The following is a 72,089-nucleotide window of genomic DNA, read 5'->3' on the forward strand; positions in this document are numbered from 1 at the left end:
TTCATTCTGGATAAAGTCAAGGCAGAATATTCTGAAATTGCCACAAAAGCACTGAACAGCCTGCTCCCATTTCCAACATCCTGTCTCTGTGCAGCACGTTTTCTGTGATGACAGCAACCAAAAAAAAAGATTACAGAGTAGATTGAACATAAGGAACAAACTTCTGGTGTCATTGTCCCCATTACCCCTAAATGGGACTGAGAGTTGCAAGAAAACAAGTTTAGAACTCCCACTGATTTTGCATTATGGTGAGTTGTATAGTTCTTTCATGATATACCACAATGTAATAATAGAAATAAAGTACACAGTGAATGTAATGTTCTTGAATCATCCCAAAACTATTCCCCCCACCACAGTCCATGGAAAATTGGCTTCTATGAAACTGGTCCCTGGTGCTAAAATAGGCTGGGGATCTCTGAGACATATACCCAACATTTTGGGCCTTCTGCTTATGCACATCCTGTCATTCTAAAAAATTGAGGGGAAGGGACAAGTAGTATATTCCTATAGCTGTAACATATATAGTAAGAGATTCTGCTCCTGCTAGAATCCCCATTCCTATCTACCTGTATCCTCTGCAATTCTCACTGTCAGTTTATAGTACCTTTCAATTTTTTTATTTATGAAGAATCAATTAAATATGAATGTATTTTCTCCCCATTCTTTGCAACACTTATACTATATATTTTTACTGTAAACTTTGTGTTTTCTTTTTCATAAATATAACCTGGACACTTTTTATTGATATTCAGTGAGCATCATTTTTTTTTTAACAGCTGTATAGCAAGACATGTTCTAAAGCCACTATAGGTTACTTAATCAGCCTTGTATTGAAAGACATATGAGTTGTTTATAATTTTATATATTCCAGTGAGTGAAATTACGGGTTAAAGTTGTCAGAGGTTAAATTTTCATTTTGTTAAATATTGTATAATTGTCCTCCATAGTGTTTGTTATATTTGTATTACTGCATGCAAAGTGTTTATTCATAATTGAGATATTCATCACCTAATATGTTCCATGCACTGTTGTAGTTACTGGGTAAACACAAACAGTAGACAAAAATCTCTTCCCTCATGTTGCTTATATTCAGGTGATAGATAAACAATAAACTTAAAAGACTTAATGCTATTTGATCATTGATTTGGAAGAAATAAAACTAAAAAGGTGTTGGGAAAGACCAAATTTAATTTTAAAGAAGACCATCATATAGGCTTCCCTGAGAAAATACTTTGTAAAGTTGTCAAAAATACTTTGACAGTTGTGAGGGAAGACTTTTAGGCATCCAGAGAATACTTCAAGCTGAGGAAACTGCAGTTCAAGTACTGTGAGGCAGGCCGGTGCCAGAGGTGACCTACAAACAGCAGGAACAAAAAGCAGGCCAGCCTGGCTGGGGAATAGTTGAAAAGGTAAAGGAGTACAGTGCTGGGGTCCAGCCCCGGTGGATCCAGGGTAATTCAAAGTGGGGACAGAGTCAGCGTCCCAGGAATTAGTTGCTTAATTAAAGATATAGAGGGAGATTAGAAAGAAATAGTGTAGTAGGAAAATTAGTGGAGAAAAAGAGGCTGAATAACTTGGTTTACGTGGGATACCAATAAAGCTTTGAGACAAGAAGCTTGCACCACGTACGTAGGCCACTGGCACCCACTTAAATATCGGAGGGTGCCCCGTCTTGGGCTCCCTCTCACGTGGAACTTAAAAGCCAGGGCAAAAGTAGCAGGCTTGGTGAGCACCCATGCTCCAGATGGGAATTCAGCCAGAAAAACGGAGAACAAGAAAGAATGACATGGGGGCATCAGTCTTTCCAGAAACTGATCCAATTTCTTTATTTTCAGGTTTGCTTATATACCTTTTGTTACACATAGAGACAAATGGAAATTTTAAAGTCACGTGGGGGTCAGCAGTCCTGACCTTTATCAAAATCAGGTGCTTCATATAAATATACAAAAAGGTCTTAGGGGTTTTACATCATCTTCTGGCCAGGGGGCCTACTAACATTTTATGATCCTTTCTTTCTGATAACGGTCAGTCAACCAAAAACTTATTTTCCAGGGGTGATTTTTCTTAAACCAGGTACCACCCTCCGAAGGTACCAGATAAAGTTGCATTCCTATAGGGTGAGGGTGTAGTGGGTTACAATTAAGAAAGGAATTTACTTAGCCTAAGGTTAACATGATTAATCTTAAAGGTTAATACTTATTTCTTCTATATGCTAGTTATATTCATTATAAGGGCAGGGAATATGGAGACTTAGCAGCAAATATTGGCCCAACAAATGAAAAACCCTTCACCAATATAATTTCTAATCAACCCACTATACTAATAATTTCTAACTTCCTAAAAGAATCTGCCTTTAGTAAGTCTAAAACATCTCGTGCCTCTCACGGTTGGGAGGCTATAAACAATCACATGTGGCTGGACGAACCTGTATAGGCAGGCTAGATAACCTTCAGAGGAGTTCGTTAGTTGAAACACTCTTGTCACGCCCAGGAATTTTTATTAACTGGAGCTGTAGGTTAACTCCTTCTCCGAGAGAGATGATGGGGGAGAGCCCCCCGTAAAGTCAGAGGTGTAGATGAGAGCATAAAACAGTAAAGTGGGCAGACTTTGGTTTTGGGGGTAGATGCTCGGGAACAGGGGGTTTCCTGAGGCTCAATCCCACCTTTGCATATGCCGAAGCCTCCTTCCTCATGACCTTTGCCATGGGCGGAGTTCCTCACTGGCTCCCGGCAGTACAGATGGTGTGGGGCATTGAAGGCCATCACAGTTCTCACTTTGCATAATACTTTGGAGATTCACCCATGTTGTTGCATCATTTTTCCAATGAGTAGATTTATCTATTAACTAGTTAATGGACATTTGTGTTGTTCCCAGCTTATTGCTATAAACTTCCCTCTCAGAACTGCTACAGTAGCTCACATAAGGTTTGGTAAGTTCTGCTCTATTTTTTAATCTCAAATACTCTTGGTTTTTCTTTTGATATTTTAGTTGACACATTGGTTATTCAAAGTGTGGTGTTTAATACTTACAATTGTAGATTTTCCAGCTTTCAAGTTACTGATTTCTAATTTTATTCCACTGCAGTCAGAAAAAATTGTTACTGATACTGATCCAAACATGGATCCACTTGCATGATGCCAATCTGCAAGTGTGGCACATGGGAGTGTGGTAGAGGAATATACACTGTTCATTGCATGATACCCAGTGTGAAGCCAAACAAAAATGGGCAGCTCATCCTCAAAAGAGATTCAGCTCTACCAAGCCTGGAATGAGCCTGAGTTGTTTTGCTAATATATCTGCATGGCAGTGAAATCTGAACAAGTAGTGAGAACTACTAATTCATAGTTTTGCTTTGGATTCATGCAATGTTGTACCAAATCATAAACATAACATATTGAAAACAATAGATAATTGCACTTGGTTTTTGTGAGACCCCTGAAGGCCTCTCCTATTGAGGCTCTATTTGTAGCAGTAAAATGCCTCAATGATTAGCAAAATATTAAAATAATGCATCTCAGCCAAACTTCCACTTGCAGCTCCCTGATTTCAAAGGGCACATGTTGGTGGTTTATGATCTAAGACAAAGTATATTCTCTCACAGCATTTACAGAAGTACCATAATTACAGCCCAAATTTGGCCTCTACAGATGCCTTGCTATAACACAGCTTTCAATGGTATTCATATCATTATTTAGATGTGTTACTACATTACATACTTTTCTTTCAATAAACTGTAGATTTGTGAGTAGTCATTGTGGGCTCTGTGTAATTTCTTTAGAATTTGAGCCCATGTTACATGACACATTTAGTGTAGCTACCTGTCAAACACACACACACACACATACTGCATGGAAAATAAAAAGATCAGTCTCTCAAATATAATGATAAATTTAACCTCTCTGTGTGCATATGGTTGCTGTCATGTCCAACTCTTTGTGACCCTATGGGCTCTAGCCCACCAGGCTCCTGTCCATGGGATTCTCCAGGTGGCAAGAATACTGGAGTGGATTGACATGCCCTTCTCCAGGGGACCTTCCTGACACAGGGATTGAACCCACATCTCTTACATCTCCTGCATTGGCGGGTGGGTTATTTACCACTAGTGCCACCTGAGAAGCCCTTACCCTCTCTGCCGCTCTTCAATTTTATCTTGTAGATACAAGTATTCATCTCATCTGACCTTACTAAAGCCTGAAAAACTCTTTTTTCTTGCAGTTTTAAGTAGCAAGAGTTTCATTAAATAAAGCCAAAGTACAGACATGAGAAAGGATGAGTGGGTTGTATGGAAACCAGCAGCAGCCTGATTTTCATTTTCATATGGCATATCTGCTGTAACAGAATCTCTCAGTTGTCATTTTTCTAACCTCATTTTTGCAATACAGTCCCTTGATATATATTCTGGGTTAACTTTTTTGTGATGAAAAAGATGTCATCCACCAGGTTGTTTCCAATGTATAATAAGGTCTTTATATTCCCTCCAGAAGCTTTATTAAAAAATAATCTGTTGTAATTTGTCATGCCAACTCAGCCTATTGATACCTTCCTTTGTTTCCTGCCAAGAATGCCTGGGCAAGTACATTTAATGTGTTGACAAAGTGAACTCCACAGACCTCTCCCACCATCAGCACTGGGGATGATGTTATAACTGCGCCAGCCCTTTTGATTTTTATTATGATTATAGGACACAACACAGCAAGAAACCATCAGGCTACTTTGAAGAACAAGGTTTTTTACTTACAGGTCCTTGCAAGTAGGTGGCACATGGGGGCCACTCTGAGTTATGTGGAGAATGGGAGGAAGGGCACCCATGGGGATCTCTGTTAATTAAAATTAGGAGGGTATGGTGTCAATAGTTTCATGGGTTCTCAATTTTATGGTGAATATAAATGATAGGAGTTGGAATTAAGGCATGGGAAAGCGCTCCAGCAGGTCAGTTATAAGGTTACCCAGAAAAATCTTTTCCTTTATATATATATTACTTTGGATGTTAAAGGTCTTAGTTGCAGATCATAGGAGCTTCAATCTTCATTGTAGCATATGAACTCTTAGTTGCAGTATCTGAAATCTAATTTCCCAACCAGTAACAGAACCTGGGCCCCTGCTTTGGGGGAATAGGGTCCTGGCCACTGAACCACTAGTGAAGTACCCGTCCAGTACTTTCTAAAAGGGAAATTTTATGGGAAGGGCAATCTGTTTCCTCCATTAGTAGTTTTGCTAATAGCTCTGTCACACCACTGGCAATACCTTTGAGATGTATGTCTTTAAAATTGACGCTAGGGCAATCAGAAGCTTTGTGCAGGCACTTATACTACAATCCACCCTATGATGCCAAGGTATCAGATTTAATGGTGAGGACATTAACAGCCTTGGTAGCAAATAAGCTAAGTCAGGGGTAGATACCAAGAAAGTATGCATCTGATTTCAATTATGATAACAAATCTGATAATTATACAAACAGTTGTCGGAAATCCAAACTCAAAAGGTACAGCCATGAAAATGCATCATTCCTCTTGGAGGCCTAGGGAATCTTTTGAAAGCTGGGGATAAAATTATGGAATATTTTATTGTTTTGGACCATGTAGTGATGAACATGCAACAAGTGGTCCCAAGGAGGGCACAAACTGCTTTTCCTTGGCCAGAAGACAATCTAGGGCTGGGTGGTTGTCTGAAACCACTGGAGCAAGGAACACATAGGACTGTTGCACAAAGGAGAGGGTTTCTGGAAACTTTGTGTATGTTTGATTAAGCCTGACAAAGTGGTATGTTGGCCACAACTACCCAATTTTAGGTGAACAGGGCCAGTACTCTCATGCCCAGTTCAGTCATAATAGAATGCCAAAACCCAAGACTGAAATGAAAAATGGCTTTTTGTCAGTGGTAGACAAGCAGATTAGGAAACAGGTGCTTTGTGTCCCAAGGTTCCCATCTCCAGAGGCAGGAAGAGGGATACAAGGGTGCACTTGGTAGGTAGCCCAGGCCAAGTGAATCAGAAGCCTGAGGTAGAGTCATGGACTGTGTAGGATTCTCACACTGTGGGCTTACAGTGCAATCTAGAGGTGACCATTCTTTTCTTTTTCTTTTTTTTTTTTTTTTTACTTTATTTTACTTTACTGTATTGGTTTTGCCATACATCAACATGAATCCGCCATGGGTGTACATGTGTTCCCAATCCTGAACCTCCCCTGCCACCTCCCTCCCCATACCATCTCTCTGGGTCATCCCAGTGCGCCAGCCCCAAGCATCCTGTATCCTGCATCAAACCTAGACTGGCGATTTGTTTCTTATATGATATTATACATGTTTCAATGCCATTCTCCCAAATCATCCCACCCTCTCCCTCTCTCACAGAGTCCAAAAGACTGTTCTATACATCTGTGTCTCTTTTGCTGTCTCGCATACAGGGTCATCATTACCATCTTTCTAAATTCCATATATATATGTTAGTATACTGTATTGGTGTTTTTCTTTCTGGCTTACTTCACTCTGTATAATTGGCTCCAGTTCCATCCATCTCATTAGAACTGATTCAAATGTGTTCTTTTTAATGGCTGAGTAATACTCCATTGTGTATATGTACCACAGCTTTCTTATCCATTCGTCTGCTGATGGACATCTAGGTTGCTTCCATGTCCTGGCTATTATAAACAGTGCTGTAATGAACATTGGGGTACACGTGTCTCTCTCAATTCTGGTTTCCTCGGTGTGTATGCCCAGCAGAGGGATTTCTGTGTCATAAGGCAGTTCTATTTCCAATTTTTTAAGGAATCTCCACACTGTTCTCCATAGTGGCTGTACTAGTTTGCATTCCCACCAACAGTGTAAGAAGGTTCCCTTTTCTCCATATAAAGGTGACCATTCTTACTGTAAAGTATTCACTGGGCCTTCAGTGAAACCAGGATTTCATGTCTGTCTGTGCTGAGTTTCAGTGGCGTGGCTAAAGGGGTACATGACCAAGATTTGTGTCTGGGCAAAGACTTACCAAGGAGGTTTGAAAGTTAACCTCAAAAGGATCCTTTAAGAGCTACTGGAGTAGAAAATGGGTGCAGCATGTAACTGGAGGGTGGCAGGGTAAAAGACATCATTTGTTAAATGGAATTGACTGAAATTGAATATGTCAGCAGGGTAACCATTTAAGGTAGTGTATCAGTTCAATTCAGTTCAGTTCAGTCACTCAGTCATGTCCCAACTCTTTGCAATCCCAACTGCAGCACACCAGGCTTCCCTGTCAATCATCAACTCCCAAAGCTTACTCAAACTCACTTCCATCGAGTCAGGGATGCCATCCAACCATCTCATCCTCTGCTGTCCTCTTCTCCTTCTGCCTTCAATCTTTCCCAGCATCAGGGTCTTTTCCAATGAGTCAGTTCTTCGCATCAGGTGGCCAAAGTATTGGAGTTTCAACTTCAGCATCAGTCCTTCCAATGAATATTCAGGACTGATTTCCTTTAGGATAGGCTGGCTGGATCTCCTTGCAGTCCAAGGGACTCTCAATAGTCTTCTCCAACACCACAGTTCAAAAGCATCAATTCTTCAGTGCTCAGTTTTCTTTATAGTCCAACTCTCACATCCATACAGGTTAAGTATAAGAGACTGTATGAGATTAAAAAGTCAAACAACAAGCCTAGCAATTTCTGACTTCAAAGTATGGGCAGCCCGCTTAGCTACTGGGTATAAATGTTGGTAGTATTTGCAAACCATCTTGCCAGTGATGTGGATAGTGTAGGGGAAGTGTAGTGGATGAAGTTGTGAGTAAAAGCAGTAGTCCTGGTAGGGAATGGTGGTGGCCACAGGCATCACGGTTGGGAATTCTCATGTAACCACAGTAAACTGGAAAGTCATGGGGAACAGGTGAAAGCAGGGAGTCTGAACAAGTAGTACTTCTTGGGCAGGAAAGCTATCTGCTTCTGACAAGAGAGTGTAAGTGCAGTCTGACAGGCATATTCATATTAGGTAAGCTGTGCTATCAAGCCATGCCCAGAAAGTTTCTGCATGGGTTTTGAGTTTATGAAGGAGTTACTGAATCTCCTCAGGAGCTTCAGAAGGCAGTGGCACAAGATGTCCACAATACTTACAGTTGTTCGTTAATTTTTTTTTGCAACACTGTATTAGGGATTAAAGCCATTGCTTTGTCAAAGGGCCCAGCAGTAAGGCCAAGTAAGAACTACAGGGCTGGATATATATGAAAATAGCCAATATGCAACAAGTTTGTACTGTGCTGTGCTGAGTCAGTCATGTCTGACTTTTTGTGACCCCCATGGATTGTAGCCTCCCAGGCTCCTCTGTCCATGGAATTTTCCTGGCAAGAATACTGGAGTGTGTTGCCGTTTCCTACTCCTGGTGATCTTTCCACACAGTAAACTCACTAAGTTTATTGCATACAATACAGGTTAATCACAGCAGTGAACATTCAAAGGAGATAATGAACCACACCAAGGAGAAGTTGAAGATAGAAATGTTTCAGCACCAGCAGCAGTCTCTGGTCGAGTAATGAGTCTATAAAGACAAGCAGGAGTGGGAAGTCACCTCTTGCTCCCATACTTACTCTAGAAGCATCAGTCTGAACAGCTTTGAGTATGGTAGAGAGGGGTCATCTGGCAAAGTACCTTCAAGTTGCTGAGTTGAATGGTCTCATTTGAAGGAGTCTGCCAGCACGGCATAATGGTTACACACCAAGGGGTCACCACATCTCTTGTTAGCTGCTCATTCTGACCCCCTGAAGTCTCTTCTTGGATCTGGTCAAACATATTCCCTATCTAAAATTTAAAAAAAAAAAATTCTAGTATAGTTGATTTATAATGTTGTGTTATTTTCTGGTGCACAGCAGTAATTCAATTACATAAACACACACACACACATATATACACACATACACATAAATACAACAAGAGGAAGAAAAACGAAACCCAAGGTCAGCAGAAGGGGAAAAAATCATAAAGATCAGAGCAGAAATAAATGAAATAGAAACAAGAAACAGCAAAGATCAATAAAATTGAAAGCTGGTCTTTTGAGAAGATAAAATTGATAAACCTTTAGCTGAAGTCATTAAGCAAAATAAAGGGGGGATTCAAATCAATAAATAAAATTAGAAACCAAAAAGAAAAAATTACAACTGACATCCCAGACATACAGAAGATCCTAAGAGACTACTAATACAAGCAACTATATGTGAATAAAATGGACAGCCTGTTAGAAATGGAGAAATAATTGGAAAGATTCAACCTTCCAAGACTAAACCAGGAAGATATTAACAGACCAGGAACAAATAATGAAATAGAAACTGTAATCTTCCAAGAAACAGAAGTCCAGTGAAAATGGCATCACAGGTGATTTCTATCAAACATTTAGACAAGAGCTAACACCTATCCTGCTCAAATTTTTTCAAAAAGTTGCAGAGGGAGGAACACTACTAAACTTCTTCTATAAGGCCACCATCACCCTGATACAAAAATCAGACAAAAAAATTCAAGTTACAGACCAATATCACTGATGAACACAGACACAAAAACCTCAACAAAGTACTATCAAAGAGAATCCAACAACAGATTAAAAGAATCATACACCATGATAAAGTGGGATTTATTCCAGGAATGTAAGACTTTTTCAATACAGGCAAATCAATCAATGTGATATATCATTTTAACAAATTAACACCATATAATCATCTCAACAGATTCAGAAAAGGCTTTTGACAAAATTTAACACCAATTTATAGCAAAAACTTTCCAGAAGATGGGCAGAGAGGGAACTTACCTCAACATAATAAAGGCCATATATCACTAATCCATAGCAACCATAATTCTCAATAGTGAAAACCTGAAAGCATTCCCTCTAAGATCAGTAACAGGACAAGGATGTCCCCTCTCATCATTATTATTCAACATAGTTTTTGAAGTCCTAGACATGACAATCAGAGAAGAAAAAAAAGGAATGCAAAGTCGAAAAGAAGTAAAACCATTACTGTCTGCAGATGACACAACCCTATGCATAGAAATTCCTAAAGACACCACCAGACAACTCCTAAAGCTAATCAATGAATCTGGTAAAGCTATGGGATACAAACTAATGCACGGAAATCTCCTGCATTCCTATACACTAAAAACTAAAGTGCAGAAAGAGAAATTGACTACATGACTCAAAGAAATCTACAGATTCAAATGCAATCCCTATCAAACTACAAATGGCACTCTTCATAGCATTGAATTTTACAAAGAATTTTATAATTTGTGTAGAAAAACAAGACCCCAAATAGCCAAAGCAATTTTGTGAAAGAAAAACAGCTGAAGGAATCAAGCTCCCCAATTTCAGGTGATAATGCAAAGCTACAGTAATAATGCAGTGTGGTACTGGCACAGAAATAGTAATATAGATCATGGTACAGGACAGAAAGTCCAGAGAAAATCCCAGGCATCTATGGTCAACTATCTATAACAAAGGAGGAAATAACATGAAATGGAGAAAAGACATCCTCTTTCCATTAAGCGGCACTGGGGAAACTAGACAGCTGCAGGTTAAAGAATGAAATTAGAACACTATCTAACATGATACACAATAAACTCAAAATGAATTAAAGACGTAAATGTTAAAGACCAGATAGTATAAAATATTACAGAGGAAAAGATAAGAAAAACACTCTTTGACATAAATTGTAACAAGATCTCTTTTGACCACCTCCTCAAATCATGAAAATAAAAACAAAGAAATGAAACCAAATCATAAATAAAGGCACAGAAAAGGAAACCATAAACAAGATGAAAAGACAACCCTCAGAAGGGGAAAAATATTTCCAAATAAAGAAATGGACAAAAGGTTAATCTCCAAAATACAGAAGCAGTTCATGAAGCTCAATTTTAAAAAAAAATCCATTCTAAAAATGAGCAGAGGACAGGAAATAAATAGACATTACTAAATAGACATTACTCCAAAGAAGGGATACAGATGACGAAGAGGCACAAAAAAAGATGCTTATCATCACTAATTATTAGAGAAATGTCAAACCTACAATAAGGTATCATCTCTCACCTGTCAGAATATCCACCATTAAAAAATCCACAAATAGTAAATGCTGGAGATGGTATAGAGAAAAGGAAACACTCTTGCACTGTTGATGGGAACATCAACTGATACAGCCACTATGGAAAAGTGTATGAAGATTCTTTCGAAAACCAGGAATAAAACTACCATATGACCCCGCATTTCCACTAGTGGGCATATACCTGAGAGAACTATAACTCAAAAAGATGCAGGTACCCCAATGTTCAAGGAGGCAATATAAATATTGTAAACAATAGCCAGGATGGAAATAATTGAGTGTCCAACAGATTAGCAGATAAAGAAAATGTGGTACATATATACAAAGGAATATTTCCAGCCATAAAAGGGAACGAAATTGAGTCATCTGTACACATGTGGACAGATTTGGACTCCTTCTTGTAGAGTGAAGTAGGTCAGAAAAAGAAAAATAAAAATTAACCCAGGTACATGGAATCTTAAAAAATGGTACCAATGAACCTAGTTGCAGGGCAGGGAGAGAAGATACAGAACCAACATGTGGACACAGGAGGGGAAGAGGAAGGTGGGATGAATTGGAAGATTAGGTTTGACACAAATACACTTCCACCTGTAAAATAGATAGCTAATGGGAATCTGCTGTATAGCACAGGAAGCTCAGCTCAGTGCTCTGTGAGGACATGAATGGATTGGATGGGGAAGGGAGAGCCAAGAGGGAGAAGATATATGTATACATATAACTGGTTCACTTCTTGTATAACAGAAACTAACAAAAAATTGTAACAGAATTATACACCAATTTTTAAAAAAAAAAAAAAGGTAAGTTATCAAAATGGAGGATTTCATCTAGTCAATCTAATCATACTAGGACCACAGCCTTGTCTAACTCAATGAAACCAAGCCATGCTCGCGGGGCAACCCAAGACGGGCGGGTCATGGTGGAGAGGTCTGACAGAATGTGGTCCACTGGAGAAGGGAATGGCAAACCACTTCAGTATTCTTGCCTTGAGAACCCCATGAACAGTATGAAAAGGCAAAATAATAGCATACTGAATGAGGAACTCCCCAGGTCAGTAGGTGTCCAATATGCTACTGGAGATCAGTGGAGAAATTACTCCAGAAAGAAAGAAAGGATGGACCCAAAGCAAAAACAATACCCAGCTGTGGATGTGACTGGTGACAGAAACAAAGTCCGATGCTATAAAGAGCAATACTGCATAGGAACCTGGAATGTCAGGTCCATGAATCAAGGCAAATTGGAAGTGGTCAAACAAGAGATGGCAAGGGTGAACGTCGACATTCTAGGAATCAGCGAACTAAAATGCACTGGAATGGGTGAATTTAACTTAGATGACCATTATATCTACTATTGTGGACAGGAATCCCTCAGAAGAAATGCAGTAGCCATCATGGTCAACAAAAGAGTCCAAAATGCAGTACTTGGATGCAATCTCAGAAACGACAGAATGATCTCTGTTCGTTTCCAAGGCAAACCATTCAATATCACCGTAATCCAAGTCTATGCCCCAACCAGTAATGCTGAAGAAGCTGAAGTTGAACGGTTCTATAAAGACCTAGAAGACCTTGTAGAACTAACACCCAAAAAAGATGTCCTTTTCATTATAGGGGACTGGAATGCAAAAGTAGGAGGTCAAGAAACACCTGGAGTAACAGGCAAATTTGGCCTTGGAATGCGGAATGAAGCAAGGCAAAGACTAATAGAGTTTTGCCAAGAAAATGCACTGGTCATAGCAAACACCCTCTTCCAACAACGCAAGAGAAGAATCTACACATGGACATCAACAGATGGTCAACACCAAAATCAGATTGATTATATTCTTTGCAGCCAAAAATGGAGAAGCTCTATAGAGTCAGCAAAAACAAGACCAGGAGCTGACTGTGGCTCAGACCATGAACTCCTCATTGCCAAATTCAGTCTGAAATTGAAGAAAGCAGGGAAAACTGCTAGACCATTTAGGTATGACCTAAATCAAATCCCTTATTATACAGTGGAAGTGAGAAATAGATTTAAGGGACTAGATCTGATAGACAGAGTGCCTGATGAACTATGGATGGAGGTTTGTGACATTGTACAGGAGACAGGGATCAAGACCATCCCCATGGAAAAGAAATGCAAAAAAGCAAAATGGCTGTCTGGGGAGGCCTTACAAATAGCTGTGAAAAGAAGAGAAGCGAAAAGCAAAGGAGATAAGGAAAGATACAAGTATCTGAATGCAGAGTTCCAAAGAATAGCAAGAAGAGATAGGAAAGCCTTCTTCAACGATCAATGCAAAGAAATAGAGGAAATCAACAGAATGGGAAAGACTAGCGATCTCTTCAAAAAAATTAGAGATACCAAGGGAATATTTCATGCAAAAGTGGGCACGATAAAAAGGACAGAAATGGTATGGACCTAACAGAAGCAGAAGATATTAAGAAAAGATGGCAAGAATACACAGAAGAACTGTACAAAAAAGATCTTCACGAACCAGATAATCATGATGGTGTGATCATTCATCTAGAGCCAGACATCCTGGAATGTGAAGTCAAGTGGGCCTTAGAAAGCATCACTACGAACAAAGCTAGTGGAGGTGATGGAATTCCAGTGGATGCTGTGAAAGTTCTGCACTCAATATGCCAGCAAATTTGGAAAACTCAGCAGTAGCCACTGGACTGGAAAAGGTCAGTTTTCATTCTAATCCCAAAGAAAGGCAATGCCAAAGAATACTCAAACTACCACACAATTACACTCATCTCACATGCTAGTAAAGTAATGCTCAAAATCCTCCAAGCCAGGCTTCAACAATATGTGAACCATGAACTTCCTGATGTTCAAGCTAGTTTTAGAAAAGGCAGAGGAACCAGAGATCAAATTGCAAACATCTGCTGGATCATGGAAAAAGCAAGAGAGTTCCAGAAAAAATATCTATTTCTGCTTTATTGACTATGCCAAAGCCTTTGACTGTGTGGATCACAATAAACTGTGGAAAATTCTGTGAGAGATGGGAATACCAGACCACCTGACCTGCCTCTTGAGAAATCTGTATCCAGATCAGGAAGCAACAGTTAGAATTGGACATGGAAAAACAGACTGGTTCCAAATAGGAAAAGGAGTACGTCAAGGCTGTATATTATCACCCTGCTTATTTAACTTCTATGCAGAGTACATCATGAGAAACGCTGGACTGGAAGAAGCACAAGCTGGTATCAAGATTGCCAGGAGAAATATCAATAACCTCAGATATGCAGATGACACCACCCTTATGGCAGAAAGTGAAGAGGAGCTAAAAAGCCTCTTGATGAAAGTGAAAGAGGACAATGAAAAAGTTGGCTTAAAGCTCAGCATTCAGAAAACGAAGATTATGGCATCTGGTCCCATCACTTCGTGGGAAATAGATGGGGAGACAGTGTCAGACTTTATTTTGGGGGGCTCCAAAATCACTGCAGATGGTGAGTGCAGCCATGAAATTAAAAGACGCTTACTCCTTGGAAGAAAAGTTATGAGCAACCTAGATAGCGTATTCAAAAGCAGAGACATTACTTTGCCGACTAAGGTCCGTCTAGTCAAGGCTATGGTTTTTCCTGTGGTCATGTATGGATGTGACAGTTGGACTATGAAGAAGGCTGAGTGCCGAAGAATTGATGCTTTTGAACTGTGGTGTTGGAGAAGACTCTTGAGAGTTCCTTGGACTGCAAGGAGATCCAACCAGTCCATTCTGAAGGAGATCAGCCCTGGGATTTCTTTGGAAGGAATGATGCTAAAGCTGAAACTCCAGTACTTTGGCCACCTCATGCGAAGGGTTGACTCATTGGAAAAGACTCCGATGCTGGGAGGGATTGGGGGCAGGAGGAGAAGGGGACAACCGAGGATGAGATGGCTGGATGGCATCACTGACTCAATAGACATGAGTCTGAGTGAACTCCAGGAGTTGGTGATGGACAGGGAAGCCTGGCGTGCTGCGATTCATGGGGTCACAAAGAGTCGGACACGACTGAGCGACTGAACTGAACTGAACTGATCTGAAGGAGGTGGAGTCAAACAGAAGATATAACAATCCTTTAAAGTATGGTTCAGAAAACAGTTCATCAAAATAAGAGGAAAAAAACTGATAAAAATTAGCTTGAAAGTTCAACAGAATTCCATTTGCACTTAATGGATTAATCAGTCAAAATAAGCACACAGTTGAACTGAGCAGCACCATCAATCAATGAGATGCAATCAACATTTATACAATATTTTATTATATGACATTAAAACACATATTATTTAGCTCAGACAAAGTCTGAGATAGACAACATTGTGGGCAACAATGCACAATTTAAAGTTCACAGAAGAAATCCTTCAAAGTTGGATCCCACTGAGTAGCCTGGATGAATCAGTAGTCTGTCCATAATTGATTAATATCAAGGAATGTTGTCCTGTGTGAATCTTCTAATGTCCAAAGTGGGCTGAAATCTGATTCAAACATTACTCATTCACAGTAAACATAAAGGATGTCTCTGAGTTTTGTTGATGGATGGTTGATTTCTCATAGACAAAATTTCCTGTTTTATTATATTCACTGAACTTCCTGTGAGTTCTCTGATGCTGCATTACCGGTCAGTTTCCACCCACCCGACCCCACCCTCTTTCTAGTACATTCGTACAGTTACTCTGACAGTTCCTAAGATCTGACTTTTAAGTAAAAGCTTTCTCATGATAATGGGGTTTCTCTCCTATGTGACTTCTCTGATGTATTCCTAGGCCTGAAAGGCTGCATCAAGTTTTCTAAAGCTTATTACATTCATAGCAGGTCTCTTATGTGTGGAGTGATATACTCTAAAGATTAGTTTATAAGAGAAGACTTACCAACTTTCAATACCCATAAAATTTCACCAAGTGTGAGTTCTCTGAAAAGATTATAGACTGGCATCTGTCTACAATCTTTCTCACAATCAATACATTCATAGGATGTCTCCCCTGTGAATTCACTGATGAAGAGTTAGATGAAAATTTCCACAGGATTTATCACACTAATTAATTACACTCCTACGGTTTCTGTCTTGTGTGAATTGTCTGATGCCTAGTGAGGTGGCACTTCTTAGAGAGACATTTCCCACACTTACTTCATAGGTTTTCTCCCCATTATGAGTTCTCTGATGCATTTTCAGGAACGATTACAAAGCAAAGGCTTTTCCACATTTACTGCACTCAAGGTTCTTCCCTAGTATGAATTCTCTGATGAACAGTGGGGTAACTTTTTGTACGGAAGGATTTTCCACAATTATTACACTTATAGGGTTTCTCCCCTGTGTGACTTCTCTGATGAATAGTGAAGTAACTTTTTGTACTGAACGATTTCCCACATTTATCATACTCATAGGCTTTCTCCCATGTGTGAGTTCTCTGATGATCAGTGAGGTAACGTTTTCTACTGAAGGATTTCCCACATTTATCACACTCATAGGCTTTCTCCCCTGTGTGAGTTCTCTCATGAATAGTGAGGAACTGTTTTCTACTGAAGGATTTTCCACATTTATTACACTCATAGGGTTTCTCCCCTGTGTGACTTCTCTGATGAACAATAAGGTAACTTTTTCCATAAAGGATTTTCCATATGTATTACACTGATAGGCTTTCTCCCCTCTGTGAATTCTCTGATGCACAATGAGGTATGCTTTGCTAGAGATAGATTTCCCACACTCACTATATTCATAGCGTTTCTCCCATGTGTGAATTTTCTTATGTTGCTTGAGGTATGACTTGTGGGTAAAAGCTTTCTTATATTCATTACATGCAAAAGGTTTCTCCCCACTATGAGTTGTATAATGGTCAATGAGGTTTGACTTCCTAGAGAAGGATTTTCCACATTCTTCACATCCATAGGGTTTCACACTTATTTGAGCTCTCTGATGCACACTAAAGGTATTCTGAGAAGATAAGGTTTGCTGAAATACTGTACCATTGCAGAAGCTCCTCTTTGTGTCAAGTTTCTGGGATATGGTAAGGGCTGCATGAGAGTTTAAGCAACTTCTAATTTCAAAGGTCTTGATTCCTGAGTGACTGCTCTCATGTTCTCTGCAGTGTGACTTCTGGCTGAAAGTTTTCTCACCTATGTCTGTAATTTGAATTGAGTAAAGTCTTGCTGCAAAAGTTTTCCTTCATTTGCCAGGCTTTTCTTTAAGAGGTTATCAAGTCTGCATTCTTATGAAAGGGAAAAAAATGGTTAATGAACATTACAACACATTGCTGTTTCAGATGCAGCCTTTATATGAGTCTTATATTTTATTTGACCATTTGGTTTTTAGTCACCAAATCTTACCAAAATAAACAAATTCCAAATGTGTTCCTATACTCCTTGAGAAACAAAGACACCAAAATTATGGTTATCACTATAAACCTGAATTTTAAAAATAACAGAAAGTCAATAACTAGAAAACTCTCAAAAGTGGTTCACTAAGAAACATGAAAATTAGAGTTTGGGATGACTGATTCTCAGCAGTAGGTAGAATTGCAAGAGAAATCTGTCAGTAATGGTTTTCAACACTATATCAAAGAAGAATTGGACTGTAGAATAAAATCAATGTCTAGGTTCTTATACATTCAACTAGAGATCACAGTGGTAGGATACTGAGTAGTCAATAACCTTCAGCTGGAGTTTCCTCATTTCAACTCCACATATAAACACTAAAACAAATTCATACTTGCACCAATTTTTCTCCTGATTAAAGAAGCAATTCTATAGTTCAAATCCTCCTGAAGAAATTCACAGGTATATAAATGTACAGAAGTTAAAAATTGATGAGACATAAAACAACACACTGACCTGGAATGAACCCATTTTTATATGCTGGCTCTGATGCCTCAGTTTATTACATCAGGGTTGTTCAACAACAAAACACTGTTGAACATCAAATTATAAGTTTTCCCTTTCATTATGATTACTCACTCTCCTGAGCATAGTCTTTTTATTTTATTTTATTTTTTGCCATACAACATCGTGTGAGGTCTTAGTTCTCTGACCAACGATGGAATCCATGAACCCTGCAGTGGAACTAATGACTGGAACGTCCAGGGAAGTCACCCTGAAACTCGTCTCAACCAGGACTAAGCTCCATGTAAGTATTCCATGCACTGTTGAACATATAGTAACAATTTCTATTAACTGAGATCCTTTAATCTCATGCTTCATCCTATTTCCAAAAGCCTACTTTTATTAATTTCTCATAAGTTTCTTTTATGTTTGACTGCTCTTACCCAGGATATTTCACTTCCCATGTAAATGCCAGACCTACACCCAAATCTAAGATGGCAGTGAGCACACCACTCTAAATACAACAGATTAAAAGGGTCAAGTGGTATCATTCGGAAAAGCAAACTTTTTAAAAATCTGCTTTTAGGCACATTGGATATTCAGGTTCAGTTCAGTTCAGTCACTCAGTCATGTCCAGCTCTTTGCGACCCCATGAATCACAGCAGGCCAGGCCTCCCTGTCCATCACCAACTCCCAGAGTTCATTCAAACTCATGTCCATCGAGTCGGTGATGCCATCCAGCCATCTCATCCTCTGTCATCCCCTTCTCTTCCTGCTCCCAATCCCTACCAGCATCAGGGTCTTTTCCAATGAGTCAACTCTTCACATGAGGTGGCCAAAGAGTATTGGAGTTTCAGCTTCAGCATCAGTCCTTCCAATGAACACCCAGAACTGATCTTCTTTAGGATGGACTGGTTGGATCTCCTCGCAGTCCAAGGTACTTTCAAGAGTCTTCTCCAACACCACAGTTCAAAACCATCAATTCTTCAGTGCTCAGCTTTCTTCACAGTCCAGCTCTCACATTCATACATGACCACTGGAAAAGGATATTCAGGTTACTATTTCATAACTCTGTGATATTTTTCTATTCTAGTCTGGCCAGGCCATATGTCTTCCATTCTGTCTCTTAGTTGTTCAGTCCTGTCTGACTCTTTGTGACACATGGACTGTAGCCACCAGGTTCCTGTCTTCCTTAACTACAATAATACTTATCATTTTCAGTAAGTATCTTCTGCTGCTGCTGCTGCTAAGTCGCTTCAGTCATGTCTGACTCTGTGCAACCCCATAGACGGTAGCCATCAGGCTCCCCTGTCCCTGGGATTTACCCACATTCTTTCTCTAAGTAACTCTACATCACAATTTTGAAATTAAAGATTAATCTAGATATCTTTGAGGCCATGCTATTTTCAAAAGTTCACCAAGAATACACATTCTAGAGTTTCCCAACACTAATCTACACTTTCACAATACTGCCTATGTCATTTATCTTAACAATGAATACATGAAGAGCACACACATTTTAAAGTAAAATACTATCATTTAAATCAGGATGCACTTTAAATTGATGGCACATTCAGTTCTGAGCAATCTCTAAAACAATGATTTGTCTTTTAACTGATACCATTTCACATCCTAGAAAATATATTGCATACAGCTTTGAACTCCTAAATCTGGAACAGAACCCTCATTCTGTGATTATTTTTGCACCCCTCTGTGATATAAAATAAACTACAAGTCCTTAAAATACAGTCCTTAAAAAACAGAAACTAACCTCGGTTTCATTGGCTCAGATTCAATGCAAATATACATGATATTTCATAAGTGAAAGAAATTTGACTGATGCATCAATAAATATGAAATACCACCCTCAAATCCAACTCTATATTCAATCCAATGTAATGATACATTACCAGTTATACACAATATTCCAGAAGAGGCAGAAATCAAGTAGGAAATAATGTTTTGTGTTGCAGTGCGGGCAGCTGCAATGGCGCAGAAGCGTGAGTGGCTGCAATGGCGCACAAGCACGTCTGAGAGGAGCTATCACACGTCCGAGGTCAGGGGCAGAAGCTGGGAGGACCCCATGCCCAAGGGGTGATGACCAAGAGGAGCTACCCCACGTCCAAGGTCAGGGGCAGTGTCCAGGAGGAGCTACCCCATGTCTGAGGTCAGGGGGGGCAACCAGGAGGAGCTACCCCACGTCCGAGGTCAGGGGCAGCGGCTGAGAGTGCCAGGCTGCGACAGTGCAGGAGCAGCCGAGAGGAGCTACCCCATGTCCGAGGTCAGGAGCGGCAGCTGGGAGGAGCTACCCCATGCCCAAGGAGCGATGGCTGCATGGGTGCAGGAGGGCCTAGAGCAGCTACTACACGTTCAAGGTCAGGAAGGGCAGTGGTGAGACGATATCCCTCATCCAAGGTAAGGAACAGCAGCTGCGGGTTGCTGGAGCAGCCATGAAGAGATACTCCACGTCCAAGGTAAGAGAAACCCAAGTAAGACAGTAGGTGTTGCAAGAGGGCATCAGAGCACAGACACACTGAAACCATAATCACAAAATCTAGTCAATCTAATCACACTAGTACCACAGCCATGTCTAATTCAATGAAACTAAGCCATGCCCTGTGGGGCCACCCAAGATGGGTGGGTCAGGATGGAGAGGTCAGACAGAATGTGGTCCACTGGAGAAGGGAATGGCAAACCAGTTCAATATTCTTGCCTTGAGAACCCCATATGAAAAGGCAAAATGATAGGATACTGAAAGAGGAACTCCCCAGGTCAGTAGTTGCCCAATCAGTGGAGAAATAACTCCAGAAAGAATGAAGGGATGGAATCAAAGCAAAAACAATACCAAGTTGTGGATGTGACTGGTGATAGAAGCAAGCTCCAATGCTGTAAAGAGCAATATTGCATAGGAACCTGGAATGTTAGGTCCATGAATCAAGGCAAATTGGAAGTGGTCAAACAGGAGATGGCAGGAGTGAAAGTTGACATTCTAGGAATCAGCAAACTAAAATGGACTGGAATGGGTGAATTTAACTCAGATGACCATTATACCTACTATTATGACCAACCTAGATAGCATACTGAAAAGCAGAGACATTACTTTGCCAACAAAGATCCGTCTAGTCAAGGCTATGGATTTTCCAGTGGTCATGTATGGATGTGAGAGTTGGACTGTGAAGAAGACTGAGCACCGAAGAATTGATGCTTTTAAACTGTGGTGTTGGAGAAGACTCTTGAGAGTCCCTTGGACTGCAAGGAGATCCAACCAGTCCATTCTGAAGGAGATCAACCCTGGGATTTTTTTGGAGGGAATGATGTTGAAGCTGAAACCAGTACGTTAGCCACTTCATGCGAAGGGTTGACTCATTGGAAAAAACTCTGATGCTGGGAGGGATTGGGGGCAGGAGGAGAAGGGGACAACCAAGGATTAGATGGCTGGGTGGCATCACGGACCCGATGGACATGAGTTTGAGTGAACTCCGGGAGTTGGTGATGGACAGGGAGGCCTGGCATGCTGCAATTCATGCTTTTGCAGAGTCGGACACGACTGAGCGACTGAACTGAACTGAACTGAACTGCGGGCAGGAATCCCTTAGAAGAAATGCAGTAGCCATCATGGTTAACAAAAGAGTCTGAAATGCAGTACTTGGATTCAATCTCAAAAACGACAGAATGATCTCTGTTCATTTCCAAGACAAACCATTCAATATCATCATAATCCAAGTCTATGCCCCAACCAGTAATGCTGAAGAAGCTGAAGTTGAATGGTTCTATGAAGACCTACAGACCTTGTAGAACTAACACCCAAAAAAGACGTCCTTTTCATTATAGGGGACTGGAATGCAAAAGTAGGAAGTCAAGAAACACCTGGAGTAACAGGCAAATTTGGCCTTGGAATACAGAATAAAGCAGGGCAAAGGCTAATGGAGTTTTTCGAAGAGAACGCACTGGTCATAGCAAACACCCTCTTCCAACAATGCAAGAGAAGACTCTACACATGGACATCACCAGATGGTCAACACCAAAATCAGATTAACTATATTCTTTGCAGGCAAAGATGGAGCTCTATAGAGTCAGCAAAAACAAGACCGGGAGCTGACTGTGGCTCAGATCACGAGTTCCTTATTGCTAAATTCAGACTGAAATTGAAGAAAGTAGGGAAAACTGCTAGACCATTCAGGTATGACCTAAGTGAGAAATAGATTTAAGGGACTAGATCTGATAGAGTGCCTGATGAACTATGGAATGAGGTTTGTGACATTGTACAGGAGACAGGGATCAAGACCATCCCCATGGAAAAGAAATGCAGAAAAGCAAAATGGCTGTCTGGGGAGACCTTACAAATAGCTGTGAAAAGAGGAGAAGTGAAAAGCAAAGGAGATAAGGAAAGATACAAGTATCTGAATGCAGACTTCCAAAGAATAGCAAGGAGAGATAAGAAAGCCTTCTTCAGCGATCAATGCAAAGAAATAGAGGAAAACAACAGAATGGGAAAGACTAGAGATCTCTTCAAAAAAATGAGAGATACCAAGGGAACATTTCATGCAAACATGGGCTCGATAAAGGCAGAAATGGTATGGAACTAACAGAAGCAAAAGATATTAAGAAGAGGTGGCAAGAATACACAGAAGAACTGTACAATTAAGATCTTCAAGACCAAGATAATCACAATGGTGTGATCACTCATCTAGAGCGAGACATCCTGGAATGAGAAGTCAAGTGGGCCTTAGAAAGCGTCACTACAAACAAAGCTAGTGGAGGTGATGGAATTCCAGTAGAGCTATTTCAAATCCTGAAAGATGATGCTGTGAAAGTGCTGCACTCAATATGCCAGCAAATTTGGAAAACTCAGCAATGGCCATAGGACTGGAAAATGTCAGTTTTCATTTCAATCCCAAAGAAAGGCAATGCCAAAGAATGCTCAAACTACCATGCAATTGTACTCATCTCACATGCTAGTAAAGTAATGCTCAAAATTGTCCAAGCCAGGCTTCAGCAATACATGACTGTGAACTTCCTGATGTTCAAGCTTGTTTTAGAAATGGCAGAGGAACTGGAGACCAAATTGCCAACATCCACTGGATCGTAGAAAAAGCAAGAGAGTTCCAGAAAAACACCTGTTTCTGCTTTATTGACTATGCCAAAGCCTTGACTGTGTGGATCACAATAAACTGTGGAGAATTCTGAAAGAGATGGGAATATCAGACCACCTGACCTGCCTCTTGAGAAACCTACATGCAGGTCAGGAAGCAACAGTTAGAAATGGACATGGAACAACAGACTAGTTCCAAATAGGAAAAGGAGTACATCAAGGCTGTATATTGTCACCCTGCTTATTTAACTTATATGCAGAGTACATCATGAAAAATGCTGGGCTGGAAGAAGCACAAGCTGGAATCGAGATTGCCAGGAGAAATATCAATAACCTCAGATATGCAGATGACACCACCCTTATGGCAGAAAGTGAAGAGGAACTAAAAAGCCTCTTGATGAAAGTGAAAGAGGAGAGTGAAAAAGTTGGCTTAAAGCTCAACATTCAGAAAATGAAGATCATGGCATCTGGTCCCATCACTTCATGGGAAATAGATGGGGAAACAGTAGAAACAGTGTCAGGATTTATTTGGGGGGGCTCCAAAATCACTGCAGATGGTGACTGCAGCCATGAAATTAAAAGACGCTTACTCCTTGGAAGAAAAGTTATGAGCAACCTAGATAGCATATTCAAAAGCAGAGAGACATTACTTTGCCAACAAAGGTCCATCTAGTCAAGGCTATGGTTTTTCCAGTGGTCATGTGTGGATGCGAGAGTTGGACTGCGAAGAAAGCTGAGTACTGAAGAATTGATGCTTTTGAACTCTGGTTTTGGAGAAGACTCTTGAGAGTCCCTTGGACTGCAAGGAGACCCAACCAGTCCATTCTAAAGGAGATCAGTCCTGGGATTTCTTTGGAAGGAAAGATGCTAAAGCTGAAACTCCAGTACTTTGGCCACCTCATATGAAGAGCTGACTCATTTGAAAAAGACTCTGATGCTGGTAGGTATTGGGGGCAAGTGGAAAAGGGGACGACAGAGGATGAGATGGCTGGATGTCATCAATGACTCGATGGATGTGAGTTTGCGTGAACTCCGGGAGCTGGTGATGGACAGGGAGGCCTGGCATACTGCGATTCATGGGGTCGCAAAGAGTTGGACACAACTGAGCGAGTGATCTGAACTGATAATACATTATAATTTGCACAGAAACATTTGTATATTTTGTATATATGTGTTACTTTTAAAATTCAGGTATATAGTGATAACCGTAGTAATTTTGGTGTCACCAAAACTTCCACTGTCCATAAAATTTTCCAGACATGAATAATGGAGTGGGTTTCCATTTCTGATCCCAGGGGATCTTCCCAAGCCAGTGATCAAACCCACATCTCTTGAGTCTCTTGCTTTGGTAGGTGGACTATTTACCACTGGGCCTTCTGGGAAGCCTGCACTAGGTTTACTGTTTCTAAACTTCAAGATTTAAGTCCCCACAAAGAACACTGTTTCACAATGGTCACCTCTAACTGAATCATTTTCAATCTTATCTCCCCAGGAGTTGTACTGACACCTCAGCTCACCTGCATGAGTCTTGTTTATAGACTCCACCTTTAATAAAAATGGATCTTTTCCTTGCTTCAACTCGACAATTACATCTGGTTTTGTAAAACAATAACCTATAAATGGGAAATAATTTAGGATTTAGTTCAGCTCCAAGTGCTTTAACGTACATGAATGAAGGAAGGAACTGTTACAGGAGTGCAGCATATTGACGGTGCTCATTTGACCTTTCCTTTGGAGGGAAGCTAAATATCATTTTTTTCTGGATCAAAAAAGAAACTGATCTCATTAAACTCCTGTATCATAATCAGTCTACATATACACAGGTTTAAATAAGGCTCTGCAAACAAACTTCCATATCATGGCCTTGATAGTGTAAGAGGAAAGGCATACACCCTGCAACTGGAAACTGGTCAAAAAATAAAGAAAATAAAAAGACACAGAAAGGAATCAGTTAACAGAAAACATGAGGCAGAAGAATGAACATGTGAGCTGAATGAAAGACAGATTGGTAGAAATCACTGCCGCAGAATAAAGAATGAAAAGAAACAAGGACAGGTAAAATAATTTTAAAAATTGGGAGGGAAGGTTCACAATTTGCAATATCAATTACTCTGTTTACATCAAACCCTCCTGTTTCTCATTTATATTATTGTCTCTACTCACAAAATACTTCTGTATTCTCAATACTACCTCACTTCTGATTGCTGAATATGGGTGTTTCAATTCAGTTCTGACAGTGTCTGCAGATCCCACTGTCCAGGGGTTGAGTCCCACAAAATCACCTCCTCAAACTTTAGATGTCAATTACAAGTCTAGATTGCGACCTGTGACTCAGATCAACTGACTATAAATCAGAGGTCCCATATTCTCACCCTCTGATTTAATTTGCTAGAATTGCTCACAGAACTCCAAAGAACAGTTTCTTACCTTTAATAGATGGCCAGTTTTATTACAAAGCACACATCTCAGTAACAGTCAGATAAAAAAGCTGCATAGGGCAGACCTTCCAGGCCATCTAAGAGCCTCACCCTACCACCACCTCCAAATGTTCGGCAACAACGAAGTTCTCTGTACCCAGAGTTCAGAAATATTTATGGATACCTCAACATGTAGGAATAATTGTTATTAGTAATTAAGTCAATCTAAAGCCTCCCCGCCCCGTCCCTGCCTGGAAGTCAAGACTGTGGGACTAGAAGTCACAACCCTTAATCATTTGATTGGTATTCTTGGAACAAGCCTACATCTTCAGGTTTTCAAAGTCACCTCTTTAACGTGAACTCAAGTGTGGTTGAAAGGGGTTTGTTATGAATAACAAAAAGGGTTTGTTATAAATATTGTTTTGAATATTCTGTTATGGAAAACAAAATAATATCAATCTCTCTTTTACCATTTAAGAAATTGCAATCATTTCAGAACTCTGTACCAGAAACACAGATGAAGACTAAGGACTTATTATAAATCACAATATCATACATTACGACTTCTTATTATTCATCACAATATCATATTCTACTTTTTTTAAACCTTCAGTTTTCCAACTATCTTTTTTTTTTAATTAACCATTTATTTTTGGTGTGCTGGGTTGTCATTGCTGTGCTCAGGGTTTCTCTAGTTACAGTACATGGGCTTCTCATTGCAGTAGCTTCTCTTGTTACAGACAGCACATAATCAAGTACAAGGGCTTCAGTACTTGTGGCTCTTAGGCTCTAGAGTGTGGGCTTGGTAGCTGTGTCACAAGGGATCTGTTGCTCAGAGGCAAGTGGAATCTTCCCACTGCAGGAACAGAACTCATGTCCCATTCATTGGCAGGCAGATTCTTATCCTCTGTACTACCAGGAAAGTCCTACCATACTATACTATTAAGGTAGTACTGATGTAAGAATAGACATGAAAATAGAGACCAAAAATGAGTAATGAATCTAAACACAGAGGAAAAAAAATTGTAAAATATGAAGAAAAAAACATAGCAGTGGGAATTCCTGGGGCAGGTGGCAGGGAGGGGTTGGTGGTCCAGTGGTTAACAATTCGCATGCCAATCCAGTCAATCCTGCCAATATCCCCATCTGGGAATATTCCACATGCCTCGGGCAACATAGCCCCAGTACCACAATTACTGAGTCTGCACATAAAAACTACTGAAGCCTGCATGCCTATGAGCAGGTATTCTGCAACAAGAGAAACCACCGCAATAAGAAGCCTGCACACTACAACTAGAGTAGCCTCTGCTCACTGCAACTAGAGAAAGCCCACGCGCAGCAAGAAAAACCGAGCGCAGCCAAAATTACATTTTAAAAAATGATTAATTTTTTGATTCTGAGTTAGGTAACATTTCTTAGATTTGACAAAAACAAGTAAAACAGAAAACAGTTCAGCTGGATGGTATCAAAATAACAAACTTTTGTGCTTCAAAGAGCTCCATGTAGAGAGTGAAAAGACAACTCACAGAATGGGAGAAAATATTTACAAAATACGTAATTGATAAAGAAACTTGTACCTAGAAATTTTATTAAAAAACTTATAAGTCAACAGTAAAAGGACAAATGACCCAATCTATAACTGGAGAATTGATAGAACAGATATTTTTCCAAGGAACATATATGAACAGGCAATAAGCAATTAGCACATAAAAGATGCTCAAAGTCAGTGAGATACAACTCATAACTATAATGAAACTCATTTATACTCATTAGGAGGGCTTTAAAAATAAAAGACAGAAAATAATAATCTTTAAGGTATATGTGGGAAAATGGGAACTCTCATTCATTGTCAGTGGGCTGCTAAAAACTTGCCACTGCTTTGGAATAGTGTTTTGGCACTTAAACAGTGTTACTATATCTCCCAGTGATTTCACTCAAAATATATACAAAGTAGAATGAAAAACTGAACACAAAAATGTTTCTACAACTGCTCATAGAAGCATTATTCACAGCTGTCAAAGTGGAAACAACCAAAGCTCATCGAGTGGTAAACAAAATATGATATAACCATACAATCAAAGATTACTTAACCAGAAATTGAAGTGGATGATAGATACATATTATAACTCTGGTAAACTATAAAAAGATCATGCTTAGTGGAAGAAGCCGCAAAAGGCTATATATTTTGTGATTCTATTGATGTGGAACCTCTAGAATAGTCAAATCTCTTAGAGACACAAAGTAAGTAGTTCCTAGGGGCTGAGGAGCAGAAACGGAGAGTGACTACCAATGGGTACAGAGTTCCTCTTGGGGGTGATGAAAATATAATAAAAAAACAGTAGTGGTGATAGTCCCATATGTCTGTGAACATATTAAAAAGTATGTTTTTTTTTAATTGTATAAACTGAATTGTATAAACTAAAAGGATCAATTTTGGGTACATGAATTATACTGCAGTCAAGTTGTTATTTAAAAAAAAAATGTTCTGACAAAGAAAACTCCAGGTCCAGATTGCCTCCTTAGTGAATTCTAGTATGAACATTTAAGGAAAAAATCATACTAATTTTATGGCACTAAGAATAGGAAGAAAAGAAATAGGTAACAATGAGCAACTATTTAAGTCCTATGACTAATATCATACTTGGATGTCAATAATAAATTATTTCACATTAAATCCTAGTCAAAAAAACCCAAGTTAAAAGAAATGAAGATTAGAAAAATATAAAAATATCTTTATTTACAAATGATATTATCTAATATATAAAATAGTTTAAGGAGTCTTCAAAACAGCTAGTAGGAGTAACAAGTGAAATATCAAATAGAAACAACAAAAGTGAACATAAATTATGTATCTCTACAAATCCAAAAAACAATTGAAACTTGAAGTTTGAAAAGTATCATTGTAGTATCAAAAAATTTAAGGGCACAGATCACAACAAAGATTGAAGATATGTAAGTGAAAACTACAACACATTCCAAAGGAACATTAAAAGCTAAGGAAAAGGAAAGACATTGTTCACAGATCAGAAAATTCAGTATTAGATGCAAAATTTCCCCCAAATCTTCTACATATTCAATACAATCCTCACAAAATACTACTAGAGTTTCCAAAAAATATTTTTTTTTTAATTTATAGGGAAAGAAACTAACAATCTAAGAAAAAACTAAGGACTTATTCTTTCTGATGTGAAAACATACTGCAGAGCTAGATTAATTTAAAAAGTGCATGATTCATATTCACATAGGTATTTAGATCAATAAACCAGAATGATATTCAGAGATAAGCCTATGCATATATACACAATTTATTTAAAAAGGCGCCAAGGCAACTAAATAGGGAAAGGATAATCAGTCCATTAAGTAGATTTTTGGCTGCAAAGAGAAAGACCAGTAATATTTCACACCATGTACAGAGATTAACTGGAAAAAGTCAAAGACTTAAATGTAAAACCTAAACCAAGGACATTTACAGGAGAAAAATACAGGACAAAATCTGAATGACCTTGGCTTAGCCAATTTATTAGAGGGATGGGGGAATGGAATGGAAACTGAAGCAAATGATACACTGAACCTCATTACAACATGAAAATATTTTGCCCAATTGTTTAGCAAACAAAATGGTCAACCATAGATTAAAAGAAAAAAATTTCCAAAAGGTGTATCTTATAAAAGTCATCAAGATTATATAAAGAAGTATATTTTGAATTACTAGATGAAAAACTCAAACAAAACAAATGGTAAAAATCTGAACATACCTTTTTAAAAGCTATGTGAATGGCCAACCAGCATATGAAAGTTGTTCATCATCATCAAAGAGAAATGAAGCCAAGTATATACAACAGACACCCAATAAAAGGATCAAATTCATCAGGTTTACAACACAAAATGAGGGTGTACACATGGAGCAAGAACTACTATATGTTGCTAATGCCCCATAAATGACACATGTACTTTAAACAACTCTGGCAATTGCTTTTTTTTTTTTTTTCCTTCATCAGAAGAGGTGGCAAGAATACACGGAAGAACTGTACAAAAAAGATCTTCATGACCCAGATAATCATGATGATGTGATCACTCATCTAGAGCCAGACATCTTGGAATGTGAAGTCAAGTGGGCCTTAGAAAGCATCACTATGAACAAAGCTAGTGGAGGTGATGGAATTCCAGTGGAGCTGTTTCAAATCCTGAAAGATGATGCTGTCAAAGTGCTGCACTCAATATGCCAGCAAATTTGGAAAACTCAGCAGTGGCCACAGGACTGGAAAAGGTCAGTTTTCATTTCAATTCCAAAGAAAGGCAATGCAAAAGAATGCTCAAACTACCACACAATTGCACTCATCTCACATGCTAGTAAAGTAACGCTCAAAATTCTCCAAGCCAGGCTTTAGCAATACATGAACCGGGAACTCCTGATGTTCAAGCTGGTTTTAGAAATGGCAGAGGAACCAGAGATCAAATTGCCAACATCCGCTGGATGATGGAACAAGCAAGAGAGTTCCAGAAAAACATCTATTTCTGCTTTGTTGACTATGCCAAAGCCTTTGACTGTGTGGATCAAAAGAAACTGGAAAATTCTGAAAGAGATGGGAATACCAGACCACCTAACCTGCCTCTTGAGAAATCTGTATGCAGGTCAGGAAGCCACAGTTAGAAGTGGACATGGAACAACAGACTGGTTCCAAATAGGAAAAGGAGTATGGCAAGGCTGTATATTGTCACCCTGCTTATCTAACATATGCAGAGTACATCATGAGAAACACTGGACTGGAAGAAACACAAGCTGGAATCAAGATTGCCAGGAGAAATATCAAGAACCTCAGATATGCAGATGACACCACCCTTTTGGCAGAAAGTGAAGAGGAGCTAAAAAGCCTCTTGAACATGAAAGAGGAGAGTGAAAAAGTTGGCTTAAAGCTCAACATTCAGAAAACGAAGATCATGGCATCTGGTCCCATCACTTCATGGGAAATAAATGGGGAAACAGTAGAAACAGTGTCAGACTTTATTTTTGGGGGCTCCAAAATCACTGCAGATGGTGAGTGCAGCCATGAAATTAAAAGACGCTTACTCCTTGGAAGAAAAGTTATGAGCAACCTAGATAGTATATTCAAAAGCAGAGACATTACTTTGCCGACTAAGGTCCATCTAGTCAAGGCTATGGTTTTTCCTGTGGTCATGTATGGATGTGAGAGTTTGACTGTGAAGAAGGCTGAGCACCGAAGAATTGATGCCTTTGAACTGTGGTGTTGGAGAAGACTCTTGAGAGTCCCTTGGACTGCAAGGAGATCCAACCAGTCCATTCTAAAGGAGATCAGCCCTGGGATTTCTTTGGAAGGAATGATGCTAAATCTGAAACTCCAGTACTCCGGCCACCTCATGCGAAGGGTTGACTCATTGGAAAAGACTCTGATGCTGGGAGGGATTGGGGGCAGGAGGAGAAGGGAACGACAGAGGATGAGATGGCTGGATGGCATCCCGGACTCGATGGACGTGAGTCTGAATGAACTCTGGGAGATGGTGATGGACAGGGAGGCCTGGTGTGCTGCAATTCATGGGGTCGCAAAGAGTCGGACACGACTGAGCAAGTGAACTGAACTGAACTATACAGGCAGATCTTAAAAGATACTGCAGGTGTGGTTCCTGCAATAAAGTGAATATCACAGTTGAACCACAAACTGTTTGCCTTCCTAACACATAAGAAAGTTGTGTTTAAACACAGGGAAGCCTAATTATGTACAACAGCATTATGTCTAAAAAAATTATATATTCCTTAATTACAAAACACCTCATTGTTAAAATATTATTAACCATCCTCGGAGCATTTTGTGCCTGATAACTTTGTTGCTGGAGGATCCTGTGTCAATGTTGACATCTGCTGAGTATTAACGGTGATGGCTACTAAAGGATGGAATGGTTATGGCAATTTCTTTAAAGACAACAATGAAGCTTGTCACACCAATTAACTCCTTTCAGGATCCCCCCTAAAATGCAACATAAATTGACGGCATTTTTCAATAACCCTAAAATCTCTTTCAAAATTATTGAATCCTCTCAAACCCTGCCAAATCAACCTATGTACTGTCATCCAAGCTTTGTTGTTGATTTATGAAGCTCAGGCAAAGAAGATTCAGCACAATTCTTAAGGTCCCTAGAATTTTCAGAATGGCAAATGAGCACGGCCTTCAGCTTAAAGTCACCAGCTGCACTAGCCCCTAACAAGAGAGTCAGCATGTGCTTTGAAGCTAAGCATGGACATCTGTCTACCCATTATCTACCTATGAAAGTCCTGCATGGTATCTTCTTCCAATAGAAAAGTATTTCACCTACTCTGAAACTCTTGTGAAGTGTGGCCATCGGCATTAATCATCTAAGCTATAGTAGATCTTCTGGATAATAACTTCCTACAGCTTTTTTGTCAGCCCTTGCTGTTCCCCCTGACACATTCATCTTATAGAGATGGCTTCCTTCCTTAACCCTCATGAATCAACCTACAGTAGATTCAAATTCTTCTTTTGTAGGTTTCTTGCCTCTCTCAGCCTTCATAGAATTAAAGACACTTAGGACCTTGCCAAGGACTTAACTGAATGTTGGGGTGGTTTGACCTTCTTTTCAGAACACTAAAATATTCTCCATATCAGCAATCAAGTTGTTTCACTTTCTTATCATTCATGTGTTCACTGGAGTTGGCACTTTAATTTTTCCCTCAAAATTTGGCATTCATAAGTTGGCTAACTGGTGTAATAGGCCTAGCTTTTTCAGTATTATCTCGCCTTTCAGCATAACTTCCTTACTAATAATTTCTAACTTAAAGTATCATGTAACTCTTCCTTTCACTTGAACAGCTATAAGCCATTGTATGGTTATTAATTAGCCCAGTTTAAATATTACTGTGTCTCAGGGAATAGGAGGCCTACCTGAAGAGCAAGAGACTGGGGAATGGCCAGACACGGGAAATCTGAACACACACAATATTTAGTAACTAAGTTCACCATCTCATATGAGTGCAACTCATGGTGCCCCAAAACAATTACAATATAACACCAACGATCACAGATCACCATACCAAATATAACAATGAAAGAGTTTGAAATGTTATGAGAATTTCCAAAATGTGACACAGAGACACAGAGTAAGCAAATACTGTTCAAATACCGATATGTGGTCCGACCCAGGGGATTGACACAAACTTTCCATCTGTAAAAAACATTTTCAGCTGGGAAGCCTAATAAAGTAAAACCAAGCATTCCTACAGGTATAATTATTTCATGAGACCCAGGAAACCACCCGAGGGTCTTTTCACAAGGGAATAAAAATATGGCCTCACACGATGTGGATGCAAATATTCATAGCACATTTAATGATGATTAGCATCAAACTAAAAAGGATCTCAACATCTATAATTAAAAATATACTACTCTTCAATAAAAGGAATAAATACAGATAAAACAACATCAACAGTCACCAAAGAATTATACAAGGAGAAAGAAGTCATACAGACAGTACATAAAGTGTGATTCCATTTATATGTATTTCCAAAAAAGGGAAAAGTAGGGAATGTCCCTGGTGGTCAAGTGGCTAAGACAACACATTCTCAATGCAGGGTGCCCAGGCTTCATCCCTGGTCAGGGAACTAGATACCACATGCAGCAACTAAAGATCCAGTGTGCCACAATTAAGAATTGGCACAATCTTTTAGAAAAAAAAAAAAAGTGGAGGTGGGGAGAAAGTATTGAAACAAAAAGAGGATCAGTGATTATCTGAAAATAGGTGTCAAGAGAGGACAGAGAACAGCCAATGAAAACTTTCACGTGGCAGAAATAATCTGTATTGTGATTTTGGTGGCATAGCTGTACATATTTTCCAGAATTCATTCTATTATACACAGAAAAGTGTTAAATTTTCTTTTCTGTCAATTACTCCTCAATACAGGTAATTTACTTTAAAAAAAAGCAGGAACAGAAGATCAACTGCACCCGAGTCAGAGTCCTATAATAAGGTAGGTTCACCCTATAGTTCTCCAGCATCACATCTCTGTACAGGGTCCTCTGAGCAAGATTCACATGCTGCCACTCCTTCCAGGTAAACTCTACACTCACATCCTTGAATGACACTGATGTCTGTGAAGGCACATTTCTCATCAATCTGAAGAATTCAAATTTACATGATGTGGAAAATACCTTTGGAACTAATTTATATCAGTTTATGGTTAAGAATATAAGACAAAAACTGAAAATTTTTTCATATTATCAAAAATAAAAAATATCCAACAGTACACTCTTTATATGCAATGTCCTAGTGAAGCAGGCACGCTTTTGGTTCAACCTCCAAAATCCACACAAATATTATTTTCCTTTCGAAAAAAAGGTTAAAAGAAACATATTTTATTCAAAGAGTTCTTTTTCCAAATTATATCCATGACCACAATGCAAGCTTGGGTGAGAGTTTCCACATCAATATTTATGAAGTATCATTCTCAGACTCAAGTTTAACAGCTGGCCAAAGCATCCCAGGCTCTTTCCGTTTAAGCTAAAGTGGAATCAAGTAAAATCAGCTGGGGCTTCCCTGATGGCTCAGTGGTAAAGATTCTGCCTGCCAATGCAGGATACTTGAGCTCAATCCCTGAGTCAGAAGATCCCATGAAGAAGGAAATGACAACCCACTCCAGTGTTCTTGCCTAGAGAATCCCACGGACAGAGGAGCCTGGTAGGCTAAAGCTGATAGGGTATCAAAGAGTCGAACATGACTCAGCAACTAAACAACAACCCATCATCAAATCTTGGAAGAACTGAAAGGGCCTAACTCATCTGTTTCTGCAACTGTTTCACTAGAATCCATTCTGAGAGCTGTATTTTAAATTATAAGTCAAGCCATGCCCTTTCTTACCTCAAAATTCTCTAAAAAACTAGTAAACAGAGATAAATATTGAATTCATAAATTAGGAGATTCAATATGGTGGAGCTATCACTTCTCCACAAAGAGATCCACAGATTCAGTGAAATCACAGGTCTTTTTTTTTTTTTTTAAGAATCACAAGCTAATTCTAATATTTATGTAGAAAGGCAAAAAAGCCTAGAATATGAAAAGCATTTTGAAAAAGAACAAAGTTGGAGGACTAATATTACTTGATTTCAAGACATACCATACAGCCACTAATCAAGACAGTGTGTAATATTTAAAAAATGAAACACATAAATCAAAAGGAAAATCTAAAAACAATATATGCAAGCACACATGCACACACACACATTTCTTTAACTGTCCAGGCAATTCCAGGAAGAAAGTACAAAAATCATGCTAGACTAAAAAACTCTATTAGAAAACAATAATAATATAACGTTGATTCATACTTTGTACCACAAATAAATAATCTGAAATGATCACAGACCTCAATGAGTCTGATTTCTGCTTAGATTTTAGACTCAGAGTGTAAGAGAAATTAAAATGGAGGAAGTCCTGTTCAGGCTTCAGAAGCAGGAGAGCAGGCCTCAGACCTGCTTCTGACCTGCCTGGACACTGCCTGGATTCCATGCGAGCCTGTAAGCACAGCAAGTCAGGCAGCACTCTCTATAAGAAAGGGAGTGGGTCTTAGAATCTCTTAAGCCCTCTGGAGTCTAAGAAGTCTTATGATTCACAAGGTGAAACAAATAGCATTGTAAAAGCTAAACCAGAGCTGAATTTTTATGTGCAAACTGATGATGACATCAGGTTTTGGTCTGGGATTATAAGCAGGAGCCCCCAAACTGCAATTTGAAGTCTCAACCATAGCGTGGCTGTACCGACCAGGACCCTTTCCCAACTGGGACTGCAGATTGCTATTAACAAGGGACAGCCCAACACTTTCAAGTCTGGATGTTGGTTGCCCCACTTTGGTGATGTACACCCCGTTACTTTTGTTAAGTCAAACAGTCTTCTATTAAAAAAAAATTGAAATTGTTTATTTGTGAGTAACAAGTGGTTTAACAATCCTTCATTTTGAAATTTATTTGTGAGTAACGAGTGGTTTATTTTGTTAACAAATTCTTCAAACCTAAAATGAAAATAAAACTTTCAGCAAAACACAGAAGAACATATCATTTATCTGAAAAAGAAACTGACAGCTGGCATACAAAAATTGTTGTTGCTGATTAGTTGCCAAGTTGCAAAACCATGGACTACAGCACACCAGACTTCCCTGTCCCTCACTATCTATCTCCCGGAGTTTGCCCAAGTACATGGAGGAAACAGCAAAAGTGTTGAGTCTATGTTCCCTCAATTCAGTATTTAGAATATGCTACCAATACAAATGTCCAACCTATCTTCAGACCCTGAAATTCTAGATTTCTGACAGGGCCAATGGGCCACACATTTGGTTGCATTCTGATCAGCATTCCCTCTATTAAATAAATGTAAATAATATATGAAAACAAAAATTATAGACATAACAAGAGACATAAGAGAATACTATCAATAACATTATGAAAATATATTTAAAAACAGACAAAAATGTACAATTTTCTGTGAAAATGTAATAATTAAAAAACAAATACCTATGATTTTTTAAATAAAGTAATTCAATAATTTACATGGTTTTAGTTGCTAAGTCACATCTGACTCTGACAACCCCATGGACTATAACCCTCCAGGCTCCTCTGTCCATGGGATTTCCCAGGCAAGAATACTGGAGTGGATTGCCATTTCCTTCTACAAGGAATCTTCCCAACCCAGGGATCAAACCTGGGTCTCCTGCATTGCAGGCAGATTCTTTATCAACTGGGACACCAGGGGAGATCTACTTACAAAGTCCAATTTTAGAGGTAAGTTTAAGGAAATATGTGACAGGGAATTTTCTCCTATGAATTAAAGAGAGAAAAGGGTGAGGGGCAAGAGAGAGGGGAGAGGTGGGGAGAACAGAAAAGAGCAAACAGAAAAGTGCTCCAGTAAGACTAATAATCACTGAGATACCACAGGGGGAGACCTGGTTCAATTCCTGGGGTGGGAAGATCCCCTAGAGAAGGGATAGGCTGTCTACTCCAGATGTGCACAATTCCTAGCCATCTGATTTTCTCTTATAGGCCTCTTCCTTCCATCACAGCCTATAATGGGGGCAGGTGAAGGAAACTATCATGTCCTTCAGCCTTTGCAGTAAGGTAGAGAAGAAAACAAAATTATAGGTTAATCTAGCCCATCAATACAAGAATAAAAATTCAAACCTGCATGCTCAGTCACATCCAAATCTTTGTGATCCCATGGACTACAGCCTGCCAGGCTCCTCTGTCCATGGAATTTTCCAGACAAAAATATTGGGGTGGGTTGCCATTTCCTACTCCAGAGGATCTTCTCCACCCAGGGATTGAACCCATATCTCCTTTTCTTCTGCATTGGCAGGTGGATTCTTTACCACTGAGTCACCTGGGAATCCCCAAAATCCACTTATGCTACCTCTAATAACTGCAGATTAAAGAAAACCAGCTATACTTTTACTTCAATAGATACAATAAGGTATTCAATATAATTCAGGATATGTTCATGATTCAAGCAAAAGTTTAGCAAACTGATAATAAAAAGGAAATAACTTACATTCATAAAAGATGGGTAACACAAACGGAGAGCAATCTGAAATCAAGTTCAATGCACACCACAAATTCGGGGATGAATAAAGAGCTCACCTCAGATACGTTCATTTTCAGTGGGTCTTGGGAGAGTAGAGGACAGTGACAATTCAGCTGCAGGGGCAGAAAGAAGACAGGGTCCAGACACCTGGCCTGCCACACAGTTCCTGCATTCACCTCCCAATCATGTCGGCAGGCCAGCTGAGGGGTAGCCTCCGTACAGCATCCCCTCAGCCCTTGAAAAGGGAAGGACCTAGTAGAAGCACCACCTGTCCATTTTTCCGTTTAAAATTATTACAGGGCTTAAACCTACCACTTCTGACTTAGTGAAAATGTTGTCTATTGATTTAAATAGATTTAAATAGGACTTCCCCGGTTGCTCAGTGGTAAAGAATCCACCTGGCAATGCAGGAGACATGGGTTCAATCCCTGATGGGGGAAGAGTCCACAGGCTGCAGAGCAGCTAAGCCACTGGGCCACAGCTATTGAGCCTGTGCTGTGGAGCCCCACAGCCAGAATAACTGAAGCCAGTGGCCCCTAGAGCCAGTGCTCTGCAACAGGAGAAGCCACCACAGTGAGAAGCCTGGCCCTGAAACCAGAGCAGCCCGTGCTCTTCACAACTAGAGACAAGCCCGAACAGCACCTAAGACCCAGCACAGCCAAAAATAAACATCAATAAATAAATAGATTCAATTTCTGTCTGTTGATTTTTATTTTGTCTATTGATTTAAATAATACAAACAGAAACCTAACAACAACTGACTGAAGAACATCAAAGGATAATACTATTTCATTAAAATTCACAGTAGAATACACAACTGTATTCTTTATGTTCTTCAGTTTTCCTAGCAAAATTGTTTACCCACTGAGGTAAGGAATTTACAGGAAGCCAAGTAAAAAAGATGGCAAACTTTAAGGTAATTTAAAAAAAAAAAAAAAAAAGACTGAAGTGGGCTGCAGTTTCTCAAAAGGGACTCTTAGTAAGTGTCTTCTGATGACAGAAAAGTAGGAATGACCGTTCAACTCCTGGCTCTGGCATAAGCTGGGTGAGCCTAGAGAAATCAACAGTCCTCTCAAATTCAGGACCACCTCACTAAGAGACTCAGCTTTGCTTCTTGTTTTCTGTGTTTAATGCAAGTCACACCGTTATCACGAGATAACTAGGAGACTTAAATAAACCACCCAGTGAAAAGAACAGTGTCTTTTAAATACAACAGCTGTTACCATTTCTTCAGCCGTTAGTACCTAGCACTTTGCTAACTCCTCTACTAATGACGCCGCCTCGAATCCTGGGATCAATCTCATGAAGCAGACGTTACCCATAGCCTTCTTTGCAGACGAGTGACCTGATTCTGCTCCACATTAGTTCTCCCGCCCACAGTACATGTGGCGCAGCTGGAACTGACAAGGTCTCCCTGGTTCCGGAGCAGGGCTGCCCAGCACACCTGCTCACGCTCGGCCAGCGTGACGACCGCTGTCCACCCAGTGTTCCCCATCAGATGCAGGCGAGGCCGGGTATTCGCACCCAACACGGACCAAGCCCCTGCTCCTAACGGATCTCAGCTCCACCTGCGCTGGAGCCTACCTGAGCCGAAATGGGAACACCGCACCCACCTTCCCAATGCTAAGGTCCAAGCCAGACCGGGGCACTGCGGGGTCCCGCCTGGGCATTAGGGCGGCCCAGGACTTCCCGCTTCCGCCTCCGCCACAATAAGGCCGCTCTCACCAAAGCTCGAGGCCACTCGAGATCCCGTTGTGTTGCCTAGCTCTCGCACCTGCCGGTAACCGAGAAACTCCACGAACTTCTCACCGGACCTGCAAAGGCGGATGAGAAGAAGAGAGACCAAGGCTGCACATGCGCAGAGGGAGCCCGCGGAGACAGGAGCGCTATGGGGCGGAGAAAGACTACACTTCCCATCCTCCGCGCTCCCTGTGACTCTGAACGGAGCCATCAGGTTCCTGATGCAGAGTAGGAATACGGGATAAACGTGTGTCCCAGAGTCCTGGTTCTCAGAGGCCCCAGATGGGATGTGTCTCCACACTGCTGGTCTTAGGCCATCTCTATACCTGGCTTAGGTGAAGCTTCAAGGACAAAACTGGAAAAGTTCATGGATGAAACCATTCTCCAAATTGCTAAATCCTAGAAGTCTGGAGAAAATATTCTCCTAATGGAATACAATTTTCTATCTCTCCATTAATCAACCTGCTTGCCATCATGTAGACTTCCTTTGTAAAGGACAAATAGCGTGTTTTTTAAAAAGTGAGGTTACTAGTTTAGTCACAATTGAACAGACTTCTTTTTCATTTCTTGTAATTCTGTAACCAGTTAGGACTACACAGGGCCCTGCTAGATACAAAAGGCTTTCCCTGTCCCTTGAGTTTTTAGCAGGAAAAAGGCATCAGTCTCCAAAGCCTTTCCTGAATTCCAAAGGGCAGATTCCAACAATTACTGGCAAGGGATGCAAGGCAGAAGAAATGTGAAGCAGTCAAAAAACAATAGTGAATTACTTTGCTGTACACTGGAAACTAACACATTACAAAGCAACTATACTTCAATAAAAATGAAAAAAAAAAGATTAAAAAGAATAGTGCAGCTAAAAAGTAGAGACCTGGTTCCTCCTTAAGAGATATACATAATAGCTTATCTTTCAATTCTTATGAAGGAACTAAGGCAGCAACCCAGGTGGAGGACGGCAACTTCAGGTGCAGAAGGTGAGCCCCGAACACCACACTGTTAGCTCACCACCAACCAAAGCAACACGCACTGTGCCTTTTGCCTGACCTTTGCCTATAAAAACTCTTCCCCCCACCGCCCAAATAATACTGAAGATTAAGTCTTTAGCCACCAGTTCTCATCCTTTAGCCTTAGCAGTAAAACTGCTCCAAATCCCAGCGTTTTGGTTTTTTGGCTTCAGTATTCAGCAGGCACAGTAATTTGTATTTGGCAGGGATTTTCTACAAAAAATTTCTTGAACTCCAAATTCTAAATCTAAATATCACTCTTTTGTTATTGCTGTTGTTCAGTAGCTAAGTTGTACCTGACGCTTTGCGACCCCATGGACTGCAGCACACCACACTTCTCTGTCCTCCACTATTTCCCAGAGTTTGCTCAAATTCATGTCCATTGAGTTGGTAATGCCATCCAACCGTCTCACCCTCTGTTGGTCCTTCTCCTCTTGCCTTCAGTCTTGCCCAGCATCAGGGTCTTTTCCACTGAGTCAGTTCTTCACATTAGGTGGCCAAAGTATTGGAGCTTCAGCTTCAGCATCAGTCCTTCCAATGAATATTCAGGGTTGATTTCCTTTAGGATTGACTGGTTTGATCTCCTTGAAGTCTGAGGGACTCTTAGGAGTCTTCTCCAACACCACAATACAAAAGCATCAATTCTTCTGTGCTCAGTGTTCTTTATGGCCCAACTCTCACATCCATACGTGACTACTGGAAATCCCATAGCTTTGACTAGACAAATCTTAGTTGGTAAAGTGATGTTTCTGCTTTTTAATATGCTGTCTATGTTTGTCATAGTTTTTCTTCCAAGGAACAAGCATCTTTTAATTTCATGGCTGCAGTTACTGTCCACAATGATTTTGGAGCCCAAGAAAATAAAGTCTGTCACTGCTTGCATTGTTTCCGCATCTTTTTGCCATGAACTGATGGGACTAGATGCCAATATCTTAGTTTTTTGAATGGTAAGTTTTAAGCCAGCTTTTTCACTCTCTTCTTTCACTGTCATCTAGTTCTTTAGTTCCCCCTTTCGCTTTCTGCCATAAGGATGGTGTCATCTGCATATCTGAGTTTGTTGATATTTCTCCTGGAAATCTTGATTCTAGCTTATGATTCATCTAGCCTGGCATTTCTCATGATGTACTTTGCATATAAGTTAAATAAGCAGGGTTACAATATATAGCCTTATGTACTCCTTTCCCGATATTGAACCAATCCATTGTTCCATGTGCAGTTTTCACTGTTGATTCTTGACCTGCATACAGGTTTCTCAGGAGGCAGGTCAGGTGGTCTGGTATTCCCATCTCTTTCAGAATTTTCCAGTTTGTTATGGTACTGAGTTGGCCCGAAGGCAAGAGATGCCAATTTGAGCAGGCAGTGAAGATTCCCCAATGAACATGCCCAAGAAGGGTGGAAATGATAAAATACCTAGTCTGTGTAAACATTTAGAAATAAACTACTAACAGGAATTGGCAGAACCAATGGGAAAAAGTAAAAGCTAACAGAAAATGATACAAATGAAAATAAATACACAATCAAGGAAGAGCAAAGAGAATAAGAAAGGTGATAGAGTGATTTTACACTAGGAGACACATAAGGAAAGAGTAATGTAAAATTGTCATATAGTTCAGCAATGTAAACCCCAAGTATTTAACCAAAAATTGCAAAGTAAATGTTTAGTATAATGGGAGTAAGGAAGAAGGAAAGCTAAACAGAGATTTATAATAAAATGGAATCAACAGATAATGTCTAAAATGAAGAAATCAGGAGGCACCACTTTAAAACTATTATCAAAATGATGTTTAAAGATGAATACAAGAAAACACAGCTAAAAAGATTGAAGGTGCTCATTTATTTCTGTAGAAGAAGAGAAAGAAAGGGAGAGAGAGTGGGGGGCTATAGACTGTGATTTTTGTTGTGTTATTAATTACACTGGATTAAACATTTTAAAATTCTAATTGGAGGACAATTGCTTTACAATGTTATGTGAGTTTCTGCTGTGCAACGAAGTAAATCAGCTATAAGTATACATATATCCCCTCCCTGGAGAGCCTCCCTAATACTCCCCTCCATCCCACCCCTCTAGGTCATTTCAGAGCATCAAGTTGAGCTCCCTGTGTTACACAGCTGGTTCCCACTAGCTATCTACTTTACACATGGTGGTGAATACATTTTGGGCTTCCCAGGTGGCTCATTGCTGTAGAGCCTGCCACTGTAGAAGACATGGGTTCAATCCCTGGGTCAGGAAGGTCCCCTGGAGAAGGAAATTGCAACCCACTCCAGTAGTCTTGCCTGGAAAACCCCACGGACAGAGGAACCTGGTGGGCTACAGCCCATGGGGTCACAAAAGAGTTAGTCATGACTTAATGACTAAAAGAACAACAAAGTGTATATATATCAATACCACTCTCTCAATTTGTTCTACCTTCTCCTTCCCCTGGTGTGTCCACAAATCTGTTCTCTACATCTCCATCTCTATTCCTGTCCTTCAAATAGGTTCATCAGTACCATTTTTCTAGAGTCCATACATGTTCGTTAATATGTGACATTTGTTTTTCTCTGACTTACTTCACTTTGTATGACAGACTCTAGGTTCATCCACAGCATGACAACTGACTCAATTTTGTTCCTTTTTATGGCTGAGAATTACCCTGGATTTCAAAACTGTGGTCCATGTCTCCTGATTTAAAATTTAAAAACTATTTTAAAATTTAAACTTAAATTAAAAAATTATAGTGCTCTTTTTTTAAAGAAAATGAAAAAAGTTTTATAATCACCAGCAGGTGGCACTATTTTCTCTCAGTGTGAGACTTCCAAATCCTGTCACCTCTGCTTTTTCCTCACTCGTTCCATTATATTAAATTGTACAGCTTTTCCTCACAAGAACTAAGAAGCCCAAGCTGATTGGTCCTTACTGAGAAAATTGTTTGCTTATATTGTTTGCTTAGTCGTTCAGTCGTGTCTGACTCGTTTGCAACCCCATGGACTGTAGCCCGCTAAATTCCTCTGTCCACAGGGATTCTCCAGGTAAAAATACTGGAGTGGGTTGCCATGCCCTCCTCCAGGGGATCTTCCCAACCTAGGGATCGAAACCAGGTCTCCCACACTGCAGGCAGATTCTTTACGGTTTGAGCCACCAGAGAAACCCAACATAAATTTTAGGCAATCACAAATATTTCCAAAGTGATTACATTAAACTGAAATTATCACATTTTCTTCTTCTTTTGTAAAGCAGAGATGAATTCACCAAACTCTTCTCTTTTTAAAAAGTTTTTTAAACTTAGTTTTTTATATTTGGCTGTCCTGGGTCTTTTGTCTCTGCTCGGGCTTTTCTCTAGTTGCGGCAGCAGACTTCTCACGGCAGTGGCTTCCCTTGTTGTGGAACACTAGTCTCGGATGTTCAGGCTTCAGTAGTTGTGGCTTGTGGGCTCAGAACTTGCAGCTCCCGGGCTCTAGAGCACAGGCTCAATAGTTGCAGTGTGAGGACTTAGTTGCTCTGCGGCATGTGGGGTCTTCCCGGACCAGGGATCTTACCTGAGCTTCCTATACTAGCAGGTGGATTCTTTACCACCGAGCCACCAGGGAAGTCCAACTCTTCTCTTATTCATAAATCTTGGCCATCAAAGAAAACCAGTAAAATTTTCACAGAACCGTTTATTTGTTTAGCCCATCGACAGTGGAGCCTGGCGGGATACAGTCCGTGGGATCGCGGAGCCGGACACAACTGAGGGACTAAGCACACCACTTAACCTACAAGTTCGTGAAAAACTATCGAATTTAAGGGTGACATTAAAGATTGATTTTATCCAACTCCATCTCCTAGTGCTATATAACGCTGCAGAAAATAAATCTCTGTGCTTTGTTCTTTCTTTATGGGTTTAGATTAGGACAAGATTAGGGTTAGGGTCAGGGTCCTCCATATTTCTTTCTTTTTACTGCCCTTCTGAGGCAGTTATGTGTTCTCTGTTATCAAAAATCAGCAACAACATCTCCCTTATAAAGAGAGGTAACCTGTATGGTGGACTATGAAAATGATAAAGGGCTTTACAAATGAAAGTCACCAGTGTCTGTAACAAATAGGATATTGAGACTGTTTTCTTCTTCTTCTGATATTGGATGACCTGGTATTGGTTAAATGGTGGAAGTATTTTTTAATAATTGATTTATTTTTGACACCTACACATTTATTTAGTCTTGGCTGTATTGGGTCTTCGTTGCTGCAGGCAGGCTTTCTCTCGTTGCAGAGTGACGGTTACTCTCTAATTTCAGTGCATGGGCTTCGCATTGTGGGGGCTTCTCTTGTTGCAGAGCACAGGCTCTAGTTGTTGCATCACGTGCCTCCGTAGCTGCAACCTGCTGACTCTAGTGTTCTTGGGTTTCAGTAGCTGTGGTACAGGGGCTGATGAGTTGTGGTTGGTGGGCCCTAGAGTGTACAGGGTTCAGTAGCTACATCACGCAAGCTTAGTAGTTGTGGCACACGGGCTTAGTTGCTCTGAGTCATGAGGGATCTTCCTGAACCAGGGACTGAACCCGTGACTTCTGCATTGACAGGCAGATTCTTATCTACTGGGCTACCAGGGAACTCCAGTGGTGGAAGCATTTTTGTCTCAGCTTTAAAATGAGACTTGTAAATGGTGAGACTGAGGCTGAAAATGAATTAGCTATGAGTAGAATGACAAAGAACAGAAAAGTATGGGACAAGTAATCTTACTGACATCTTCACTCCTCACAAATAAGCAAGCTGAAACAAGGCTCTTTACCCTCAGTTTCTCAGGACTGTTTCTTTATCTGTAAAAAGGATACTATAATATTGATAACACACATGCTTGAAGCCACAGCCTTTGGACCTGGAGAAATCTTGATTTCCCTTCCATTTTTAAGATCTGTAATTTTAATCCACAGCTGGCTCAGAGGTAAAAGCGTCTGCCTCCAATGCAGGAGACCCGGGTTCGATCCCTGGGTCAGGAAGGTCCCCTGGAGAAGGAAATGGCCATCCACTCCAGTATTCTTGCCTGGAGAATCCCATGGACAGAGAAGCCTAGTAGGTTACAGTCCATGGGGTTGCAAAGAGTCAGACACGACTGAGCAACTTCGCCTTCACCTTCACCTTCAAACAGCTTCTAGAAAGAAAAGGCTTAATAAAATAAAAACTTTATCCAATGATTCAAGAGTCGAGTCATTATATGAAAATAGAAGGACAGGGGACTTCCCTGGAAGTCTAGTTGTTAAGACTCCAGGTTTCCACTGTAGAGGGTGGGAGTCGTGGGGGGCACACAGGTTTGATCCCCGGTAGAGGAACTAAGAGCCCACGTGCCATACTGCATTGCCAAAATAATTAAATAAATAAAATTGGGGAAAAAAAGGGGGGGAGGGAAGATACAATGCACAATTTTTTTAAAAAAAAAAAGAAAATATAAGGGCATTCTTTGTGCCACCAAAGGAAATTGAGGAAACTTGGCTCCATGACACGATGTTAAGAAACAGAACTTCACACTTTTCGCAGACAGTGATCCTGTCGTTGACTGGGATCTGCACATAAAACTTCCCTGCTTCCGACAGTGGGTCTGGTCCATAGAATCACTCAGTTTCTTCCACAGTCATTGGGTGGGATTCCTAATCGCTCCTTGGGTGGGATTACTAATCAATCCCTTAACATGTTTATATTTCTTCATTTTAAAAAGCGCTTGTTAACCCTACTATGTGCAGATATTCTTCTCTGTGATTTCCTGAGACATGAAAAAAGGAGATAGCATGGATTTGCTTTCCATGGGAGTAGGGACAACAGGTGGCGCTAGTGGTAAAGAATCTGCTTGCCGATGCAGAAGACACAAGAGATGCTGGTTCGATCCCTGGGTTTGGAAGATGCCCTGGAGGAGGGCATGGCAACCCATTCCAGTATTCTTGCCTGGAGAATCTCATGGATGGAGGAGGCTGGCAGGCTACAGTCCATAGGGTCACAAAGAGTCAGATACAACTGAAGCGACTTAGCACACACAGGGACAACAGAAAGGGATTTTAGAAAGTGACATTAAGAGCCTTGCAGGCGTGTGTGCTACCTTGCTTCAGTGTCTGACTCTTTGCCACCCCATGGACGGTAGCCCTCCAGGCTCCTCTCTCCATGGAGTTCTCCAGGCAAGAATACTGGAGTGGGTTGCCATGCTCTTCCTGGAGGATCTTCCTGACTCAGGAATCAAACCGGAGTCTCTTTTGTCTCCTGTATTGGGAGGCATGTTTCTTACAATGAACATAGGAGAACAATCTGGGGTTTCTACCATTAACATCTAACACAGCACAGTTTTTCACACCAGCCAGGTCTGCTCAATTAGTATTTCCTTCTTTTTGTATCTTTTGCCCTACAAAATTAAATCTTAAAAATAAAACGTCTTGGTAATACCAGTATTATGAAGTTAAAATAAATTTGACAGACATTCTTTCTTTGAACATGTGTTTATTGAGCACCTACTATGTGTGAGGTATTGCTCTGTGTGCTAGGGCTACAGCAGTGAAGGAGGCAGTTAACATGACTCAGCAGGAGCTTCTATTCTGATGAGGGGAGACAATTATTTAATCAACTAATAATTAAATTGGAGAAGGAAATGGCAACCCACTCCAGTATTCTTGCCTGGGAAATCCCATGGACAGAGGAGCCTGGCTGGCTATAGTCCATGGGGTCGTAAAAGAGTCAGACACAACTTAACGACTAAACCACCACAACAAAATAATTAAATAAGCTAACAAGAAATTTTCAGATAGTGGTAAGAGAGTGGAGATATCTATGACTGCACTGCTACCTGTTGAGTTTAGTAGGCATCTGGGGCTGAGATCTGAAGGATAGAGTGGTTCGCATAATGAGATAGATGGAAACTGCTTTCTGGGCATAAACACCTAATGTGCAACCAAGCCTGAAGCTCAGAGAGACTTCTGTAACCAAAACAGGCTCACAGAGGTGAGAGTGGGAAGATAAACTGGCAGGAAAGTAGGTAGCAACCAGGCAGTGTAAAATTTAGCATTTTGGATATATGTGCATGTAAAGACAAAACAAGTAAATCATAAGTGTTGCTCAGTGCACAGCAATGTAACATACATATGAATTTTGGCATTATTAAAACATTTTTAAGGTGACTTCAAATTAATAAACTATAGTACTTTAAATGTGTTGCAGAAAGTTATATGTAAATAGCATGTTTTAAGTAATTTTAAAGGAACTGTAGTTTAATCTGCATTTGTTCGATCTTTTCTGAAGTAAACTATCACTTCCATTTTATTGTTACTAGAATGAACCAAGTGTAAGGAGAATGCTACTTTGTCACGTGAGTAGATTATTTTAAAAGTAATTAGAGCACCTAAAAGACAAAGTCTAAATTTTTGAAACTGAAATTTGAATCAAATAAAATTAAATGCTCAGAAAAACTTTCCAAGCTCACTTTAAGGTGCAAAAATAATTCCTTATAATGACTCAGTAGCTATTTAAATTTGTTCTTGATCAAAATATTTGTATGCTCAGTATTAGGAGAAGTAATAGACTTATTTCTTTTAAAATAGGTGTAAGTTAGAATGACTAGTCTAGAACAAGGAGCAAATATTTGTAAGAAATTTGGGAATCTCATTTCTCTGTCCATTTCTTTTCAGTTACACTCCCAGGCCAGAAGCCATAGAAAAAAAAAAAAATATCCCATGAGCTGGGAAAAATTAAATCATTTCTAGACAAATTTTAGAGTTGTCCAAGTTGAAAATACAGTGATGAGGTCAATATCAACTTTTACCTGTTACCTGGTATTTAATCATTTGCAAATAACAAGAAGCTGGGCATGATTTTGCTTTATTAATGCACTTTAACACTAAAATATAATTGCTAGTACAGAACACTGCATATTTTAAGTGTGAAATTAACATGAAGGCTAGTCTAGTTTGAAATAAAGAAGAAGGCCCACAAATATGTAGGAATTTGATAAGCAGCTTAGAATTCATGAATTTATAGGTTGAACATCATTTTGCCTACAGAGTTGCAAGCTCTAGGAGCAATGTAGAGAGGCTGCTATGGAGGTCACAGCACTTGTTCTGTTTTATGACCTTCTTGTGCAGAGACTTGGTTCCTTTGAGCAAGAATCCTCTCTTTTCTGAACTTCAGATCTGACACTCCAGGATTTTTTTATTATTATTATATCATGTTATTTTATTATTTAAACCCTTCTCTCATATCACCTTCAATCAGTTCAGTTGCTCAGTCATGTGCAACTCTTTGCAACTCCATGAACCGCAGCACAGCAGGCCTCCCTGTCCATCACCAACTCCCGGAGTCCACCCAAATCCATGTCCATTGAGTCAGTGATGCCATACAACCATCTTATCCTCTGTTGTCCCCTTCTGCTCCTGCTCTCAATCTTTCCCAGCATCAGGGTCTTTTCCAATGAGTCAGCTCTTCGCATCAGGTGTCCAAAGTATTGGAATTTCAGCTTCAACATCAGTCCTTTCAATGAACACCCAGGACTGATCTTCTTTAGGATGGACTGGTTGGATCTCCTTGCAGTCCAAGGGACTCTCAAGAGTCTTCTCCAACACCACAGTTCAAAAGCATCAATTCTTCAGTGCTCAGCTTTCTTTATAGTACAACTCTCACATCCATACATGACCACTGGAAAAACCATAGCCTTGACTAGATAGACCTTTGTTGGCAAAGTAATGTCTCTGTTTTTTAATATGCTAAGTTGGTCATAACTTTCCTTCCAAGGAGGGAGTGTCTTTTAATTTCATGGCTGCAATCACCATCTGCAGTGATTTTGGAGCCCAGAAAAATAAAGTCAGCCACTGTTTCCACTGTTTCCCCATCTATTTCCCATGAAGTGATGGGACCAGATGTCATGATCTTAGTTTTCTGAATGTTGAGCTTTAAGCCAACCTTGTCACTCTCCTCTTTCACTTTCATCAAGAGGCTCTTAAGTTCTTTTTCACTTTCTGCCATAAGGGTGGTGTTATCTGCATATCTGAGGTTATTGATATTTCTCCCAGCAATCTTGACTTCAGCTGTGCTTCCTCCAGCCCAGCATTTCTCATGATGTACTCTGCATATAAGTTAAATAAGCAAGGTGACAATATACAGCCTTGACGTACTCCTTGTCCTATTTGGAACCAGTCTGTTGTTCCATGTCCACTTCTCACTGTTGCTTCCTGACCTGCATACAGGTTTCTCAAGAGGCAGGTCTGGTGCTCTGGTATTCCCGTCTCTCTCAGAATTTTCCAGTTTATTGTGATCCACACAGTCAAAGGCTTTGGCATAGTCAATAAAGCAGAAATAGATGTTTTTCTGGAACTCTCTGCTTTTTTGATGATTCAGCAGATGTTGACAATTTGATCTCTGGTTCCTCTGCCTTTTCTAAAACCAACTTGAATATCTGGAGGTTCCCAGTTCACTTATTGCTGAAGCCTGGCTTGGAGAATTTTAAGCATCACCTTATATTAGTGTGTGAGATGAGTGCAATTGTGCAGTAGTTTGAGCATTCTTTGGCGTTGCCTTTCTTTGGGATTGGAATGAAAATCTCTATTTTCAACCCCAGCCTTCTGGGAGATTTTGTGCAAGTTTAGACCCATTCTACAGAGCTAGCCTTTCACTTAAAGAAGCTATGTCTCTCTGCATTTTGATGTAGAATCTTACCTTCTCCACTTTGGGCTCTGGCTGTAAGTACTGTCTGGAAATGTAGGGCCATTAAACCTCACTTGGGACTTCTCTGGTGGTCCAGAGGTTACGAATCCTGTGGATTCAATACCTGGTAGGGGAACTAGGATCCCAAATGCTGTGGGGCAACTGAGCCAGTGCACCGCTGCTAGAGAAGGCTGTGCACTTCAATGAAGAGCTTCCATACTGCAGTGAAGACCCAGCACCACCAAAAACAAAAACAGCCTCACTTCCGCACTTAACCAAAAAGAGGTTGAACTGTCTTATAGGATTTTTTTTTTTTTTCCCTACTGTGTTGGGTGTTCATTGCTGTGGGGGGTTTTCTCTAATTGCAATGCTTGGACTTCTAATCGCAGTGGTTTTCTTGTTGCTGAGCACTGGTTCTAGGATGTGAGGGCTTCAGGAGTACATGGGCTCCTGTACATGGGAGCAGGACATGGGCTCAGTAGTACGTGGGCTTAGTAGTTGTGGCTCCGACTCTAGAGCATAGGCTCAGTAGTTGTAGCACACAAGCTTAGTTCTGCGGCATACGGGATCTTCCCGAATCAGAGATCGAACCTGTGTCTCTTACATTGGCAAGCAGATTCTTTACCACTGAGCCACCAGGGAAGCCCTGTCTTGTAGTTTTGAGGGCTAATTCTCAGTGGTATTCTGCCCACTTCACAGGAGATCACAGAATTGGCACACACCCCCACCCCTGGCGGCTCCCAATGAGAATCTCTCATTATGCACCCTTACTATTGACTTTCTCTCTTGCCTTCCTCACTCTCTACTCCCTTACTCATACTTCCTAAAATCATGTCTTGTATTAGAGTGCTATTGCTCCCTACCAAATTACCACATGTTTATTACACATAATAAATGTATCACCTATCCCATAGGTCAGAGTTCTGGGTGGGGTGCATGGATTTTCTAATTGTAGTCTCACAAGGCTGAAATCAAACTGTTAGCCAGGCTGAGCACTTAGGTGCAAGATTTGGAAAAGACTCCGCTTCCAAGCTTAGCTCCTTAAAAGTGAAGGTCCCTGCTTCCTAGCTATAAGTCAGGGGGCCATTCTCGGCTCCTAGAAGCTAGTGTCAAAGCTATTCCAAGGCCTGTCTCCTTCCATTTTCACAGCCTATGATGGGGGCATGTCAGCTCTTTCTTGTGCTTTTAATCTCTTTGACTTTCCCTTCTGCAGCCAGCCAGAGCTTCAGAGGACTCATGCTATTAGATTAGGCTTACCTGAATCATCTCCTTTTTTATTAACTCAAAGCCAAGAAATTAACAGGCTTCCCAGGTGACACTAGTGGTAAAGAATCTGCCTAGCAATGCAGGAGATGTAAGAAGCATGGGTTTGATCCCTGGGTTGGGAAGATCCCCTGGAGGAGGGCATGGCAACCCACCCGAGTATTCTTGCCTGGAGAATCCCACGGACAGAGGAGCCTGGCGGGCTACAATCCATAGGGGCGCAAAGAATCAGATATGACTGAAGTGACTTAGCACGCACACAAGTAATTAATAACTCAAAGCTGCAACATCCTTTTTACCATGTAGCGTTAATGTAATCCTGGTCATATTTCATCATATTCACAGTCCCAGGATTTAGGATGGAAAATCTTGGAGGAATTCTGCATACCAACTTCCCAAATAAACTAATTGTATCCAAATCTTTGCCCTCAGCTCTGCTTTAAGGGCATGTCAAAAGTAAGACATCCCATAAATAGCAAATGACTACTTTTCCAAATTCTAATATTATGAGCTTTCCATCGTTCCAAGATTCAAGTTTCTAAATTCAAGATTCTAGAGATGTTTTCTAATTTAGCTGTCATTTTCATGACTGGAAATTTGTAAGAAAAGTAAGTATAAAAGGTAAATAATTTCTAGAACTTTCTGGGTGGTCCAGCGGTTAGGACTCCACGGTTCCACTGCAGGGGGTAGGACTCAGTCCCTGGCCAGGGAACAAAGATCCTGGCATGCTACACAGTCAGCCCTCCCCCACCCAAAAAAAGATTATACGATTTTTCAAGCTTTCTTACAGATGTCTGAACTATTTAAACCCAACTAAGGCTAGTAGCTCCTTTCCTTTTGATCTTCTAACTTTATAGTACATCACACTTAATATTTGTATATTCTTCTAATCTAGCAGATTTGTTGAATTTATTTCATTTCCTCTTCACAAGAAGCCTGAGAAACTTTATGACCCTAATGTTAGAAACAGAAACTTTCCATAAACAGAAATTTTCAGACAGTCACAGAAAATTTCTTAAGACTACATGGCTAGTCTTGTCAAAAATGGATTGAAAGTCCAGTTCTCTCTGATGTCAGATACCTACTCCTTCCATTTTACCTCACATACCAGTCTCCACTACTGAGCAAACAGACAGGTAATCTGGGAGAAGGAGGTACTGCTTAGCCCTACACAAAGACACTTCAAGTGACTGAGTTGGACAAAATAATGTTCAACACAGACTGGCTTTACAGAAATTACAGGGACTTACCTGGTGGTCCAATAGCTAAAACTCTGCACTCCTAATGCAGGCAGGCCAGGTGTGATCCCTGATCAGGGAACTAGAACCCGCATGTTGCAACCAAATATTCCATGTGCTGCAGATAAAAGACCCGACATGCTGCAACAAAGATTGAAGACCCCGTGTGCAGCAACTAAGACCCAGCACAGCCAAATAAATAAATATAATCCGCCTTAGCATTATATATATATATATATATATATTTTTTTTTTTTTTTTTAAGAAATTACAGTTTCCCTGGAGGCTCAGAATCTGCCTACCAAGCCAGGAGACATGAGTTTGATCCCTGATTCGGGAAGATCTCATATGCCACAGAGGAACTAAGTCCATGTGCCACAACTATAGAGCCTGTGCTCTAGAGCCTGGGAGCTGCAGCTCCTGAAGTCCATGCTCCCAAGAGCCCATGCTCCTCAACAAGGGAAGCCACCACAATGAGAAGCCTGCACACCACAACTGGAGAGTAGCCCCTGCTTGCCACAACTAGAGAAAAGCCCAAGAAGCAACAAAGACCCAGCACAGGCAAAAATAAATAAATGTATTAATATAAAAAAAAAAATTATAGTCATAGTACTGATCCCAGATCATGGGCCTGATTTTCTCTTACAAGCCTCCTCCTTCCAGAAAATGTAACAAACCTCAAAGAACTCAAATATAGTACTATAATTGTTTCCATGATTGCATTTCAACTAAACTGTTCATTAAAGAGTAATTTAGTTGCTCAGTCATGTCAGATTCTTTTGTGACCCCATGGACTGTAGCCCACCAGGTTCTGTTGTCCATGGGATTCTCCAGGCAAGAATACTGGAGTGGGTTGCCACTTCCTTCTCCAGGGCGTCTTCCTGACCTATTGCATTGGCAAGTGGATTCTTTACCCCTGAGCCACCAAAGAAGCCCAGTTTTATTCTACATGTAATCGTTTTATGCCCCAGCTCTCTCCTCAGTTCCAATACACTCTCTCCTGAATGTTTTTCAAACTCTCTTTCATGAGAAGCAGCATGGTGACCTGAAAAGTCACAGGCTGTATTCTGGAGTCTCAGTAATGCCGTTACTCACTAGGGATAGACCTTGTGGAAAGATAGTTCTTTCTGCTTCCATTTTTGGATGTTCTCTATGCCCCTTTAGCAAGAACATCCTGGGAGTTCAGCATTTGGTTAATTTTGTAACTATCTATTCCCTTTCCTCTGAAGATTCCGCACAAATTCAACCAGAGTCAAAATAATCTAAAACACTGCTGTTCAAAGAGTTGCCCATAGACAATCAGCACGGGCATCACCAAGAAGCTAATTCAAAAACCTCAGGCTGACCTCAGACCTGCTGAGTCAGTATCTGCTTTTCAATGAGGTCCTAATCATTGATTATACATTGAATTTTAGAAGTTCTTATCTGAACATATACTTAGGCATTGACTCCAGAGCTTGGGAGCGCTGTTCCTGGCAGTGTGAGGGAACAAGTCTCGCTGGGTCACACGATGGAGGGTGTCCAGAAGATTCAAGGAAGCCTATTTTTATGATTAGAGTTTTTAGTCATTGACGTCAGTGACCTCAGAACTTCTTCCTGGTGCTATACCTGGAATGATGTCACTATAAGATTCAGGACCATGTCTTTCAGCAGCAACAAAGAGCCCAAAAGATTATGCCTCCAAAATAAAGGGAAAACCAGTGAGGAATGAGCTAAAAGAAAAATCCTCCTAGTTCTCCTTGCCTTGAGGAGACTTTATCCTCCTGTCTTTTTATGTGTTCTGTCTTTCTCTGGCCTCCCGTTTCTCTCTTCCCCTTCCAAGTGGGTATATTGCTGAGATAAACTTTTTCTTCTGCTTCCTTTCTGACTTCTTTGAATGTAGCACTAACATTTTTCCTTGAAATAACACTCACTAAATAAGATAATTATCAAAAACTAGTAAAAGTTGCCAAGATATCTGGCTTAGAACCAAAGTCTGGCCTGGCTCTTCTCTTGAGACCAAAAGAATATTGCCCTACAACTCCCTGCTGTGTTCCCTTCAAAGATGGCATATGTTGCTGTAGTTTCAGCTGCCATGGCTAATGTCAAGTCAAATGTGAAGGTGAGAGATAGAATTTAGCTAATAATACAGCAATAAATTCTGAATTTTCCATTATCTCACAGCTTCAGCCTTCCTCTTTACAAGAGAGAAGCAGAAGCTAATTTTTAAAGTACTCTGAGCTGAAAAAATAAACATTATATAAGGACCAAGCATGAGAGTTGATGCATTTTATATTGTCTCACTCAGAATTTATGTACCCTTGCTTGATACTTTGTTCTAATAAGCTTATATATCTGATTTCCAAACCACAATAAATTAGAAAAGAGATAAACTATGTAAGTGCATTATGACAGCTATTGGGGATGGAGGATGCAGTAAAAGGGAGAAACTCTGCACATACACGCACACAAACAGACACACCAAAAGTAGTAAGGACTATTTTATGTAGAGGCAAAGATCAATCCTTATACCTGTCCTTTAGCCCTGAAAGCTTTGTTGTATTACAACTCAGTAGTCCAGTTAATATTCTTAATAACAAAGCCGAGTTATGCATAAAAATGTAAAATATTCTCCAGTAAGCTGAAAAACAAAAAGACACTTAAGTGTAAATGTGGCGCAGACGGTAAAGCAGGAGATCCAGGTTCAGTCCCTGGGTCAGGAAGATTCCCTGGAGAAGGGAATGGCAACCCACTCCAGTATTCTTGCCTGGAGATTCTCAAGGTTAGAGGGGCGTGGCAGGCTACAGTCCATGAGATGACAAAGAGTTGGACATGACTGAGAGGTTAACACTAACTAATGCTAATGGTTTAACTATAAAAACCATAACTGTAGCATAAGTAGAATTTAGACAATTTTTCATTTAAAATAGTCAAATAAAACCTCATGGGGCTATGCAAGGATTATGACTAAAGCTTCACAGCACCTTTTAATTTGTATAATCCTTAAAGTTTTTTAAAGAGGTTCTCATACACATTATTTTTCTCTCGTTCAAATGGGGCTAATGAAACTTGAAATGAGTTAGAGTAAATCAATGAGGGAAAATAAATGTATTTTTTAAGAAAAAAGTAGAAGCCAGCTCTATGGAAGCAAAATGATTCCTATAACTCTCTCTCTTTCTGAAATTACAGATAAAATGTTTTAGAGAAATGGAAAAAAATGTATTAAAAAAAAATCATACCTCTCTGGCTACAAGAAGTTTAGTGGTTACATGGTCCAATCACCCATATAATACTCAAGGTCTTTCTACAATATCTGTGATAAGTGATTTTTCAATTAAAATTTAATAATCTTAAGAGATGTTTCCACTTCTTTTATCTTTAAGTAACTCCCTCAGAATATTCCTTTTTATACTGAGTTATAATCTACCTCCTCCAGCCTCTACCATATCTAGCTTAATCTGTTTTGGTGTTTGTTAGTAGGGAAAGGACTCAGGAATAGAAATAAAGAGAGGTGAGGGTGTTCTCTTCAAAGACCATTATGTGAAAGAGAAACTGGACTTGTGATCTATGCATAGAAGTTATGAAAAGGCAAAAACAAAAGCCATTTAAGCAATCATCTCTGTCCACCAATGATAAACTTCCTTGGGAAACTCTGAGTTTCCCATTAATGGGAGCACTCTAACTGTAGTATGATGACCATTACCAGAATACTATAGAAAATCTTCCTATATTTCATGGGAAATTACGTTTTACTATCTCTAACTTGGTTTTACTTACAACATTGTTACAATTTCTGGGTTACAACTCAATGCTCAACATGTTAATCATTATTATCATCAGTAACATTTATTTTGTGTTCTTAATGTGTCGGATATTTCATATTTTGTTGTTCAGTTGGTGAATCATGTCTGACTCTTTACAACCCCATGAACGGCGGCACACAGACTTCCCTGTCCTTCACTATCTCCCCCAGTTTGCTCAAACCCATGTCCATTGAGTCAGTGATGCCATCCAACTGTCTCATCCTCTGTTGTCCCCTTCTCCTCCTGCCTTCAATCTTTCCCAGCATCAGGGTCTTTTCCAATGAGTAATATTTATACAATCTTATTCTTTAATCCCAGGAAACAAGTGATATCATTAATATTTCCTTTGATAAATGAGAAAACCAAGGCTTACAAAGATTCAGAATCCTGCCTTTAAACTACAGAGATTGAGAAAAGATCAGTGGTTGCTAAGGACTAGCAGTGGGAGGAAAGACTGACTACGAAAGAGCACAAAAAATTGGGGGAGGGGATGGAATTGTTCTGTATCACAGTGGTGGTCACCACATGACTGAATGCAGTTATCAAAACTCATAGAACTGTACAGTAAAGAGTGAATTGTACAACATAATGTTAGTCACTCAGTTGTGTTGGACTCTTTGCGACTCATGGGCTGTAGCCCGCCAGGTTCCTCTGTCCATGGGATTCTCCAGGCAAGAATATTGGAATGGGTTGCCATTCCCTTTTCCAGGGGATCTTCGAAACCCAGGGATTGAACCCAGGTCTCCCATACTGTGGGCAGATTCTTTACCACTGAGCCACCAGGGAAGCCTGTACAACATAAAATATATCTTAATAAACCTGACTTTAAAAACCTTGTCTTTGATCATACAGTTGGTTAGTGCTCTTCTGTGGGCTGAGATAGTCACAAGTTTGGATTCTGTGATTATTTGCTCCTTGCCTGTGGTCTATAATTTGGGTAAGGTGCCACATTTATAACTTTGATGCTCAGCCCAAGCCCAAAGACTATGTGGATATTATCCTATGGAAAAGTCTGTGTCTTAATAAGTTTTATCACTTTTTACTATATTTATCACTGTATTCACCTCTATAATTCATTTATCTATTCATGGTTTCCAAACATGCTACAATCTGATTATCTTGAAAGAGACAATTTTCTTTAGAAAGATAAAGTTTCTTTACCTCTATAACTATAATAATCTCTACAAACCTAGTATCTTTCACAGTACCTCATTCAGGTACAGAGGGTCTTTTTCCTTAATAAATAACACCAGGAAAACTGAGATTTGGATTCAGCATGAAGAAACATTTCAGATAGTCACTGCTTCTCAGAGATAGACCAGGTGCCCACTAGAACAAGTGTGTCTCTACATCAGAGAGCAAGTAGCAGTGTGTTAGGCGCTCAGTCATGTTCGACTTTTTGCTACCCCATTGGCTGTAGCCCGCCAGGCTCCTCTGAAGATTCGGTGATCTTCCCAACCCAGGGATCGAACCCCTGTCTCCTGTATTGCGGGCAGACTAACTTCTGAGTCAAGCATTTCTAAAATCACCTTTAACTGAATTTATCAAAGCTCCCACATTAAAAAATGCTCAATTATTTCTCTAAAGGCTTGAGGAAAATTGACTTTATAGATGTATAAATGCAGAATATTATGAGCAATAGAAAAGGAAGACCTTGCTTCACTTCTACTCCCTCTTAGCTTCTGTGCTTGCTGTGTATGTGTGTGTGTGATCATGTGTCCTATTGAGTGCAACTTAAGGGCAAAATTTTTAAGCAACTGATAAATGAAATCACTATGAGAAATCAGTTTCATAGTAGTCAACTTCATAAAAGAAAAAATGTTTTTATAATGATCATATCTAAAGATATTGATCAGATGTTTTTATTATAACTGAAAATTGTTACAAGTGAAAATAATCTAAGTGAGGTCTTTTTTTTAGTAATAACAAGAAACATGAATAAGAGGTTAAATCCACCTAAATTGTTAACATTTTTGAAAAACACATAATATAGCTTGTATTTCATTCACATAGATCTCAGATGCTCAGGTCAGATTTGTGCACACCACAGTAATCTCTGAAAGTTTCCAGCCAATAGACTATAGACTTGACAATAGACTAACCATGGCCATAAATGCAAGATACTGAAATCCACGCAGCACCTCATCCTTAAGAAAGAGCTTGAATAGATACGTACTCAAGGACAGAGTCTTAGAGGAAATAAGGTTGGCAATTCTCTGCAACAACAAAGAGAAAGTCAAGTGGGGCTCCAGGGCTCTCCTCACACCTGCATGCATGATCTTAAGTCATTACATGCTGGACTTTCATTTTTCACCTACAACATGAGAAGTACACAACTGTGTGCATAGATTACAGGACAAACTGTTATCATCTCAATAGCTAATGCAGTAAACATTTCAAATAAAATTCTGATCTGATATTGAGAATGTCTGGAAAACTCTTAACTTTCAATATTTGCATGAATTTTGAAATGCCAAGCCATTGTGAAAATGTCTTTTACAGCTTTCCTGTGTCTGGCCAATTGGGACAAACAGCAACCCATGTGAATTGAGTAAGATAAAGATTTACTTTAAAATAGAAAAATCTTGCCCCATAGAACTTGTGTCACTATGAACACTGAGAAATATCAAAAAATAATTTCTTATAGTTGCTCAATAGTGTTAGAAAACGTTAAATAAAAAGGACAAATTGCCTAATACACAATCCTTCTTTAAACCATGAAACAAAATTAGACAACTACATAAAACCAGGAAGTCCTAAAACAAAAAAGTAAAGAAGTGTCTACTGGAATAAAAAATATTATAAAACAAGAAAATATGCCTATTAAATTCTATAGAAGACAAAAAAATCAAAGAATTGCATAGTCCAGTGTGAAGTAACATTTGATAGCACATGCTTAATTTACAACATTACTAGTGACAGCATAAGATCACAAAGATCAGGTAATCTAACAATTTATTTAGCATATTTATTTATATGCTTTTTTGTACAGTGTTTCAACATTTTAAAAGAGTTTTCACATACACTGTCAATTTAAGACTTCACAAAACTCTGATGGAAAAAGAGTAGCCTAATTCCATCAGGATACCTGTCCCTACTTTATGCCCAGGTGCCAATGGGAATGGCTTACATAAATCAGTAAGAAAATCCTAGAGATCAAGTACCCTTATGTACCTTGTGAGACCTGCTGGCCACCTTTTTACTTCCATTCCTGGATTTGAAAGAAGTAACACACAATCTCCTAATCAAAAGCTGTCACTTGCAGATAACTATGCGTGCGTGCTCAGTTGCTCAGTTGTGTCTGACTTTTTGCAACCCCGTAGACTATAGCCCACCAAGTTCCTCTGTCTATGGGATTCTACAGGCAAGAGTATTGGAGTGGACTGCCATTTCTTCCTCTAGTGGATCTTCCCAACCCAGATATAAAACCTTCATTGGCAGGAGGATTCTTTACCATTGAGCCACCAGGGAAGTTCCAAAGATAATTTTGGGTATATCCAAAAACTTGGTTTCTATCAACAGAAAGCTACATGTCTTATCTTGGACATAGCAGATCCTGACAACTTAGAGGCTATGCCCTTGTGCAAAATATTGGCAGCTGTAACACTACCACCAAGAATTGTTGTAAGAACTGCATCTATCCATTCAATCAATACTTATTGAGGCTAGAGTGACATCACCAAGATGGCAGCATAGGAGACCCCAGCCTCTATCCCTCAACAAAGACCAACGATTAGATAGCTATCCATGAACAAAAACAGCTCTGGGAGAGCTTGGTGTCTGTTTAAGAAATTTCAGCAACCCAGTGAAATTTTTAAAAAATTAAAAATAAAAGCACAATAAGAGAACAAAGACCTCTTTATTTTCCCTGAACCATCCTGTTCCTCCAATCTGGCATTCCTCATTTCCAAAGTGGAAGTCTCTGTTTAGAAAGCATTCCCTTCAACAGGAAAGGAAGAGAGTGGGATGAGGTACCAGCTTTCCCAGCATTTCAGGTACCGCATGAAGATCTGGCTTCAGTTTTATCCTACCAAAGCTGACACTTACAGCATTGGCTAGAAAGAAGAAGAAAACCAGGGGCTACCAACAACAGCCACACATGGAAGTGACTGAGGTCTACAGTAATCTGCTTTTACAAGTAAAACCACCACCTTTTGACAAAAAGGAAGAAACCAATGGACAGCATAGCTGCTGCAATCTCCTTGCATATTTCACCAGGCATTCACACAGGTATTTGAATTCATTGACTCCAGCCACCTAAGTCCTTCCCTGATCCCTCCCTCCACCTCCCAGAGCCCAGGAATTGCACTAGCAGCCAGCCCAGGCTTCTGCAGCTATAAAACACAAGTATATAAAATGCAAGTCTAGACCCCTGTGGCTGCACCCCACCAGCAGTTGTGCACATGCTTGGATCTAACCCCTCTAGTTGTACATCTGCACACTGCTGCCTGACATCCATCACCAGCCTTCACTGTACATGCTCACTCAGGAAAGACTGTGCAGCCCCAGGAAAGCACATCTGACAGTCATAGTCACCATAACTGCTTGTGGGCCCAGTCAAGACCTTGTCTTCTGTCACTGGCCTTTACCACCATGATTACCTGCAACCAGCTCCTATAGCTGAGCACCTGCAGGCTGTCAGCCCAAGCACCTTACATGCTGCCCTGCCAGGTACCTGGAGCAAGACCCAACAGCCAGAGTAGTACATGCCAACAGGCAGGGCCTCTGAACTATCAGTGCACCAGCAGTTGCCCATCCCACCCTAACAACTACATAAATGCCATATCTTATCCCTGTCACTACATAGGTAGCTGCAGCTGGCCTCCAGAGCCAAATGTGTGCACACTACCAGCTCTGGTCACCACCACTGCTTGCAGTGGTCCCTAACCACTGGACCTAGAGGCACAGCAGAAAAACCCAAGAACCTTTGCAACTACCATGGACACCCAGTAACACTCACCAAGGACCACATTGTTATCAATGCCATGGACTCAATGGCCTGAGTTTAAGAGCCATTATGCCTCCTGAGCCACATTGCCACCACACACTTCTCACTTGGTACCCCGCAACCCTAGACCTAGGGCCACAGGATGCACCAGTGTGTCCACACGTGCAGGTAAAAGCCTTTCTTACTGAAATCACTTCATAAAGTCTGAAAGTGATGACTGCTTCAGCAAATGTGCAGAAATCTACACAAAACTACAGGGACCAGGGAGAATCAGGGAAACATTGACTCCACCAAAAGAATGCTGTAAACCTCCAGTAACAGGCCACAAAGAAATAGAGATAAAGGAATTACCTGACAAATAATTTAAAATAATTACTATCGAAGTGCTTAGGAGTCTACAGGAGAATACAGGCAAACAATAATATCAGGAAAGCAATACAAGAACAATATAAGAATTTCAAAAAAGGTAATAGAAAAGATAAAAAAAAAAAACAAAGAAATTTTGGAAATGGTTACAATGGCTGAACTGAAAAATTCAATAGAGAGGTTCAACAGCAGACTTGACTAAGCAGAAGAAAAAATTAGTGAGCACAAAGACTCAAATAAATAAAATCGTAAGTGGAAAAGAACATGCTACAACTAATACCGCAAAGACAAAGAATCAGAGACTAAGAAGAGAAGCACTCACCAGGGAAAGGATAGTCTCTGAAACTAATGTTAGGAGAAGTAGATAGTCACATGCAGAAAAAAGAAACTGGACCCTTATCATATACCAATCACAAAAACTAACTCAAAGTGTATTAAAGACTTAAACATGAGACCTGAAACCATAAAACTCCTAGAAGAACAAATAGAGAAAAAGCTGCTAATACTGATCTTGGTGATGATTGCTTTTGGGGTATATGACACCAAAAGTATAAGCAATAAAATCAAAAGTTAGCAAGTAAGACTACAGCAAACTGAAGAACTTCTGCACAGGAAAAGAAGCATTCCAAAAATGAGAAGGCAACTTATGAAATGGAAGAAAGTACTTTCAAATCATATATCTGTTAATTCCAAAAATATATAAATAACTCATACAACTCAATAGCAAACAACCATTGAAAAAATGGGCAAAGAACCTGAATAAAAATGTTTCCAAAAAAGACACCTGAATCATTAATAGGTACATGAAAAAGTGTTCCACATCACTAATCATCAGAGAAATAAAAATAAAACCACAGTGGGCTATCACCTCACACCTTTTAGAATGACTATCTTTAAAAAGACAAGCAACATCAATTGTTGGTAAGGATGTGAAAAAAAGATCCCTTGTACACTGTTAGTGGATAAATGGAGCATCCAGTGTGGAAAACAGTATGGAGGTTACTCAAAACATTAAAAATAGAACTACTGTACAATCCAGTAATTCCATTCTGGTTATATATCCAAAGGAAATTCAAATAGGAATTGAGAGAGATATATGCACTCCTAATGTTCATTGCAGCACTACTCACAGTAGCCAAGATTTGGAAACAACCTAGGTGTCCATTTAGTGATAATTAAATAAAGGAGATGTGGTGCATGTTTATTGATATGTATGCATATAGACAATATTATTCATCTGTGAGAAGAAAGGAAATTCTGTTATTTGGGACAACATGGATTGACCTTGGGGACATTATGATCTGTGAGATAAGTCAAACAGAAAAAGGCAAACATTGTATTATATCACTTATAGGCAGAATCTTCAAAAGCAAAACTATAGAAACAGAGTATAAATTGGTTACCAGGGGCTGAGGGGAGAATGAGAAGATAGTGGTTGAAGTGTATAAACTTCAAGTTATGAGTAAGTTCTGGAGATCAAATATCCTCAGACATAATCTCCTGGTGAATATAATTAATAATAGTATATTATATATATGAGAATTGACGAGAGAGAGATCTTAAATGTTCTCACCATGAAAAAGAAATTGTAATCATATAACATGAATAAGGAATTAGCTATGGCTCTGCTGGTGGCTCAGATAGGAAAGAATCTGCCTGCAAAGCAGGAGACCCGGGTTCAATCCCTGGGTTGGGAAGACACTGGAGAAGGAAATGGCAACCCACTGCAGTATTCTTGCCTGCAGAATCCCATAGACAGAGGAGCCTGGCAGGCTACAGTCCATGGGGTTGCAAAGAGTCAGACATGACTGTGTAACTACCACTTCACTTCAGTGGTGGAAATCATTTTGTAATATATCAGTGTATCAAGTCAATACACTGCCCATGCTAAATTTGCATAATAGAATATGTCAATTGTATCTCAATAAAATTAGAGAATAATAATAAGTAAATGTTATGCCTTAAGAAAGGAAAAGTGCTTCATGAACAGTAAGGACTTATTTAAAAGATTGTACTCATTTAAAGGATATGAGAAAGATGGACTTAATTCAAATGTCACAAGTGAAAAAAAGAAAGTGGATTCCTAAAGCCTCCTGTCTTGGGGTCCTGGTTAAGCTTCCTGCATATAATGGTGCCTTGAGTCCTAACAAGGACTTTTATGTGTAAAATATCTGTAGAATTGGACTAATGATTACAATCATGTTATGTAAGAGAGACTTTTATAAATAAGTGCAGCCAGAGTGTTCTCACACTTCAGTCATGTGAATGCTAGGGCACGGCCCTCTGCGGTCCAAGGGATGAAGCCATGCCAGTTATTCTCTACCCACACCACCATCCCCTCAGCTTTCCACAGAAGCTTTAGTTGAAATGAAAACATGGCAGGCAAAATACTTGTCAAAATTAGGGCATGCTGAAATGAAGACAAAACTGTTCTTTTGTTTTTTTTAACAAACCGATTCTTTATTTTCTTCCAGTATGTCAAGTTCTCACAGTACTCACCACACACAATCAGATCTTTGCAAATTCATGGAAGTAGAAATGTAGAAAGGGGAAGGAAGAAAAGAAAAGTGTTGGGGTAAGATTTGTAGAGTTAGCTATAAAGGTGAGAGCAGTAAAACAAGAGATAAACCAGATAAAGAGCTGGAATGCCTGCTTCTTTCCATGAGAATGGTAACTGCTGTAGTTCTGGACTCCAGGCAAAACCTTGGATTATTGTTTGCTGAAAGTTTTACTCTCATTTTAGGTTCAAAGGATTCATTAACAAAAGAAATCACTCGTTACACACAAACAATTCCAATTTTTTATAGAGGACTGCTTGGCTTCATTTCAATATACAGTCATTAAAAGAAACAGTAAAAGTAACAGCATGTCACCAAATTCGGCCGACAACCTACATCCAGATTTGAACAGCACTGAGAAGAACCTCGTTAACAGCAATCTGGAGTCCCAATTACGAAAGAGTCCCAGATAGTGTGTTCATCCCACAGGTGAGACTTCAAATTGCAGCTCTGGGGGCTCCTGCTTATAATCCCAGCCCAAAAACTGATATCATCATCAGTTTGCATGCAAAAATGCAGCTGTTGTTTTTCTTTAACTTTTGCAGTGAAGCTTGTCTCACCTTGTAAGTCATAAGACTTCTTAGACCCTGGGACAGGTAGGGTCGGTCAGCCAGACCTCCAGCAACTCAAGAATTCCAAGACCAACTCCTGTTCTTATCTAAAGTGCCACTGATTTGCTGTGCTTGCAAGCAGGCAAAGAATCCAGGCAGCGTCCAGGCAGGTCAGAAGCAGGCTTCTGAAGCCTGAACAAGACTTCGTCCATTTTAATTTTCCTAACCTTCCTATATCCATTAACATATTGGCGGTAATAGTAGTAATCATGGATGTTCTACAAGACACAATTCTGTTCATCTCTGAAATTTCATAACTCTGGTTCCTTGCAAATTCTTACCTGAGGATTCTAAGAGAAAGCTAATACTAGAGACAGAAAGAGTAGGAAATAACATTTGAGTTCATAATACCTGAGTTCTCATGGGAGGAAAGTAATAGGTGTTACCGTTTCAATATAAATGATCAACATGTCCTAGACATCCAAAAAATAAAAAATAAAAGAGTTCCTAACTGATACATACATACTTTCTACATCATTGGTTACAATACGTACAAATCAAGGGGCTGTTTCAAAAACCATATGATAGGATTTAGGGAAGATAGTCTATTCACAATAGTTGATGAAGATCTCTAATAAGTAAGGTTCCCAAATTTGAGACGTTTGTCCACATAGCAGTCCCTCAGTGCACTGTCACAATCTTTCAGTAAGTGGGTATGATTATTGAAGTCCAGATAATTCCCAGTAAAATGTAGCAACCAATACTTTTCCAAATACAATATATAACACATAAAATAGGTACATATTAATTGTGTTAACTGTATTATAATGCTATTCAGTTCCCTGCCACCAGGTAGCAGTGCATTTTGTAATGCCTTCAGGGATAAACATATGAGGGTTCTCAGGAACCCATTATCTAAAGAGTGTTTTCTATGCATATGCATTCAGTTCAGTTCAGTCACTCAGTCGTGTCTGACTCTTTGCAATCCCATGAATCGAAGCACTCCAGGCCTCCCTGTCCATCACCGACTCCTGGAGTCTACCCAAACTCATGTCGATTGAGTCGATGATGCCATCCAACCATGTGATTCTCCGTCATCCCCTCCTCCTCTTGCCTTCAATCTTTCCCAGCATCAGGATCTTTTCCAGTGAGTCAGCTCTTCTCATCAAGTGTCCAAAGTATTAGAGATTCAGCTTCAACATCAGTCCTTCCAATGAAAATTCAAGACTGATCTCCTTTAGGACGGACTGGTTGGATCTCCTTGCAGTCCAAGGGACTCTCAAGAGTCTTCTCCAACACCACAGTTCAAAAGCATCAATTCTTCAGCACTTAGCTTTCTTTATAGTCCAACTCCCACATCCATACATGACTACCGGAAAAACTATAGCCTTGACTAGATAGACCTTTGTTGGCAAAGTAATGTCTCTGCTTTTGAATATGCTTTCTAGGTTGGCCATAATTTTTCTTCCAAAGAGTAAGTGTCCTTTATTTTCATGGCTGCAATCACCATCTGCAGTGATTTTGGAGCCCAGAAAAATAAAGTCTGACACTGTTTCCACTGTTTCCCCATCTACTTGCCATGAAGTGATGGGACCAGATGCCATGATCTTCGTTTTCTGAATGTTGAGCTTTAAGCCAACTTTTTCACTCTCCTCTTTCACTTTCATCAAGAGGCCCTTTAGTTCTTCTTCACTTTCTGTCATAAGGGTGGTGTCATCTGCATATCTGAGGTTATTGATATTTCTCCCAGCAATCTTGATTCCAGCTTGTGCTTCTTCCAGCCCAGCATTTCTCATGATGTACTTTGCATATAAGTTAAATAAGCAAGGTGACAATATACAGCCTTGATGTACTCCTTTTCCTATTTGGAATCAGTCTGTTGTTCCATGTCCAGTTCTAACTGTTGCTTCCTGACCTGCATACAGATTTCTCAAGAGGCAGGTCAGGTGGTCTGGTATTCCTATCTCTTTCAGAATTTTCCACAGTTAATTGTGAGCCACACAGTCAAAGGCTTTGGCATAGTCAATAAAGCAGAAATAGATGTTTTTCTGGAACTCTCTTGCTTTTTCAATGATGCAGCGGATGTTGGCAATTTGATCTCTTGCTCCTCTGCCTTTTCTAAAACCAGCTTGAACATCTGGAAGTTCACAGTTCACTTATTGCTGAAGCCTGGCTTGGAGAATTTTGAGTTTTACTTTAGTAGCATGTGAGATGCGTTCAATTGTGTGGTAGTTTGAACACTCTTTGGCATTGCCTTTCTTTGGGATTGGAATGAAAAGTGACTTTTTCCAGTCCTGTGGCCACTGCTGAGTTTTCCAAATTTGCTGGCATATTGAGTGCAGCACTTTCACAGCATCATCTTCTAGGAGTTGAAGTAGTTCAACTGGAATTCCATCACCTCCACTAGCTTTGTTCATAGTGATGCACCCTAAGGCCCACTTGACTTCTCATTCCAGGATGTCTGGCTCTGGGTGAGTGATCGCACGATCGTGATTATCTGGGTCGTGAAGATCTTTTTTGTACAGATCTTCTGTGTATTCTTGCCACCTCTTCTTAATATCTTCTGCTTCTGTTAGGTCTCTACCATTTCTGTCCTTTATCGAGCCCATCTTTGCATGAAATGTTCCCTTGGTATCTCTAATTTTCTTGAAGAGATCTCTAGTCTTTCCCATTCTGTTCTTTTCCTCTATTTCTTTGCACTGATCACTGAGGAAGGCTTTCTTATCTCTCTTTGCTATTCTTTGAAACTCTGCATTCAAATGGGTATATCTTTCCTTTTCTCCTTTGCTTTTTGCTTCTCTTCTTTTCACAGCTATTTGTAAGGTCTCCCCAGACAGCCATTTTGCTTTTTTGCATTTCTTTTCCATGGGGATGGTCTTGATCCCTGTCTCCTGTACAATGTCACGAACCTCATTCCATAGTTCATCAGGCATTCTGTCCATCAGATCTATTCCCTTAAATCTATTTCTCACTTCTACTGTATAATCATAAGGGATTTGATTTAGGTCATACCTGAATGGTTTAGTGGTTTTCCTTACTTTCTTCAATTTAAGTCTGAATTTGACAATAAGGAGTTCATGATCTGAGCCATAGTCAGCTCCCAGTTTTGTTTTTTCTGACTGTATAGAGCTTCTCATCTTCGGCTGCAAAGAATATAATCAATCTGATTTCAGTGTTGGCCATCTGGTGATATCCATGTGTAGAGTCTTCTCTTGTGTTGTTGGAAGAGGGTGTTTGCTATGACTAGTGTGTTCTCTTGGCAGAACTCTGTTAGCCTTTGCCCTGCTTCATTCTGTACTCCAAGGCCAAATTTGCCTGTTACTCCAGGTGTTTCTTGACTTCCTACTTTTGCATTCCAGTCCCCTAGAATGAAAAGGATATCTTTTTTGGGTGTTAGTTCCTAAAGATCCTGTAGGCCTTCATAGAAGTGTTCAACTTCAGCGTCTTCAGCATTATTGGTCGGGGCATAGACTTGGATTACTGTGATATTGAATGGTTTGCCTTGGAAATGAACAGAGATCATTCTGTCGTTTTTGAGATTGCATCCAAGTACTGCATTTCAGGCAAAATTGTTGACTATGATGGCTACTCCATTTCTTCTAATGGATTCTTGCTCTGAGAGTAGATATAATGGTCATCTGAGTTAAATTCCAGACTCCAGTCCATTTTAGTTTGCTGATTCCTAAAATGTCAATGTTCACTCTTGCCATCTCCTGTTTGACCACTTCCAATTTGCCTTGATTCATGGACCTAACATTCCATCTTCCTGTGTGATATTGCATAGGCATTAGTAGATTAAAATTCCTTGGGCTTTATCCTTTTGAGCAAGGTAGTATAACTACTGCACAGAACATACAGTGCAATCAAACAGGTCAGTTAAGGGTTAAGTTTGGTATAGCTGAAATACTACTGAGTCATTAAACAAATGTAAAACATCTTTGTCACACATTAAGCTAAGTTCATGTGGTTTCAATATATAGTAGGCATCCATGTAGCATTAATGGTCAAGGCTTGAACTATATCTTTATCAGTGTTGTGTAATCTAGCAGACAGATAAGTTTTGTCCATGGAAAGCCAAAGTTAAGAAAGGATTGACCTTGTTTGTTGGGCAGGTGAAGTGATCCTGAGGCTAGATCCAGGTCATATTTCTCCAGCTGAAGATTCCTCAATATTTTTCTCCATATTTTTTTTAAATTGTAGCTTGAGGTGTCAATGACAATCCACATTACAGTCAGGCTTCCAAGAATAGTTAATTCACAAGAAAACAATGTGTTAATGGCATATGTTTCCATTTTTCCTGTCTAAGAGGCATCATTAATATGGTATTTCCCTTCCCCTGTGCAATGACATCAGCAGGTGCAGTAGGACTGGAAGTATGCTTCACCCAGATTTTACCTTCAACTGCATATATTTCATTTGTGGTTCTAAACCCTTTATCACCTCTAACTCTTAGTAAATTGGGAGATTCTCCTTTTTGTATTTTGAAAATTGCACATGAAAGAATCCACAATTGGACAATTCAATCATGTTTATTAATAAATAGGTCATCCTTTCTTTCATTTTGTAAAATTAGTTGAATTGCTCCTTGGTAATCTGGACCTATGATTCCCCTACAGACACAAATCCCCTTTAACACTAAACTAGAGCATTCTTTCATTAACCCAAAGTGTCCAGGGGGTATTTTAATTCCAATACCAGTTGAGATAGCACATATCAATCCCTTAGTAAGTGTATGATCAGGTATAGAGTATGAATCCACTCCAGCGACCTCAGGAGTAGCTCAGAAAGGAGCTGGTGCTCTTGGGGTAATTTCCAAATACTCAATTGTTAAAGAAAAACTAGAGCTGCAGTTTTGCAAGCAAAGTGATGATAATATCAATTTGCATCCCACAATTATAAGCGAGAGCCTCCAAAGCTCAATTTGAAGTCTCACCCGTGGGGTGGATGCACCGCCTAGGACTCTTTTCCAATTGGAGGATTGTTCCCTTATCCCCATTAGAGTTCTTTGGCAGGTGCCTCTCCCAGAGTTCCTATTCAAGTCCTATCAGAACTTTCCCAGGGGACATTGCAGGGAGGAACCACAGTGAAAGAAGGAGCGGGGTTCTAATCCAGCTGCCCAGCATGGCCTCAAGCAGGTCCTGAGCATCAGTGAGCTTCATTTTCCTCTTGTGTAAGAAGAAACTATGACTTCTTGTCCTGCCTACCTCTGAAGGCTATAGTGGATCAAAGAGGACAACATGTAAAGTTTTTTGAACTCTGACGTGCCATTCCAATGTCAGTATGAGAGGAGAGCAGGGGATAAGATTCTGCACCATCAAATGCCTCTTGGTCACTGCTGGACAGCGACCATCAGCTCTCTTAGATGATCACTTATCCCCAGGGGGTGTTAGGGAAAACTCAGGGCTCACGCATCCTCTAATTCACTTAAGAGTTTGGGTGCTGAAGTTTATTCTTTAATGCTCAGCACATGAGACTTTTAAGAGGGGACATTCTCTCATAGTGTTAGTTCTACTGCTGCTACTGCTAAGTCAGTTCAGTCGTGTCCGACTCTGTGCGACCTCATAGATGGCAGCCCACCAGGCTCCCCCGTCCCTGGGATTCTCCAGGCAAGAGCACTGGAGTGGGTTGCCATTGCCTTCTCCAATGCATGAAAGTGAAAAGTGAAAGTGAAGTCGCTCAGTCATGTCCGACTCTCCGTGACCCCATGGACTGCAGCCCACCAGGCTCCTCCGTCCATGGGATTCTCCAGGCAAGAGTACTGGAGTGGATCGCCATTGCCTTCTCTGTGTTAGTTCTAGGGAAATTTATATCAATGCTGTCTTTCTTTTGCGCAAGCAAGTAGGAGAGTTAAGCATGTTGTATCATCTTGTGTGTGCTAAGTCGCTTCAGTTGTATCTGACTCTCTGTGACTCTATGGACTGTAGCCCCTCAGGCTCCTCTGTCCATAGGATTCTCCTGGCAAGAATAGTGGGTAGCCGTGCCCTCCTCCAGGGGATCTTCCTGACCCAAGGATGGAACCCACATCCTTATGTTTTCTGAATTGATAGGCAGGTTCTTTACCATTAACCCCACCTGCGAAGCCTGTACCACCTTACATCACATCTTTAACAGGTCATGTTCCTCTGTACAGAAATGTTAAATTATTACATTATAGAAAGTAGGAGTACATATTTATAACTGTAGTATCAAAGGCTAAAGAAGATGTTTTTACTTTATTCTGATTCTCTGCTCCCTTTCTTTTCTGAAAGACCGATTGTGCTTCTAACAAGGAAAGCATGTTCTAAGAAAACACATGGAAAGAGTCCCAAGTTTGCCCCTTTATTATCTCTAGATCTTAACTCCTTCCATTGTTAATTTTCCTCACCAGTTTCAATTCCATGGTTCTCAGCAGAGTGCCAATATATTCTTCATGCATGATCCTTGGAAAAAGTTACTACTTTTATTGATAAATGACAGATCACAAAAGAAGTTTGAAAGAAGCCATCATGTGTACTTCTGTCATTAGTTCAAATTTTTTTGTTCCTTTTAGGTACCAAGATAAAGGAGATTTACAGTTAGGCAGTAGGAAAATAAGCAAATGGTCAAAAGGATTTTGGACTTTTACAAATGATGTCTGTCTCCTCATGTGTGTTTTTAGTCAAATAGGGCAGAAAATAAGCCCCAGGTAAAGTGATTAGATCTTTAGAACAACATAAAGAGGGCTGAGTACTCATAAAAATAAGCCTAGAGTTCAGTCAGAATTGATGCCTTTACTTGACTGCCTTCTGTTTATTTTGCCATTCCCTTTATATATACACATTTAAACCTCAGTGAAAATTATATAATGATTATATAAATAGTGGCAAAGTGTATAAATAAAGCATAGGGTCTAGGTTTGAAGTCATATAAAATTAAACATGTATGGTGACATGTCTGTGTTATGCCACGAATCACCATCGTACAGTAGGGTTCTGATACTGGATTCATATACAGCTACAATGAAAACTTGAAAAAGAATTACCAAGCTGTTTGTAGGTTTGCAAATATTCTGATTTTCTTTATCATATAAACAACTTGTCTGAAAAACTTCTATATACTTTTTTTTCAAAAATTATTTATTTGGCTGCTCTGGGTCCTAGGTGCAGGAGATGGGGGATTTTTCTTTTGGACATGAGAACTCTTAGTTGCAGCATACAAAATCTATTTCTCTGTCCAGAGATTGATTCTGAGCCCCCTGCGTTGGGAGCACTAAATCTTAGCCACTGGACCACCAGAGAAGCCCCAGCTTCTATATATTCTTGATGGAATAAAGGCAAACTCTAGAAACCATAGCTGGTACACTACTACAGAATTCTTTTAACTCCCAACTGCGCTACCAAACCAATGCCACAAAAAATAATATCCCTGCTTACCAATAGTTCAGTTCAGTCACTCAGTCATGTCCAACTCTTTGCGTCCCTGTGAACTGAAGCACACCAGACTTTCCTGTCTATTACCAACTCCCGGAACTTGTTCAAACTCATGTCCATCGAGTCAGTGATGTCATCCAACCATCTAATCCACTGTCATCCCCTTCTCATGCCTTCATTCTTTCCCAGCATCAGGGTCTTTTCCAATGATAACTAGGCACTCAAATATATTATACAAAAGCAGGTATTTTTTTACATCTTTCTATAGCATGTCTTTGCAAAGTGTGGGCTAATCTTCACTGAGATGTAGCAAATGATCACAAGATTATGTATTCAGTCCCCTATTTTATATCACCACATAGCCATAAATTAAACATTTCAACCATTTAAAAATACCAACCAAATTTTTATCATTTAAGAAAACAAATCTTATTTGACTAAATCTACAAGGCCAAACATTTTTACAAGGAAATATTTCAAACACAGAATGATTCCATAGGCACCATAAAAATAGCCACCAAATATGAGAGCTCTCCGACAAACTCAAAGAACAGAAAATCAAAACCAAAATCCAAAACAATAACCAAAGATTCTTACTGCCTCTCTCAACAAATCTACAAATTTACATTCAGTGCCAACTCCTGTTTATAAAAACAAAACAAAAAACATTGTTTTCATCTTATACATTTATTCTTCACTTCTTAAAAATAAAGCCATGTTTTTAATAAAGAAATTAA

General features: G+C 39.9%; 1 long non-coding RNA gene across 1 annotated transcript; it reads right to left on the reverse strand.

The window, feature by feature from the left end:
* Positions 1 to 17,298: 17,298 nt before the first annotated feature.
* Positions 17,299 to 38,785, reverse strand: LOC120862945. Its single transcript, XR_005720888.1, has 3 exons — positions 38,625 to 38,785; positions 36,956 to 37,012; positions 17,299 to 18,837 (listed from the first exon to the last, which is right to left on the reverse strand). It is a non-coding gene; the product is annotated as an uncharacterized LOC120862945 (long non-coding RNA).
* Positions 38,786 to 72,089: the final 33,304 nt, after the last annotated feature.

The sequence above is a fragment of the Oryx dammah genome, unplaced genomic scaffold, assembly GCF_014754425.2.
Source record: "Oryx dammah isolate SB20612 unplaced genomic scaffold, SCBI_Odam_1.1 HiC_scaffold_1, whole genome shotgun sequence".
Lineage (NCBI taxonomy): Eukaryota > Metazoa > Chordata > Mammalia > Artiodactyla > Bovidae > Oryx > Oryx dammah.